The sequence below is a fragment of the Bos taurus genome, chromosome 20 (genome assembly GCF_002263795.3).
Source record: "Bos taurus isolate L1 Dominette 01449 registration number 42190680 breed Hereford chromosome 20, ARS-UCD2.0, whole genome shotgun sequence".
NCBI classification, from domain to species: Eukaryota; Metazoa; Chordata; class Mammalia; order Artiodactyla; family Bovidae; genus Bos; species Bos taurus.
Window position 1 is genome coordinate 26,896,063 of NC_037347.1, and position 72,089 is coordinate 26,968,151.

A 72,089-nucleotide genomic window follows, 5' to 3' on the forward strand; every position below is an offset into this window, starting at 1 on the left:
CTAATAAAGAAGACAAGCAAGCATTTATACTCATGAAATTTATACGCTAGTTCCATTACATTCAAAAAAAGGATTAAGCAAATATCTGAAAGCTGTGGTATGCCAGACAGGTGCTGGGCAATGTGACATCATGTCATAGCGTGACATCGAATGTGATTATGCTAATTACTTGTGGAACCAGGCTTTATACTCAAGTCTTTGATTCCAAACCTTATTTTCTATCATAGAATGTTTATTTTATCTAAAAAGAAGTGACATCACCATCTCTGGTCCATCTCTACTATAAATACAACTCATGTTAGTAGTTGTTCTTCCAGAGACCTCACTTCCCGAAGCTCATAATCCTGCCTCTCACTGGGAAGAGACTAGTTTCCCACTACATTGCTTCCATTAGTCAGAGCTGCCTGAGATGCTAGTTACAATATAAAACAACTAATTGCCCAGAGGAAAGAAGATAAAGTGAAGGGAGAAGTAGTTTAGGGCATGAAATTGTGGTTCAGTATCTCTGAGAAAAAAATGTGTGTTCTTTAGCTGTGCAAACTAGAAAAATAATTTCTCAATTTCCTTTATCTATAAAATGGCAGTAATCAATATTGTTTATTATAGTGCCTGGAATATCATGAGCATTGCATAGTATTTGCTGTTTTTTTGTTTGTTTCTTTATTTTTGTTACCATTATCCTTCCCTTAGACTTATGATATTGATGAACAAGGAGCAGAGTGTATATTTAGAAGGAAATTCTTGATCTGCATTTTCCTTAGGAAAAAAATTACAAAGAAATACCAAGTCACTTCAGTTGTGTCTGGCTCTTCGCGATGTTATGGACTATGGACTATGGCCTCCCAGGCTTCTCTGTCCATGGGATTTTCCAGGCAAGAATCCTGGAGTAGGTTGTCATGCTCTCACCCAGGGGATGTTCCTGACCCAGGGAATGAACACGCATCTCCTGTGGTTCATGCATTATATGTGGATTCTTTATCACTGAACCACCAGGAAAACCCATACAAGAATCCTTAAAAATATTAAACAAGTTTTAAAAAGTCAGCAAAATATTTACATGTCAAAGTTTGAGTAACAAAGAAAGCAGCAAATACGGATGAGTTGGAGAGGACCTAGAGTACCTGAGTGACTCAGTCATTCAGTCAGTTCAGTCACTCAGTCATGTCCCACTCTTTGTGACCCCATGGACTGCAGCATGCCAGGCTTCCCTGCCCATCACCAACTCCTAGAGCTTCCTCAAACTCATGTCCATTAAGTCCGTGATGCCATCCCACAATCTCATCCTTTGTCCTCACCTTCTCCTCCCACCCTCAATCTTTCCCAGCATCAGGGTCTTTACCAGTGAGTCAGTTCTTTGCATCAGGTGGCCAAAGTATTGGAGTTTCAGCTTCAACATTAGTCCTTCCAATGAACACCCAGGACTGATCTCCTTTAGGATGGACTGGTTGGATCTGCTTGCATTCCAAGGGACTCTCGCGAGTCTTCTCCAACACCACAGTTCAAAAGCATCAATTCTTCAGCTCTCAGCTTTCTTTATAGACCAACTCTCACATCCATACACGGCTACTGGAAAAACCATCGCTTTGACTAGACAGACCTTTGTTGGCAAAGTAATGTCTCTGCTTTTTAATTTGCTATCTAGGTTGGTCATAGTTTTTCTTCCAAAGGAGCAAGCGTCTTTTAATTTCATGGCTACAGTCTCCATCTTCAGTGATTTTGGAGGCCAAAAATATAGTCTTTCACTATTTCCATTATTTCCCCATCTATTTGCTGTGAAGTGATGGGACTGGATGCCATAATCTTAGTTTTCTGAATGCTGAGTTTTAAGCCAGTTTTTTTCACTCTCTTCTTTCACTTTCATCAAGAGGCTCTTTATTTCTCCTTCACTTTCTGCCATAAGGGTGGTATCATTTTCATATCTGAAGTTACTGGTATTTCTCCCAGCAATCTTCCCTTGAGTGACTCAAGGGAAGCTCAAAAGTGACTGTAGTAATTAACTTTCTTTTTCTGAATCTTGAATCTGGCAAGTGGAGTGAAATAATCTGTTATCAACTGAGGAGATAACAGGAGAAAATGTAAAATATTTTATAGTAGTCACAGGATCTATTTTAATAGTGGACCGTCTTACATGAAGTTATCATTGAGGAGGTACAGGAGGGAAATGCCTCAGTAATAATTTTAGAATACCATGTAGATAATGTTCTAAACAATCTTCTACCAACCACAAACCATGTCCAAAGTGTTGTAAGTTTCACCCCTCCAATATCTGGTGTTTGTGTGTAATTATTCACAAAATTAAAATACAAAAAGTATAGTTACTTCCCTATATCAGGTTCTTACTGTCAATATTCTGGTCTATGGAAATTGATTCTTTCTTGAAAGTTCTGACTCTAGTTTATGTCCATTTCAGTTCATTCTGCAGAGATTTCAAAATTCTGTTTCTTTTTAGAAATTGTGATTCAGGAAAATTCTACATTTCACTAAAGTTCAATCCAATTACCAAGAGAATTTTTTTTTTCCAAAATGAATTTTGTTTTCTAAATTTGAAAGTAATGCACATTCAAATTTGGAAGGTGTAAAGAATCAAAAACATAAGAATCATATCTAATTTTATCATCCAGACATGTATAATTAATAAACTTAAATATATTTTTCAGGCTAGGATATGCTGCTCTACATCTTGAACACAATTATATGTTCAATATGATTATTGAAAACATGATACAAATGCATGATGTTTTACAATCTCTTTTTTCTCTTAACTATACATCAGAGACAGATTTGCATGTCAATAAATATACATCTTTATTTAATAGTTGCATACTTATTCAATAGATATTCAATGATTATGACCTCTGTGATATGCTCCAGTGAACAAATAGTGAAAAAATTAAACAGCGTTCCTGTCCTTGGTAAATTTGTCATGCATATAAATTGGTATTCTTATTTTCTAGAAGAAGCATACTATTGGATTTGTTCAAATTACTTCAATTTCTGATATTTATAGAGTCTGGGGGAGGCATAGATAATTACAAAAACATTAATTACAGTTCTCTTAGATTCTATAGAGGAAAAATATAGGGCAGTCTACGGATATGCAACTAAGGGGTTTGAGCTCCTGTGGTGCAGGGGTTTGCTCTGAAAGCTGAAGGATGAATGGCAGTTGGTACAGGGTTAAAGAGACTGGTCTGCAGGTGGAGGACAGAGAGAACGTGAAAGAACAGCAAAAGCACAGTCATCTCATGATTTTTCTGGATTTTACTTAAGATTTGTGAAATTATAGAGAGGAGAAGCACCACCACAGAACTCAATACATTTAGTCACAGACTCATTGGCATTTAATTTGCTTTCTAACTCTTCTTTCCTCCAGATCCATTCTGCTCCAACTTTGCTTTTCTTCCAAAACTTCTTATTTTTATCATATAATTCTCTCAGGAAAATGTTCATCATCCTGGAACTTTAGAATAGTCTCTAACTCTAACTGATTTTCTTATAGGGAAAATGGAAAACTCAATTCATTGAAGAGACTATATTTTGACCTTGGTAATTAGATTGATGCTATTAAAGCATTATTTTTGCAACTTTAAAGATTATTACTCATTTAAAGCTATTTTTCAAAATACTGGAGAAAATAAAAATCAATAAAGAAGAGACAAAAAGCAAATTGGAAAAAAAAAACATGCTAAACAAACAAAAGAATATAAAAAAACCTTTCTGTAAAAGTGAAAAAGTGAGTTAAGTTTTCCTTGTAAGAGACAATGAATCTTAGATTAGCGCAAAATATGTCCAAGTTTATGATATTTACAAACAAAATTGGTGCAAGATAACTGAAAACATTTTTAAAAGGAATGATATGTGCAAAAAAGGAGGAATTGCAAACTTTGAATCAAAGTGAATGGAAACAAGATATGCTAAAAAAGATATGTGAAAAATCGCATATACTAAATAACATTATATTGCAATATATAAATGAAAATTATTAGAAAAATAAAGTTGATCAAATCACAGTAGTTTCAGCAGAGTTAACAATTCCTCTGAGTTTGATATATGAAGAATATAAAGATGGTTTTGAACATTACAAATATTGCCCCTAATGGTAAAGTTTCCTACCCACCCACATGTTATGCTCTACCATTTATATAAATACACAATTGCACATATACATATATAGATCTTCATAACACATGATACATATTACATACCATACAAGTTACATAATAATATATAAAAATTTATGGTTTAATTTTCTAGTATATATATTTTCTTATATTATTATATGTTATATACTACTACATTTTATATTTCTCATTTGGAGTCATGAATTAAAAAGTGTCCTTTCTTAGTAAATAGTATATTTATAATTATACACATGATTAACAGAAAACATTATATTGATGCATTTATGAATATGTGCTTATAATTATATGCATGTACATATGAAAGAGAAAGAGGTAGTCTTACAAATAATTATTTAGAAAGAGAAAACTGTAATAGAATAATACAAAATATAATTACATTATATGATCTCATGTATATAAAAATGAAACAAAATTTTCCTTGGTAGTAAATTTTGCTATATATTATTATCTTATGCTTTTTATATAATTATATAGTATTATAAATTATAAATAGCCTAAGTAATATAATTAAACAGTATATGTTGAATATATATAAATATTTAGTAGATATATACATATATAAATGTATTATATTGCATGTCTATTACTAAAGAATAATTGCTACTATGAATGAATTGTATATTTATTCATTTATTTGCTTATTCATTTTTCAAGGGAAATAGTTTCTTAATCATGACTTTAAAAAGTGAGGAAAAACCATAACCATAAACACTAAATTGAAAATTACATGTCACAAAAAACATTAAAATTTGAAAACTTAGATAAAAATAAAAATGTTATATATATAATGGCACATATGTGAGGATTTGACATTAAATCCTTAATATAAAGTGTTATCTTTAAAATCAACATTTAAAAAACAGTAGTCCAGTTGAAAATTGGGTAATATTTACATATATGCTCCTAATTGAAGCAGTTAATTTGAACACACTTGTTTAATTTCTAGCCTTACTGAATACTTCTACATGCTCATGTAGGTATCCTGCACTTTTACACTTCATAGTGTTTCTGATATTGAATTGAAATTTGTTTTTCTTCCTTCTCCATTAAACTATTGACTTCCCTAATGTGTGGTCTGTATTTGAATGATCATTTTATCTGAATGGCCTTGCCTGGTATCTGATCTACTAATGTAAGAAAGAGAGATGAAAAAGACGTGAGGAAAAGAGATTGTGATGAGAAGTTATTGATCATTGTACTTTTTTTTTATTTTTAATGGCTTTTTGAGTAAAATAAATGTGAGCTAAAAATTAAAACTATGTGAAAGTAATATTTCAGATATGTTCTTTGTTTTCTATTTTCTTCATATATTATATATATATATATATAAACATATGTGTTTATCGGTGTATATATTCAGGTCCAATGCCTAGTTTACTATGCATATAAATTAGCTTTAGTCACTGGTAGATACATACTATTGGTTTCAGTCAAATTACTTCAATTTCTGGAAATAAATGTATTTTTACATTTAAATTCAAATTGTTATTGACATAGTTATGCTGCATTCAAAAAGAAATTGAAATGTGCTTTTTAAATGTCTGTCTTTCAATCTGTCCCTAATAGAACAATCTTTATTCCTGGAGTTGAATCATCTAACTACTCACGACTCCCAGATATTTTCCTACCACATTTCTAAAAACTATTTTTGCAGCTTCCTTATTCTAAAAAAATATTCTTTAGATATGGTTCAGCATAATTGACAGTGAAAGTGTATTAAAAAATGAAAGAAATGTGTAGCATAATTCAACCTGCTTGGATATTTAAAAGCTTTTCAAAAAATATGTTTTAAAAAAGTGTTTTAGATAATTATTAGAGCTTCACATAGTTACAGACTGTCTACCATTTCAGTATTTTTCTTTTCTTTTATCAAAGTGTTATTTCAAAACATTCTTTACAATATTCTTTAAAAATTTGATTAGTTCCCCTGGACTTGGAACATGAATTATGGTATAGCATAATTCCACTTCAAATTACTAAAACTAAACATATGTCTAATTATAGGTATTAATTATATATTATTATTTATCTAAATAAAGTATAGTAATTATTTCCTTTGCAAAAAAAAAGATTAATCATTTATTTATTTGGCTTCACTGGGTCTTAGTTGCAACATGCAGGTTCTAGTGCCCTGACCAGGAATCAAACCCCCGCACTGACAGCATGGAGTCTTAGCCATTGGACTACTTAAGAAGTCCTTTTCCTTTAATTTTTAATTTAAAAGAACATCTTTTATATTACTTAGGATGTCAATATATTCATATAAATGTCTATTTCCTCTTCCAGCACAATAAATCATATTCCCTTTGCATCCTTAAAAATTTATTGTTTGTAATGAATATTTATTTGCTTGATTTATTGCAATATCATTCACAGCACATACAAGAAGAGTTCAAGTAGTTTAATTTTAAATGATGCTTTTTTTTTTTTTACATTTAAAAAGTGAAATTCCTGTATTATAAGGAAAAACAAAAGGCTATTTGGTATAAGTAATCTTATTTAAATAAGCTGTTGCAAACTTTTTTATAACATCTGATATTTCTACTACTTTATGTTTGATGACCTCACTATTCAGAGATGACCAGGTAAAAACTCAAGTTCTTAAGCAATTATTTAATATAATCTAACATTTCCTTATTGAAAAATTAATAACAGTGGGAAAGAGTACAACCAAAACACAAATCTCCTTTTCTCTGTGCCCCTCAATCCCATTCTTCCATTATAACCACTGTAAATAGATAATTCTGTATGTTTTTAAATCATAGCTAGTTGAAAAGTGACGCCTTTTGTTTTCCTTAAACCACAGATGAGGGTTCTTGGAATTCTTAATTTTATAGCCTGGTTAAAAACAGACATGGACAGAGGAGCCTGGCAGGCTAAGTCCATGGGGCTGCAAAGAGTCGGACATAACTGAGAGACTGAGCCAGCGCCCGCGCGCGCACACACACACACACACACAGACACAATACCTGGTTAATGGAAATTGACAGAATTTATAATTGCATGGTGTCCTCTTTCTCTGGGTTCCTGTGCCTCTACCTATCTGTGCCTGCTTTTTCACATCATACTTTTTATTATTAACTCCATAGATACTATCAGAAGGTCTGAGCTTCCCTGGTGGCTCAGACGGTAAAGTGTCTGCCTGCAATGAGGGAGACCCGGGTTCCATTCCTGGGTCGGGAAGATCCCCTGGAGAAGGAAATGGCAATCCACTCCAGCAGTCTTGCCTGGAAAATCCCATGGATGGAGGAAATCCCGTGGATGGAGGAACCTGACAGGCTACAGTCCATGGGGTCGTAAAGAGTCGGACACGACTGAGTAACTTCACTTTCACTTCATTTTATAAGAATTACAGACTGAGAGACTGACAAGAAGTTAACAGGACAAAGGCAGAAATGGAATTGTTCTTGTTCAGTCATTCAGTCATGTCTGACTCTTTGCGATCCCATGGACTGCAGCACGCCATGCTTCCCTGTCCTTCACCATCTCTCAGTTTGCTCAAACTCATGTTCATTGAGTCAGTAATGCCATCCAACCATCTAATCCTCTGTGGTCCCCTTCTCTTCCTGCTTTCAATGGTTCACAGCATCAGGGTATTTTCCAGAGTCAACTCTTCACATCAAGTGGCCTGGAGGAGGGGATGGTAACCCACTCCAGTATTCTTTCCTGGAGAGTCCCATGGACAGAGGAGCCTGACAGGCTACGGGTCCATAGGGTCTCAAAGTTATGGACGCAACTGAAGCGACTTAACATGCACGCATGCACTTCATCAGAACCATGATTTTTCTTTCTCACACTCGAAATCTCTCAGACTTCTTTTTCTGCTATATATCTCTGTGCTCAAACAGAAAAAATGATCTCTGCTTTTAAGGGCTCAAGGGATTATATTGAGGCCACCAGGGTAATCGAGGACCTATTTTGCAATGTCATCTTAATTACATCTTTAGAATCCCTTTTGCCATCTAATGCAACATATTCACAGATTTGAAAGGAAGAAGTTGACATGAGGGGAAGAGGTCATTCTGCCCACCACACCATCCAAATGGATATTTTTTATAAGCAATCAGACCTATCATAAATAGTATTTATGGGAAAAGTCCATAAAAAGTGGAGAGGAGAATCATCAGCCTGTACATGATATATCAAGCCACAACACTGCGGGTTATTGTGGTTTAGTTGCTAAGTCATGTCTTTTGTGACCCCATGAACTGTAGCCCTCCAGGCTCCTCGGTCCATGGACTTTCCCAGGCAAGAATACTGGCATGGGTTGCCATTTCTTTCTCTAGGGGATCTTCCTGACCCAGGGATCAAACCTGCATCTCCTGCATTGGCAGGCAGATTCTTAACCACTGAACCACCTAGGAAGCTAACAATACTGGAAAAGCTCAGCACCCCCAACTCCCCCACCCCCCAAAAAAATACAGGTAGATAGAAAAGAAAATATATCTAAGGATTGAACACCATATTATTTCACTGTTGAGAAATGTGGGAACCAGGAAGAAACTGCAAATGAGGAAAGGAAGTACATGTGGGCAGAGGCAGGTTAAAAAAAGAGTAGATGAGAAATGTCTGTCTTCTGATTATTTCTATATTCTCAGTGAATTAGCAAAGTCATGGGCTAACCTGGAGGGTAGAAAAGGAAATGTTACAGATTAGAAAAAAGAGAAAAAGAAATAAAATAACCAACTTACGTAGAGTGGAAGAATAACTGGATTAAGAATATATAGTTTGTTTAAAATTATTAAATCAGCTGATCAAATTTTACCAGTGTTAGTGTTTATATTGCTTACAATTTCTTTACATTGCAACAGGGATTTTCCATAAATACCTTTCCTTTCTCCCTATTTTAGCTTACTTATATTTGCATTGTTCTTCAAGGATGCCTCTTAACTCTGATACAAAATTTGCCCTTTCCAACTTCTTCTGTCCTTCGAATTTGCCTAAATGTCAACTTCTCAAGGAGACCAATCACAAATTTCCATTTATCTCTCCTGATTTTTATTACCTGGCTCTAGAGTTCCTTGTTTTCATAGCACTTTATTCCCTACATACTAATTTTACTATTTTTGTTCTTACTATTCATCACTTGCCCACACAGCTCTACAGTATAAACCCTACAAGGGTAGAGATCTTTGGTCACTGAAATATTTAAAATCCTTGAATAAAGCTTAACACTCAACATGCCAGCAAAATTTGGAAAACTTCCCAGAGGCCAGAGGACTGGAAAAGGTAGGTTTTCATTCCAAGCCCAAAGATAAGCAATGCCAAAGAGTGTTCAAGCTACTGCACAATTGCACTCATTTCACATGCTAGCAAAGTAATGCTAAAATTTCTCCAAACTAGGCTTCAACAGTACATGAACTGGAAATTCCAAATGTTCAAGCTGGATTTAGAAAAGGCAGAGGAATCAGAGATCAAATTGCCAACATCTGTTGGATCATAGAAAAAGCAAGAAAATTCCAGGAAAAATATCTACTTCTGCTTCATTGAGTACAGTAAAGCCTTTGACTGTGTGGATCACAACAAACTGTGGAAAATTCTTAAAGAGATGGGGATATCATACCACCTTACTTGCCTCCTGAGAAATCTGTATGCAAGCCAAGAAGCAACAGTTAGAAACAGACATTGAACCAGACATGGAACAATGTATTGGTTACAAATTGAGAAAAGAGTATGTCAAGGCTGTATATTGTCACCTGCTTATTAATTTATATGGAGAGTACCTCATGCAAAGTGCTGGGCTGGATGAAGCACAAACTGGAATCAAGATTGCCAAGAGAAATATCAATAACTTCACATATGTAGATGACACCACTCTTATGGCAGAAAGGGAAGAGGAATTAAAGAGCCTCTAGATGAAGGTGAAAGAGGAGAATGAAAAAGCTGGCTTAAAACTCAACATTCAAAAAATTAAGATAGTGTCATCTGGTCCGATTGTTTCATTTGAATGCAGAGTTCCAAAAATAGCAAGGAGAGATAAGGAACCTTCCTCAGTGATCAATGCAAAGAAATAGAGGAAAACAATAGAATGGAAAATACTAGAGATCTCTTCAAGAAAATTAGAGATACCAAGGGAACATTTCATGCAAAGGTGGGCACAATAAAGGACAGAAATGGTATGGACCTAACAGAGGCAGAAGATGTTAAGAAGAGGTGGCAAGAATACACAGAAGAACTATACAAAAAAGATCCTCATGACCCAGATAACCACAATAGCGTGATCTTACCTAGAGCCAGACATCCTGGAATGTGAAGTCAGTGGGCCTTAGGAAGCCAAACTATGAACAAAGCTAGTGGAGGTGATGGAATTCCAGTTAGGCTATTTCAGATCCTCAAAGATGATGCTGTGAAAGTGCTGCACTCTATATGCCAGCAAATTTGGAAAACTCAGCAATGGCCACAGGACTGGAAAAGGTCAGTTTTCATTCCAATCCCAAAGAAAGGCAATGCCAAAGAATGCTCAAACTACTGCACAATTGAACCCATCTCACTTGCTAGCAAAGTAATGCTCAAAATTCTCCAAGCCAGGCTTCAACAACATGAACAATGAACTTCAAGATGCTCAAATTAGTTTTAGAAAAGGCACAGGAACCAGAGATCAAATTGCCAACACCCATTGGATCATCAAAAAGGCAAGAGAGTTCCAGAAAAACATCTACCTCTGCTTTATTGACTATATCAAACCCTTTGACTGTGTGGATCACAACAAGCTGTGGAAAATTCTTAAAGAGATGGGAATATCAGACCACCTGACCTGCCTCCTGAGAAACCCATATGCAGGTCAGAAAGCAACAGGTAGAACTGGACATGGAACAACAGATTGGTTCCAAATCGGGAAAGGAGTACATCAAGGCTGTATATTGTCACCTTGCTTATTTAACTTATATGCAGAGTACATCATGCGAAATGCCAGGCTAGATGAAGCACAAGCTGGAATCAAGACTGCAGGGAGAAATATCAATAACCTCAGATACAAAGATGACAGCATCCATCCTTATGGCAGAAAGTGAAGAAGAACTAAAGAGCCTCTTGATGAAAGTGAAAGAGGAGAGTGAAAAAGCAGGCTTAAAAGTCAACATTCAGGAAACTAAAATCATGGCATCCAGTTCCATCACTCCATGGCAAATAGTTGGGGAAATAATGGAAATAGTGAGAGATTTTATTTGGGGGGGCTTCAAAATCATTGCAGATAATGACTCCAGCCATAAAATTAAAAGATGCTTGCTCCTTGGAAGAAAAGCTATGACTAACCTAGACAGCATATTAAAAAGCAGAGACATTACTTTGTTAGCAAATGTCCATCTAGTCAAAGCTATGGTTTTTCCAGTAGTCATGTATGGATGTGAGAGTTGGACTATAAAGAAGGTTGAGTGCCAAAGAATTGATGTGCCATAGAATTCAAAAGTGTGGTGTTGGAGAAGACTCTTGAAAGTCTCTTGGAATGCAAGCAGATCTTACCAGTCTATCCTAAAGTAAATCAGTCCTGCATATTCATTGGAAGGACTGATGCTGAAGCTGAAGCTCCAATACTTAGGCCACCTGATGTGAAGAACTGACTCATTGGAAAAGACCCTCATGCTGAGAAGGATTGAAGGTGGGAGGAGAAGGTGAGGACAGAGGATGAGATGATTGGATGGCATCACAGACCTAATGGATATGAGTTTGAGCAATCTCTGGGTGTTGGTGATGGACAGAGAAGCCAGGCATGCTGCAGTCCATGGGGTCACAAAGAGTTGGACATGACTGAGTGACTGAATTGAACTGAATGAGATATGGAAACAATGGAAACAGTGAGAAATTTTATTTCTTGGGCTCCAAAATCACTGCAGGTGGTGACTGCAGACATGAAATTAAAAGATGCTTGCCCCTTGGAAGAAAAGCTATGAGAAACCTAGACAGCATATTAAAAAGAGGAACCGTTACTTTGCCAACAAGTTCCATATAGTCAATGCTATGGTTTATCCAGTAGTCACGTGTGGATGTATTGGACCATAAAGTTGGACCATAGAGTTGGACCATAAAGAAGGCTGAGGGTTGAAGAATTGATGTTTTTGAATTGTGGTGTTGGAGAAGACTCTTGAGAGTCCCTTCGACTGTAAAGAAATCAAACTAGACAATCCTAAAGGAAATTGGTCCTGAATATTCATTGGAAGGGCTGATGATGAAGATGAAGCTCCAACACTTTGGCTACCTGATGCAAAGAACTGACTCATTGAAAAAGATCCTGATTCTGGGAAGGACTGAAAGTAATAGGAGAAGGGGACAACAGAGGATGAGAGTTCGATGGCATCACCGACTCAATTGACATGAGTTTGCGCAAGGTCTGGGTGTTGGTGATGGACAGGGAAGTCTGGCATTCTTCCGTCCATGGGGTAGCAAAGAGTTGGACACAACTGAGCGATTGAACTGAACTGAATGCTTAACATATGAAAGAAAATTGACATATATATTTTGAAAGAAGAAAAATTTTGAGATGCCCATGAAGTCTAAAATGAGCTTGGATTACAGAACTTAAGTACATATTTAGATATGCACCTCTAGGCTGCATAAGACTAGTTGACCTTTTCTGTACTTTTACAAGTCATCAATGTAAGCCATTTATATTGATACAAAACTATTAAATGTGGAAAATAAAATGAAATCTAAGCATAAATATGTGCATGCTTGCTAGTCTTCAGTTGTGTCCAACTCTTTGTGACTTTATGGATTTTATCCCACCAGGCTCCTACATCCATGGGGATTCTCCAGGCAAGAATACTGGAGAAGGTTGCCATGCCCTTCCCCAGGGCGTCTTCCTGACCCAATTATCGAATTCATGTCTCTTATGCATTGGCAGGTGGGTTCTTAACCACTAGCACCACCTGGGAAGCTCCTAAACATAAATATAGAAAGCGAAATAAAATCTAGTATGCAATTTTAGAATTCTGGATAGTACTATCATTGATAGATGGGAAGTGGAATAAGATCCCAGTGACATGAGAGTTATTGTACCTCACCCTGCAGGTTATATTTCCAGAGGATGCTCTTGATTGGCAGACAAGTTCCATCAGAGGATAAGCAAGGCAATGAAAAGTCTAGAAACAAGTTCAACAAAGTGTGGAAATTAAACTTGAATGAAATAAAATTCCCCAAGAAGATAACAAAGTGGTTTAAAATTTTAGATAAAAGAAGGACTCTCATTAGGACTAATTGGTGATGATTCATGGGATTCAGATATGCAGTTAATAAAAGGAAGATTTTGATAGCAATTGGAGATGCCCCACTATAGAAGAAGAGATTCCCAAACACGCTGTGACTATCATTAGCTGTTTGAGTTAGTGACAACTTATCGGCTAGATCAGAGGTATTGTTTGATAGGTTGAGGATTTGCACTAAATAACAGCTAAGATCTTTTGTACATTATAGTTTGACAATTATGTAACACAAAAGTTAGCTTTATGTAATGACTCAACCTATTCTAATTTTTATTTTCTTTTGTATGCTTCTTTAAGCATTTGCTTTTTTATATTTTAAAATACTTTTCATTGAGAGATTTTCATCATAATATAAAAACTGCATAATTTTACATTTACTAGAATTAAATAATTATAAAATGTGTTTTTCTTTCCCTGCATGAATTCTTAAAATTTGAAATATCAATTAAATTTTACTTTGGAAAATTTATTGAAGTGGGCAAATATTTCACTCTTCTGTTATGCTTGTACTTTTCATAGAAATCCACCTCTTTAAAATAGCACCTATATGACACTGTTATTAACCATGTAGACTATGATGTTTACCCATCACTTGTATATTTCTCTGACAGTCTTGCAGTAGGACATATGTGATTCAAATTCTGAATTTTGAACTTCTATTTTGGTAAGAATTTCTTGTGAAATCACTAACAACTCCTAAAATCACATCAAAATGAAACGCTACAAAACTCCTGCACTTTGACTGTGGTAATTGTGTTTTGCTCTGCATTCCTATATCCATTAGCCATGAAGTTAAACTAGATTTTAAACCTTCCTTTGAAATTAAGGTAGAATCTAGAATCAATAGAATCCTGCTCCTGGAAAAAAAAGAATCAAATGTGAGCATTGATTCTAATTATTTTAAGATCTCATCTTTGCCCATAGTTAACTTCATTATTATTTAAAGTGATAAGTTCTCCTAAGTACTACAGGAGGAAAAACATTTTTAAAAGTTTTAAAAATTGGGGGTGACTTTTTCTTGAATAAAATACATGTTTCTATCTCTTACAAATACTATCAGCCACAGAAAACTGAGTGATGAGGAATTTTGGCATTTATTTTTTTAATTCGTAATTCATTAATGAAAAGCTTTTGAATACTCATGTGTCAGACATTGTGGGGAATACTGGGGAATCAAACATGACTGCATGAGGAGTTAAACATGGGCAATGAACCCAGTTACTAAGAGCCACATCCTCATTCCACCTCATCTCATCTGCCTTTACCAATTGACAAGCAGAAGAAAATAAATCTATCTACTTTGCCAACTTTATGTTCCAAATATATTAATTAAAATGCAAATTTTTATGAAAAGACATTTTAAAAAAGAATAAAGTAATACAGAAATTTACGAAGCCTCAATCCTTCGGCAGTAAGGGCAGAGTAAAAACCCTACCCTACCCTGCTTTCTCCTTAAGCTTCAAGCTTAAGATTGTTGGCACCTTTATCTTTCTATTGCAAGTTACCTTAAACCATTTTAGAAACAGGTCAGACAAAAGTAGTGGCATTTTAATGTTGGTATTCTATGTATCTAGTTCTAAGTAGTAATGTCTCTTCTTGAGTATTTCATTCAAAACATCAAATACTACCTGTTGCTCAATCAAGAAATATTGTTTTTATGTGGTTCCAACTATCTGTGTCTACTGAGTTCACCTGAGCATTCCATTTTGCTTATTAAATTAATCCACCTTACTTCATTTGGGCTTTCTTGGTGGCACTAATGGTAAAGAAGTCGCCTGCCAGTGCAGGAGACGTAAGAGACAAGGATTCAACCCCTGGGTCAGGAAGATCTCCTGGATGAAGGCAACTTACTCCAGTATCTTAAAGGAGAATCCCCATGGACAAAGGAGCTTGGAGGGCTATAGTCCATGGGGTTGCAAAGAGTCGGATGTGACTGAGCAATTAACACTTACTTACTTCATCTGGAATAATTTTGTATTGATTTTTTTAAAGCATGTGGTTCAATAACAAGAATTGAAGTCAAAAAATGTTCTTTCTATTGTCACATGAGATCTGTTTAGAATTATTAGGCATTTAGGTTATTATAAATTCTGTTATGCTGAAGGAGTATATTATAGTAGAATCATCAACTGTAACCTTGCTTTTTTCAATTAACTAAGGGAATATTGTGTAAAGTACAGAATAAGTTACATTAAACAGTGTCATTCCATTCATTATAGTTGGGTATAAATTGGGCATCAGTCATTTGAAATACTGCTGGTGATATATCTTTAACTCCTTTCTTTTTTTCCCTTTTGATATTGTGCACGTCTGGAAAGCTGGCAGAAGCCAATTGTGTAGCCTGAGCGAGACTAATGATGCCCTAGTACTCTGTCTCAGCTTTTGCATAGTCTCAGCCCCCTTAGAGGAACAATTCAATAAGCACTGTTGTTCTGAAACATTTCCACTTAATGAACTACTTAGAAACCTTTTTCTATTGCTTGTTTTTATCTCTGTTCCTTTCTTAGCCATCACACTTCCATTGTGAGATAAGAGTGAAATATGTTCAATAGCTATAGCTGAAAGAAAGGCTCTGCCAAATGCATGTGTCCGCTGGTACTTTCAGAAGGTTTAGAGGGAGAGGTGGTAACCTGATTAGCAGTAAACGCCATCTAGGTCACAACTTTGCCACTGCTGCTGGCACAAAGATATTGATTCTGTACTTCCATGGCTCTTTGATGTTGCCTAAGAGCACTGATGTAGAAAAAAATATATCGACCCATTTTGCCAGACATGCAGTGCAAGGTATTTCTCTTGGTGGGAAGCATACGAATGGAATTTTCTTTTTATCTGAGTATTGGAAAATAGGGATGCCCTGGGGGTTCAGAAATAACCTCTCCTATGATGCTATATGGTTGCTTTAGATTAATTCTGTTCAAATTTTGTGGATGGATATAGATTCTGTAACTCATATAGTATTAACCTTTTCATAGTAAGAACTTTAATTCCTTAAAAACCCCAGAACTCAAAGACTGGATTTTTTCAGTCTTTATTTAAAAATCTAGAAGAAATTTTACTGCCATGAATGTTTCCATGTCTTTTAAAAGAAATCATAGTACATTGTGCAGAAGCTCCTAAAAAGTTTGAATTCTACATGAGCTTTCATTCCAAACTTTAGCTTACATGAGAGTCCATTTCTTTTGAAATGCATTAAGATTTGGGGGGCTTGTTTATATTAATGAAATTCTTTTTACTGTTTCTCCTCTGCATTTCATGGCCAAGCATATATCTACAGATTTATAAGTCTCTGAAAATACTCTGTCAGAAGAGCCTGAAAATTTATTTATGAACTACTTTCCACAAATGGGTTAAATGTTACTGATGTGCTCTACTTTCAGTATGCAATAATTCTTTGACGTGTCAGTTTTGTTAATCAAAATTGCTTTAGCCCTCTTTTTGGAAAACAGAAGCAAATGTCATTCTTTTACTAGAAGAAGCTACTTATGAGATTTACATTTTCTCTAGTCAACACTTAAAATCAGCTTGAAGACTGAGAAACCTATCTAGAAGAACATACAATAAAATCAGACTCAGATCTTTTTATAAAACCAGTTGGCACCCTTTTCGTTCTGACTGGAGCTGCTAATCTACTAAACAGATGCTTAAACAGATCCCTCAGAAGCAGCATGGCTTTTCACTTCCTGCTTGTTATTATGACAAGTTAAACTCAGTTGAAACATAGTTGAAAGAGATCGTGTGACTTTGGGCTTTCTATCACAACTGTCCACCATTATTTAATCATAGGCAAGTTTTCTAAATTACTATTTGACTATGTATTTCACATTTGTGGCATTTTGACACTAAAGTATTTTACTATTTGCCAATGTCTTCCTCTTTAAATTGATATACAAAGCTTGAATCACCTGAATTCTATTTGAATTGCTTCAATGAAGGAAAAAATGAAATTATCTAGCAGAAAACAACTTGTGACCCAGAACTCTGATAGCATCTCTATGACGTGAGTTGTAAACACTGGAAAGAAACTAAAATCTCAAGAGTGGGCTATACCCCTGGGTTCCCTAACATGTGATCATATGCATGCTTAGCTGCTAAGTCCTGTTGACTCTTTTCAACCCATGAACTGTAGTTCCTCTGTCTATGGGATTCTCCAGGCAAGAATACTGGAGTTGGATTTCCATTTCCTCCTCTAGGAGATCCTCCCAACCCAGGGACTGAACCTGAGTCTCCTGCATTGGCAGGCGGATTCTTTATTACTGAGCCACCTGGGAAGCCCAACATGTGATTATATCATAATAATTTATGCTTAAAGTTTCATCTAAGGGCTCATATTTATGGTAAGATTTCCTGGAGAGTAAAATTTTAGAGACCTATACCAGGGCCTTATGGACCTAGAGACTATTTGGTAAAGTGCTAAGATACTGTTTCTAAACTGTTCTTAATTTATTTTTAATTAAGATTATACTATCATTTGATTAGATTTTAAAAACTAATGAACTGAGAGAATTTTATGACTTTGCAAACTTTTCACTTTTCTAGTCAAAGAAGGAAAACATGCTTATGAGCAATTTAACTAAAATTTATAATTCATAATTGGGAACTCCTTGAAAACAGTCATTTTGAGATTTTCAGCAACAGCATAAATAATGCACAGTAATTTTCCAAATGCAGAATGAACTACCGTATTTTTTGGTCAAAATTAGCTGTGATTTCCTAGAGGCAACTTTGTTTTATTTGAAAAAAACAAACAAACAATGTTTTATATTCTTTATTGAAATGAAACATATATGTATATAGATATATGACGGTATAGTAAAACAAGACCTGGAGCTGACTGTGGCTCAGATCATAAGCTCCTTATTGCAAAGTTCAGGCTTAAATTGAAGAGAGTAGGGAAAACCACTAGGCCACTCAAGCATGACCTAAATAAAATCCTTTGTGAATACACAGTGGAGGTGACAATAGATTCAAGGTATTAGATCTGGTAGACAGAATGCCTGAAAAACTATGGACAGAGGTTTGTAAGATTGTACAGGAGACAGTGACCAAATAAAAAGAAATGCAAGCGAGTAAAATGGTTGTCTGGGGAGGCTTCATACATAGCTGAGAAAAGAGGAGAAATGAAAGGAAAGGGAGAAAAGGAAAGATATACCCAATTGAACGCAGAGTTCCGGAGAATAGTAAGGAGAAATAAGAAAGCCTTCTTAAGTGAACAATGAAAAGAAATAGAGGAAAACAACAGAATAGGAAAGACTAAAGATCTCTTCAAGAAAATTAGAGATATCAAGGGAAGATTTCCTGTAAGGATGGGCACCATAAAAACAGAAAGGGTAAAGACAAACAGAAGATTAAGATAAGGTGGCAAGAATATGCAGAAGAACTATACAAAAAAGGTCTTAATGACCCAGATAACCACAATGATGTGGTCACTGACCTAGAGCCAGACATCCTAGAGGATGAAGGATGGGACTTAGGAAGCACAATTATGAACAAAGCTATGGCTTTTATACTATGTGAGAGGTGGACCATAAAGGAGCCTGAGCTTGAGGCTGAGGCTGAGCCTCAGAATTGATGATTTCAATTTGTGGTGCTGGAGAATACTCTTGAAAGTCCCTTGGTCTATAAGGATATCAACCCAGTCCATCCTAAAGGAAATCAACTGTGAATATTAATTGGAAGGACTGATGCTGAAGCTAAAGCTCCAATACTTTGGGCACCTGATGTGAATAGTTGACTTATTGGAAAAGACCCTGATGCTGGGAAAGATTGAAGGCAGGAAGAAAAAGGGGCTACAAGGGATGAGATGGTTGGATGGCATCACCGACTCAATGGACATGAGTATGAGCAAATTCCGGGAGACAGTGAAGGACAGGGAAGCCTGGTGTGCTGCGGTCCATGGGGTCACAGAGTCAGACGTGACTTAGCGACTAAACCACAACAACTATATGATGGTGTAAGGATGTGGTTCATTTGGTTTTAAAAAACATAATTGTGTAATCATGAATAGAAAACATTTTGAAATCATGAAAAACATAAACTCTGATTCATCCTTGGACAAAATAATTCTCCTCCAACATTTTTATTTTCAATAATATGAAGATTGCCCTGGTGTGAACCTTATAAAACTGTCTAAGAAATGTGTCAATAGATGTTTTGTTTCATTTGTTCTCCTTCAAGAGGCTATTATTATATATGTGACCACTGTGAATTATTTTCATTTGTCAATATTCCCAGCACAAAGCAGGGATCTATTTACAATCATTTGGGTGACATCTTGATCCCTAGCTTGTACAGTGACTGGACACTTGACACATCACAGAATTAAATTAGGGTATTTTTAATTCTTTATGTTATTTTCTTATAAGTAAAAATAAAAACAAAGAATACCTCATGTTTAGACTTTATAAATAAAGTTTAAATTTAATAGAAAAGTTTCATTTTGATCTGGATGAAAAAATGTATCAGAAAATTACATTTTAAAAAACTCAAAACACTGCTTAGACAGTAAGCCGATGATGGAAGGGTGACTTTTCCCCTGATCTTTTAAACGAAATAGCCAGTACCCAAATGTGTAATCAAAAAAAGTGGCTGATATTATATTAATCATGTTTTATTGATTCAAAACAACCTAATAGAGGATTTTTGGAGTCTCAAGGGTGACTACTTTTTAATGCTAATTCTCATTTAAACATTTTAAAAAATATTTATTTATTTATTGGCTGTAGTAGGTCTTTGCTTCTGAGTGAGGGCTTTCTCTAGCTGTAGTGAGCGGGCCTAGTCTTGGATGTAGAGCGTGAGTTTCTCACTGCAGTGGCTTCTCTAGCGGAGCACAGGTTCTAGGCTCCTGGGCTTCAGTAGTCGTGGTGCACAGGCTTAGTTGCTCTGTGGTGTGTGATTCTGAGGCCAGGGATTGAACCAGCGTCCCTTGCATGCAAAGCAGATTCTAAACCACCAGACCACCTGGGAAGCCCTCATTTAAACATTTTACATCTTTAATCTGTTAACATTTTTTTTTTTTTTGGTTTGTGCTTGCTCAGTCATCTCCTATTCTTTGCGACTCCATGGACTGTAGCCCGCCCGGCTCCTCTGTCCTTGCTATTTTCCTGGTAAGAATCCCTAATTTGGAATTCAAAGCTTTAAACCTCCCATCTTTGGTCTCTTTTATGATCTCCTTGTATTAAACAAAAGCATGTTTCATACGTGCAATATTAAACATATATTGTGAATTTTTTATAACTCTTTAACTGACTGTAATGAAGAGTACTTGATATAATCTATTAAAGTATAGTTTTTAGGTAATATAATTTACCCGGTTCAGATGCATAGTTCTATGAGTTTTTGCACATACATTTCTATCACCACTAATAGCTCATGCTCCTATCCTTAGACTCTGGGTACAATTCATCTATTTTCTGTCCTTTATAAGTTTGTGTTTTCAAAAATGTAAAAGGAAATAACATATACAACCATTTGGGTATAAATTCTTTCATTTAGCTCAATATATTTGAGATGCATCCATCTCGCTACACTTCAGTAGGTTGTGTTAAGATTTATTTCTTAATGGTATTGTATCACATAGATGTGCAACATATGTGTTTTTAGATCAATACTTGTGTTCTATGTTTCAAATAGACTCTAAATGTAAAATAGTGTTTTAAGTAAACAGAAGGATACAGGAAGTTTATTTTTCTTTTCGTGTTGTATATTTTAAGAAGGCCTTCAGAATAGAAAACTGCATATGTTAACCCTCTAAAAACATGATCAGTTCTTTTGTGGAAAAGCCCTACAATAAATAGAAAGTGCATAGACTTTCTAATCAACATCAGAATTTGCTTTGAGTATGCTTAACTTTGAGTCCATCAGAACTGACTTTGACTTGGCCACTGCCAGTGAAATATACAATCTAATTAGGAAAAAGCTGATTCAGCATAGATAACTCCAGAAAAGGCTGTCCAAGACCTTTCTGTACCCTTGCAGGCATCATAAGCAAGATTTCTTGGCTCCGGACTCCGTTTTTTCCTCCAGGGCCAGCCAGTGCTCTTGATTCTTCCCTTTGGCATTGTTCCTTTTTGTAGACTTGTTAAAATGTCTGACTCAAAAATATATATTTTTTTTACAACTTGTTACTGTGTTTACACCTGAACTGCTAAACACACCTACCCCTTAAATACTGTTAAAGAAACAGTGATCTATAATGACCATCTTATACCATGAAAGCCCTGAAAAACACTAGTGATCACTGCCAAGTTTGACTCTCCTTGTAGAGCCTGTCATGTGAATTACCATGCTGAAGACTGCAGACTCCAAATTAAATTCTCCAGCTACATTATCCAAAGCTAAAGGGACTCCATTTACCTAGTTCAACTCTATGCCAATGTCCCTTATGCTTAAAAGCACAGCATAGGTGTAAGTCCTCCTGCCCAAACCAATTTTACAATTTCAAAGAAGGATTTTCCTGCCTGCTTACAATGTTATTATTACTACTTATTAGAACTGTGTAAAGCATTGACCTTGATATGCTTAGAGTGCTTTTTTTTGCACTGTATTGATTATTATAAATGCTTATTTATGTCATGTATGGTAGAGGTTATCTATCACATAACTTGTATGCCATACCACCAACGATATGACAGCATACAGTTTCAGATTAATTTTGCAAGGCAAGCTACCTTTAGACAGTTATTTAAATTTTGGAATTAAAGACAAAATAGTTTTGGAATGAGAGAAAAATAAAACAAAGGAATTTCAGAATTTCTCAGTGCGTTGCAGCCTATTAACAATTAATAAATCCTTTTAAATATGAGATGTATACCATTAGGTGCTTCACAATTTTGATAGACTCTTCCATGCCCTACTTAAAAAAAAATATATATATATATATATATAAAACACTAAATCTTATTACCTATAGGGAGATTGATCAATTACATATCACTGTTATCAATTACCAGCTTGATAAATTTACATTTTAATAAAATTACTGCTTGTTATTTCCCCAAAACCTCAGGAGATTTTCTTGATATTTTTGCAAAATTTGCAAAGTTTCCTGAGTCAACCAATATTCTTTCTTGGAACTTCTTTTCCACGAATAACTCTGATTAAGTCACATTTATCATAGTTAAATCAGTATTAACTTCTTAAGTTAACTCATTATTGCAAGATTGGTGGGCATAATGAATGATAAGAGTGACTCCAGAAGAGAACAGTTAGAAGACAGTTGATTGCATTCATGGCAATCTACTCAGTGTTCCAAAGCTCCCTGTAAAAATGGACAATGGAAATATTAAATCTGGTTTTTGTTCCTAGGTTAACTTTGGCTCACGCTTCCCTTGTGGCTCAGCTGGTAAAGAATCCGCCGGCAATATGGGAGACCTGAGTTCAATCCCTGGGTTGGGACGATCCCCTGGAGAAGGGAAAGGCTACCCACTCCAGTATTCTGGCCTGGAGAGTTCCGTGGACTGTATAGTCCATGGGGCCGCAAAGAGTCGGCACGACTGAGCGACTTTCACTTACCTTTGGCTCAGTAATGTTCCAGAGCATTTCTGGGCATTAATTTAAATCTAGCAAAATACACAGTATACGTGTTATATTAAATAATTGAATAGTTGAACGTAGGGAATTAAAATAATACTACATTTTTAAAAAGTTCCTTTAAGGGAGAAGAGATACAGAGGGAGAAGTAATTTCAGGTGGGTGAGTGCTAGGTCGCCTCAGTCATATCCAACTCTTTGCGACCCTAAGGACTGCAGCCTGCCAGGCTCCTCTGATCATAGGATTCTCCAGTCAAGAATACTGGACTGAGTTGCCATGCCCTCCTCCAGGGAATCTTCCCAACCCAGGAATTGAATCTGTCTCCTGTGTCTCCTGCATTGGCAGGTGGGTTCTTTACCACTAGTGCCACCTGGGAAGCCCGTAGTAATTTCAGGGAAGTATTTAATTTTGATTTTTTTCATAAATAAAAAAAAATAAGACCTCAGTGAAATAACTCTATATTTACATATGCCACAGCACCTTTTTCCATAACTATAAAATTAAGTACAGTGTAAAGCTTAGAAAATATTTTGCAAACTTAAAGGGAAACTCAAAGGTGAAGGAAAAATGACACATGAATATTTTTCTCTAAAATATTCAAATTGATAATTGATTTTGGTTGAGTTTCATTATGAAATTGCTCAGTCTTCATACTATCAAGAAGATTATATATTTTATTTATACCCTTACTATAAGGTTGCTTGTATGTGCATACATAAATAGAGAAATTTTCTAAGAGGAGATGAAGAAAGTCTTCTTGTAAATAAGCTGATTCAGCATATTTGTATCAAATGTTTGACAAATTACCAGTAGAATAAAGAGCTGAGGAATGTAAATTTAAATCTAAGGCTTCCATAAATATAGCGAGAGAGAAATCAAATGAGAAAACATAGTCAATATGCATATGGATACTCTAACATTAATAAAATTTCAGGGACTACTTGGGTAATATATATAGTACATCAGCAATAGCAGTATGTCATGCAGGATGCTTTAAATATAATAATAATACTTTATTTTTATGTGTAAAAAATTGTACATGGGTATTTTGTCCATAGTGGCTTATTAATTATTTGTGTAAACATTCATTTTACTATTGTATAGAGTAAAGCAAGGTTATTGCATTGTTTATTTTTTCTTGATCATGTTTATTAATTTAAATTTTATAATTATTTTTAATAAGAAAACTGCTTTAACAGTAGCTATTTTGCTCATTTTATATGTTTAAAAATGCAATAATAAATGACAATTATTAGGTCAAATATCACTCTTCATTAGTAAAGTATCAACATTATTATTTTTGTACTTAAAATTAAGTATGTTAACTCAGAGTAAGGCAATAACATGATCTAGTTGTCAGCTAAGCTGTGTCCTATAAAATAATCCTCAATATTCATTGGAAGGACTGATGCATGGTGAAGCTGAAGCTTTGGCAATCTGATGGTGACTCATTAGAAAAGACCCTGATGCTGGGAAAGATTGAATGTAGGAGGAGAAGGGGACAGCAGAGGATGAGATGGTTGGATGGCATCATCGACTCGATGGACATGAGTTTCAGCCAGCTCCGGGAGTTGGTAATGAACTGGGAAGCCTGGCATGCTGCTGTCCATGAGGTCACAAAGAGTTGAACACAACTGAGTGACTGAACTGAACTGAACTGATTTCTTTAAGATAATTATATTTTAGCATTTTTCTTCTAAAATTTGTTTTAAATCCATTTTTAATATTATGTTGCCCCCAGATCTTAGTTTCTGATAGTATTCTCCAAATAAAGGAAGCCAGAGTTCCTTGGAGGAATGGCTGATCCTGGGACTAAGATAATTTCAAAGATGAGTCTGGAACATCTTGTAGTGAAAAAAAAATGCAGAAAACTGCTATAAACACACGCGCACACACACACAAATAATATCAAAAGAGGAAGAAATACAAGACCGAACTTAAAGAGCTCCCAAGAGCCAAAGCTAGAAAAATTTGAGCAACAAATTAAATAATATTGATTACAACCCAAATTATAATACTAATGTAAATAAATGATGTTATTTAGTGATATAAATAAATTATTGAATAAATAGACTAAAACATTCCAATCCCTTCACATGGGTAAAAATGATTCTAACAAAAAATGTTAAAAGCAAAAATGATAAAAGTCTTAGAAATAAATATAATCATTTAAAAAATACTTAAGTGGGAAATAGCCTCCAAAACACAAACATGTTTCAGAAATGATAAAGAAAAAATATTGATTTCTTATATAAAGATGAAAAATAACCACAGACAGAGCTTCAAATATAAAAATAACAACCAAATATAGAAGTAAGAGTATATGTCAAGTCAATGTTCGACTTCACTATAATTTAAACAAATGAATTTTAAAAGACAATACAAAATCATTATGTCCCATTAGATAAACACACATACACACGTGAACACACAAAATATTAGAATAGTGTGTAGAGCAACAATCACTTATATACAATATCTCAACAATTGTAACCTAATTCAGTCTTTTGAAAGTATAATTTGATATTGCTTATAATTTTAAATGAACACATCTCTGAACCAAATAAACCTTTTCTAGTAATTTACCTAATGAAATACTGCATTTGAACTCAATGATAAATCTCAAGAAGAGTCATACAGCATTTTTACAACCAAAAAATTAATAAATAAATGAAATACTACTTATGTATTCTTCAATGGAAATAAAATAGAAAAAATAATGAAAGACCACTCAGAGATATTTTGTAGCTCTTAAAATATTAGATTTATAACACATACCAAGAATTCTCATTGTAATTGAAAAAATGTTTTAAAAAACCACTTCAAGTGTAAGAAACTAATTGTTAGGAATGGTGACCTTTGTAGAGACATGTGGAAATGTGCGTGTGAACAGTTTAAACAATTCACTTTTGATTCTTCTGTATCTTCAGATGTGAAATTTGTTTTGTATTGCATATGTAATATAAAAGGAAATGACCTAAATGTAAATTATTTTATACTTCTTTTGTGGTTTTGTGGTAAAAGTGGTTCTTTTACTCTTATTTTGTTTCCATGGTAGCTCAGATGGTAAAGGATCTGTCTGAAATTCAGGATACCAGGGTTCGATTCCTGGGTTGGGAAGATCCCCTGGAGAAGAGAATGGCAACCCACTCCAATATTCTCGCCTGGAGAATTCCAAGGACAGAGGAACCTGGTGGGCTAAGTCTATGGGGTCACAAAGAATCAGACACGACTTAGTTATATAATAATATAAGGATGAGTAGCTAAATATTAGATATTCAATTATTGTTTTTAATAATCCAATTTAGATGATCATAAGAAAGATATCAGCTTATGACATATTTCTCTTTCTGCTAAAGAAAAGTATATACTGTTTTTGTTGATTAAATTCAGAAGCCAAAAAAGTGTTGCTTTAAAATAAATAATGGTATGTGCTAATTTCATTTAATCACTATTTATTCAAAAATTTTTTATTTTTATTGATACACTAGTTTCTAAAAGTTTACTCAAAACCCTTTGAAAACATTTGTGCATTTTAATTAAAACAGCTCATACCAATAGCACAATTCTGTATCAATCTATATTAATCTTTATAAGAATCACACATCCAAACAAACAAAATTTGCCTGCATATTAAAGTAATTTTGCCATTCTAGGCCTAGAAATTTGCTTGTCTTTCCTATCCTAAAAATACCTTGAAAAGTATGAGTTTTTGATACTAATGATCCTGCTTTATTCTAGTGTACAAGCTTAAGTAAAGAGAGTTGAAATGAGTAGACTATCAAGTTCCCAGATACTCCCTTACTTCTCTGCATAGCTCACTGTTTATTTTGTCTTTAAGCATTATAAAGATCCAGAGAAATGGCCTTACATTAAAGATTAAATATTAATGAATCAGAAGTAATTATATCTACCAAAATAGTGAACATCATTATAACACTGGTATAGAACGCTTCCAAATAGACTCTGGGGAAGAATAGAAGCATCTATCAGTTACTCATCTGCCATTAAATTCTGTGCCTTTCTGTATTCAAGAGTCTTGCTAATGATTTTACATAAAATATAAATGTACACGTGTAATATGGATTATCCATTATTACTGGAGTCTTGTCAATGTATTGCAATGAAGAAAGAAAACAATAAATATACATAGACTAAAAAGAGACATAAGTTACACCTTTCATGCTTTATATTTTGATTTACTGACACCTCTGAAGTATTGGCAGTGAACAAGAAAGAAAATACACACTAAATTAAAAGTATCTGTTCAAATTAAAAGCATAGTGACAAAGAATAATAGTATTCATTCCTGTTAGGTCTCAGTGCTGACATCATATTTAGCTTGGTAATTTTAGCAAGGGACATTGAATCAATAAGTCAATGATCTCAGCTTTGTTGATGTACAATTTTATCTTACATCATCTATAAAGCATTTATCAACAGCAATTCATAATATGAATGCTTGATTATGAAGCATTTGGGTACAATATCTATTGAAATGATAAACAGCTCTTAGTTCATACATATCTGTTTAAGTAATGGTAAAAGTAAACTCCTAAATGAATACTGCAGAATCATTCAACACCATATGCAGAGTACATCACTTCAGTATATTTTTGGCAGTCACAACACCAGACTAATTCAAATTCCTGAGAATTCAACCACACATCTATCGAAACCTGGATTTTTATTAAAATTAAGTGTTAAGTTATTCTAAAAAAAAAAAAGAAAACAAAGAAGGAAAACAATAACCAGAAGCACTATATTCTTATAAAACTCAAACATATTATATTCTGATCCTAATTTGGACATAACTTATATTAAAGGTATATACATGCATATGCATGCATGCTCAATCACTAAGTTTTGTCCAACTCTTTGAGACCCCATGGACTGTAGCTCACCAGGCTCTTTTTTCCATGGGATTTCCCAGGCAAGAATACTGGAGTGAGTTGCTATTTTCTTCTCCAGGGCATCTTGACTCCCCACTTCCAAATACTATACCATTTTTCCACTGATTCGTATCATCCTTCCAAAGATATATGTTTTGACTATCTTCTATTAACAGTGCTTTTAAATGCTTTTTCTATAAGACCTGTTTTCCCTAAAACCAGTAATAAATGTTACAAATTTTATAAATTTTCCTAAATGTTTATTTTTTACTTATTTTCCTTTCCAATATAGCATACCAATATTCATTTCTGTTTAATAGTAAAAGAACAGAATCAAACATTTAAAAATATAAATATAAATTATAAATGTATTTATATTGTGAATTTACTTTAAATGTAAGTATGTTGTATAATTTGCTGATTGAAATTAATATTTGTACTCTATTAAAAATCAGGGCAAAATAGGTAAGACTTTATTTGGTATTGCGCTGCTGCTGCTAAGTCTCTTCAGTCGTGTCCGACTCTGTGCGACCCCATAGACGGCAGCCCACCAGGCTTCCCCGTTCCTGGGATTCTCCAGGCAAAACACTGGAGTTGGTATCTCTAGAAAAATATAAATTGTGTGCCAGTTTTTTAAAAAATTATAATAACAAGATGATTAAAAAATAGATTTCTAAGAGAACCAGAGGAAGCAAGGTAATAGAGGGCCGGGTCTGCTATGTAAGTAAAGGCTCTTATATTTCATGATAAATTAGAGAACTGATCTAAAACCTTATAAGAATGGGACACATTTCAAAGAGGTGGAATGAACTTGGGTATTGGATATTTGATATTTTCCAATCGTCTCTGTTCTGCCACGTTGGACAAATACAGCATGTAAAATGAACAATCAGAGGTATAGGATTCCAAGGTTTATGATTAGAAAACAGATTAAGAAAAATTAAAATAAAAATCATAATCCATATTACTCATGAAAATAGATATAAACAATTTCAACAATATGGTAGCAAAGTCATTCCAGCAATTTGCATGATGTAATTATTATATGATTGAACATTTTAGGGTATCAATCAGTATAATTAAAAATGTAAGTTATTGAAGGGTAAAATAATATAAATATTTGATATTTGTAGAAAGAAACATTGGAGAAGGCAATGGCACCCCACTCCAGTACTCTTGCCTGGAAAATCCCATGGACGGAGGAGCCTGGTAGGCTGCAGTCCATGGGGTCGCTAAGAGTCGGACACGACTGAGCGACTTCACTTTCACTTTTCACTTTCATGCATTGGAGAAAGAAATGGCAACCCACTCCAGTGTTCTTGCCTGGAGAATCCCAGGGATGGGGGAGCCTGGTGGGCTGTAATCTCTGGGGTCACACAGAGTCGGACATGACTGAAGCAACTTAGCAGCAGAAAGAAGCATATGATGAAATTCAACATTTGTTTATATTAAAAAAACTTTTGATAAACTAGAAAGAGAATGTCACAAATAGATAAAGCATTCTATTTGAGTTTCTGATCAAGACAATGAAACAAATAGCTGCAGTATATTGTCAATAATTTCTTATTTTGTATATTCAGAAATTATAGAGCTTATTCCAAGAAAATATCATTCACCAAAGAGAAACTCATAATGCAAATGTGAATAAATATTTGTATATACAATAATGAATAAACCACATGGTTCTTGATGTCCTAATAAGTACAAGAAGACAAGAAAAAATAAGATATGATTGTCAAAGAGTATTTGAAACTAATCATGGATATGATACAGTTGACTGCATCAGTTCAACCGCTGTCATGTCCAACTCTTTGCGACCCCAGGACTCCCCGTCCAATACCAACTCCTGGAGACTACCCAAACCCATGTCCATTGAGTCAGTGATGCCATCCAACCACCTCATTCTCTGTTGTCCCCTTCTCTTCCTGCCTTCAATCTTTCCCAGCATCAGGGTCTTTTCAAATGAGTCAGCTCTTCGCATCAGGTGGCCAAAGTATTGGAGTTTTAGCTTCAACATCAGTCCTTCCAATGAACACCCAGGACTGATCTGCTTTAGATTGGACTGGTTGGATCTCCTTGCAGTCCAAGGAACTCTCAAGAGTCTTGTCCAACACCACAGTTCATAGAGAATAATAAAACTTTATGGAGATCTCTTTATACATATTAAGAAAATTTAGCAGAATGACTAGATTTAAGAAAGCTGATAAAAATCAATTATTCTTTTGTATATTAAGAAAAATTAAGGGCAACAAAAACTAAAATATCAATTGTTTAGACATAGAATTTATAAACATGAAGAGAACTTTGTGTAAAAAATTAAGAAACTTTTTTAATAGACACCAAAGGAAATGCACACAAATAGGAAAACTTACCATAAACATAAAGAGGAAGACTAGGTCATAATTACATTAAATTCTGTAAAAATGGATCAAAAACTCAGAGTAGTTGCAATGAGAATCTCAACAGGGATTTAGGTGAAAGTCAGCAAACTGATTCAAAAACCTGCATGGAAATTCAAAGATCCAAGAACAGTCAAGACTTCCCAAAAGTAGAAATGGATAAGGTGAGGGAAATGCCATAAGAGGCAGCAACTTCTTATAAATTGATAGCTATCAAAGTAGAGATATAAATACCAGCATAAGAAGAAACAAATTCACAAGTAGACACTAACAAAAATCACAAAAACAAGGATAGAGGAAGCAGAAAATAATTTTCAGTAAGTTGACAACTAGTTATCTATTTGGAGAAGAAAAATAAGTGTCTTATTCATACCCCAGAACAATAAATTAATTTCAAATATATTATTTAAATGCAGAATTAAAAAGTTAAAAAAAAGGATTAGCAGAAATTGGAAAAAAATATCTAAAGAACTTCTTAAGACACAAAATGTGTAACCTTTGGATAGAAAGTACAGTTTTACAATAATAATGTTTTTTTATCTTAAAGGCAGCATAAAAATTTTAAGTCTGCATATTATAAATACTTCCTTCACTCTCTGAATAACTTCTTTGTTTTGTATTTCTTCATAACAATTATCATCTTCTAATTACTACTGGTTCACACATTTGTGTATTGTCTATAATCCTTCACTAAATGTACCATCTATGAAGGAGGCATTTTTGCATATTTTCTTTCATATTGTGTTCCAGTAATGAGAAGAGTGTCTGGCAAGTAGTATAGGATCAATAAATATCTGTTGACTGATTACATTAACAAATCAATGCAAAAAATATAAAGCCAAACATCTCAACAGAAAAATGACTGAAAGTAATGTGTAGCATTTTATAGAAGATGAAAGGTATACAAGGCATATAAATCAACAATGGAAATATGTTCAAATCTACTAATAATCAGAGAAATGCGAGTTGGAATTACAATGAAAACATTTTATACTCACTATATTTGGTCCCATCACTTCATGGGAAATAGATGGGAAACAGTGGAAACAGTGTCAGACTTTATTTTGGGGGGCTCCAAAATCACTGCAGATGGTGACTGCAGCAATGAAATAAAAACACGCTTGCTCCTTGGAAGAAAAGTTATTACCAACATAGATAACATGTTAAAAAGCAGACATTTCTTTGCCAACAAAGGTTCATCTAGTCAAAGCTATGGTTTTTCCAGTAGTCATGTATGGATGTGAGAGTTGGACTTTGAAGAAAGCTGAGTGCCGAAGAACTGATGCTTTTGAACTGTGGTGTTGGAGAAGACTCTTGAGAGTCCCTTGGACTGCAAGGAGATCCAACCAGTCCATCCTAAAGGAGATCAGTCCTGGGTGTTCATTGGACGGACTGATGCTGAAGCTGAAACTCCAATATTAGGCCACCTCATGTGAAGAGTTGACTCATTGGAAAAGACCCTGATACTGGGAGGGATTTGGGGCAGGAGGAGAAGGGGATGACAGAGGATGAGATGGCTGGATGGCATCACTGACTCAATGGACATGAGTTTGGGTAAACTCTGGGAGTTGGTGATGGACAGGGAGGCCTTGCACACTGCAATTCATGGGGTCGCAAAGAGTTGGACACGACTGAGCGACTGAACTGAACTGATATTTGTTAAATACAAATAGTATATTTTTTCAAACATGGATGAAAAGGTGTGCCAATGGGAATCCTATATACTGTTTATTGCCATATAAATAAGAGTTACCCTTGGAATTAATTAGGCACTTTTCTGAAAAGCCAAACATGCATAAACTTTACAAATGAGGAATTCAATTTCAAGGTGTATACCATAGACAGTGTCCTGCATAAGTATGATACACAAAGTACTAAAACTATTATAACAGCAAAACAATAAAGGGAGAAATTCAAATGTTCTGATATAAGAATATGCATTTTAATTTAGTTATATTGACAGAATGAAATAGTAGACAACTATTACAATAATTATTGAGTTGCAATCATATACAACAATAATCATAACATAGACAAAATATTGAGAGAAAAAAACAAATTGGCAGAAACTTGCTGCTTTAGGGCTGCTGCTGCTGCTGCTAAGTCACTTTAGTTGTTTTCAACTCTGTGTGATCCCGTAGACGGCAGCCCACCAGGCTCCCCTGTCCCTGGGATTATCCAGAAAAAAAAAAAAAAAAAAAACCACCAATAGGATGGATTTTTTCAATGCTTTTTGAAGAGAAATATCAATTTATAGATATATACACATAATTTAGTATATTTATTATTTATTGTAAGGATTGGCTTATGCAACTATGGAAACCAGCAAGTCCAAGACTTGAAGTCAATGTCTCTTTTTGAGTCTGGAGACCTGAAGCTGCTGAAACACAGAAAAAGTGGCTCAGTGGTGAAGAATCCATCTGTCAATGCAAGAGACACAGAAGTGGGTTGGATCTCTGGGACAGGAAGATACCCTGGAGGAGGAAATGGAAACCTCGTTCAGTATTCTTGCCTAGAGAATTCCATGGACTGAGGAGCCTGGCAGGCTGCAGTCTATGGGGTACCAAAGAGTTGGACACAACTGAGCACACACACACATACACACACAATCTGGTTTACTCTGTTAACCCAATTTAACTGTTACTCTCATCCAAAAACACTCTCAGAGAGTCATCCAGAATAATGTTTGATCAAATATCTGGATACCTTATGCCCTAGTCACGTTGACACAAAAAATTAAACATCATACCTGTGTATAATAAAACTCCTTTTTATGAAACTTAAAGCAAAATAATATTAACCATTCAGTCCAATTCAGTTCAGTTGCTCAGTCATGTCTGAACTTTTGTGACCCCACGGACTGCAGAAGGCCAGTCCTCCCTGTCCATCACCAACTCCCAGAGCTTAATCAAACTCATGTCTACTGAGTCAGTGATGTCATCCAACCATCTGATCCTCTGTTGTCCCCTTCTCCTCTTGCCTTTAATCTTTCCCAGCATCAGTAAAAGAGGAGAGTGAAAAGTTGGCTTAAAAGTCAACATTCAGAAAATGAAGATCATGGCATCTGGTCCCATCACTTCATGGCAAATAGATGGGGAAGCAATGAAAACAGTGGCAGACTTTATTTTGGAGGGCTCCAAAATCGCTGCAGATGGTGACTGTAGCCATGAAATTAAAAGATGCTTTCTCCTTGGAAGAAAAGCTATGACCAACCTAGACAGCATATTAAAAAGTAGAGACAATACTTAGCCAACAAAGGTCTGTCTAGTCAAAGCTATGGTTTTTCAAGTAGCCACATATGGATTAAACATTAAACTCTTTAGAAAATAAAAATTGCATGTCATAAAGCTATAACTGAAAAATCTCTATAGCAGTCAACACGAACAGGCAATGGAGCACAGTACACAAATCTGAAGGGAAGCATTATGAACCAGATTTGGGAAGCAGGGAATAGGGAATCCACAATCTGGGGAAATTGTACTGTGTAAAATAAACACACATTATATTAATTTTTAAAGGACGATATTGATAGAGAGATAGATAAAGAGACTAATAGGATGAAATAGAGAAATCACAAAGAATTTGGTAAGCCCCAAGTTAAACATATTACATATACACAGATATATACATTCATACATAAACATGTAGATACAATACTGGACCACCTGATCTGCCTCTTGAGAAATTTGTATGCAGGTCAGGAAGCAACAGTTAGAACTGGACATGGAACAGACTAGTTCCAAATAGGAAAAGAACCGCATCAAGGCTGTATATTGTCACCCTGCTTATTTAACTTATATGCAGAGTTCATCATGAGAATCACTGGGCTGGATGAAGCACAAGCTGGAGTCAAGATTGCTGGGGGAAATATCAATAACCTCAGATATGCAGATGATACCACCCTTATGGCAGAAAGTGAAGAGGAACTAAAGAGCCTCTTGATGAAAGTGAAAGTGGAGAGTGAAAAAGTTGGCTTAAAGCTCAACATTCAGAAAACGAAGATCATGGCATCTGGTCCCATCACTTCATGGGAAATAGATGGGGAAACAGTGTCAGACTTTATTTTCTTGGGCTCCAAAATCACTGCAGATGGTGATTGCAGCCATGAAATTAAAAGATACTTACTCCTTGGAAGGAAAGTTGTGACCAACCTAGATAGCATATTCAAAAGCAGAGACATTACTTTGCCAACAAAGGGCCGTCTAGTCAAGGCTATGGTTTTTTCCAGTAGTCATGTACAGATATGAGAGTTTTACTGTAAAGAAAGGTGAGCGCTGAAAAATTTATGCTTTTGAACTGTGGTGTTGGAGAAGACTCTTGAGAGTCCCTTGGACAAGCAAGGAGATCCAACCAGTCCATCCTAAAGGAAATCAGTCCTGAATATTCTTTAGAAGGACTGATGTTGAAGCTGAAACTCCAATAATTTGACTACCTGATATGAAGACCTGACTCATTGGAAAAGACCCTGATGCTGGGAAAGATAGAAGGCGAGAAGAGAAGGGGACAACAGAGGATGGATAGTTGGATGGCTCACTCAATGGATTCACCGACTCAATGGCTCACTGACTCAATGGACATGAGTTTGAGTAAACTTCAGGAGTTGGTGATGGACACGGAGGCCTGGCGTGCTGCAGTCCATGGAGTCACAAAGAGTTGGACATGACTGAGCAACTGAAATGAACTGAACTGAACATATATATGAACATATATACATATAATTTTGCATATTTTATAGTTATTAAATATTCCTGGGGGAAAAGGAAATTAGGTCACATCTATTCTTTCTACGAGGTTTATAATCTGTCAGAGCTATTAACAAATAAACATTGTTTAATAGATATCTTGAGGGAAATAAACTGTTGCATATACTCATATTCCAGAGTAATTAAGTAACAGCATCATACAGTTTGCTAGTGAAAATTGCTCAGTTGTGTCTGACTCTTTGTGACCCCATGGACTATACAGTCCCAGGAATTCTCCAGGCCAGAATACTGGAGTGGAAAGTCTTTCCCTTCTCAGGGGATCTTCCCAACCCAGGGATAGAACCCATGGCAGGCAATTCTTTACCACCTGAGCCACCACGGAAGCCCAGGAATACTGGAGTCAGTTGCCTATCCCTTTTCCAGTGGATCTTGTCGACCCAGGAATGAAACTGTGGTCTGCTGCATTGCAGGTGGATTCTTTATCAACTAAACTACCAGGGAATTTATACAGCCTGGGAGACGTTTATCAATAATGCTGAAAATTAAGAAAAAAAGGCTAGCTGTAGTCACTTAAGTAATTGAATAAAAGGAGCATTACATGTCTAGAAAAGAATTTTTTTTTGGAAAAAAATGTTTCACTCTTTTTTCCCCCCTTCAAGATCAACATCTTTGTCCATGGAATTCTCCAGTTAAGAATACTAGAGTGGATAGTCATTTGCTTCTCCAGGAGATCTTCCAGACCCAGGGATCAAATCCAGCTCTCCTACATTGCATATGGACTCTTTACCATCTGAGCCATTAGGGAAGTCCAAGATATATATCAGATATATATTTTTCATAATGAAGTCTCAAGTCCAGTATTAATACTGGATTATACAGTTTTGGTTCCCAGGAATCACAATTATAACAACCATGTGAAAGCAAATATGTTTTATCATTAATTATCGCTTTGATGCCAGATTATATTATGTACAAAACAACTATAATCTCTATCAATTTGGTAACTGCAATTAAACTATGGCTCATGTAAAACATGAGTTTAATATTTAAATTAAGAAAATATATTCCAGAAAATAATGAAACAGACAATTATAGAAATAGCAAAAATATGTAAGGGAAAATGAAAAAAGCTTATAGACAAAAAAGATATTTCCTTATTTATAAACCATTTGTTTTTACTAATACATGTATCTACAGACGCTTTACCATCTGAGCCACCAGGGAAGTCCAGAGAGAGACTCTAGGCCTTACTAACTTTAAGTATTGGAGTCATTCAGTGATTAATCAGCATTTTAAAGAGTCTTAGTGGAATAGTTTTTGATCAGTTCATTCCTTATTTTCACTCAAAATGCTTATTATTAATAAAGATGTTCCATGATTTGTTTACCATTTGGAATATATAAGAATGGACTTAGCCTCAGAGTACCTCATGTAAAAATCATCTACATTCTTATGTAGAATAAAATGACAAGAACACATCAAAGGATATGCTTAAGTCAATGAGCACATGTATGTAAGGATGCAGTATGGGCTTCCTTGGTGGCTCAAACGGTAAAGAATCTGCCTGCAATGCGGGAGACCTGGGTTTGATCCCTGGGGTGGGAAGACCCCTTGGAGGAGGGCATGGCAACCCACTCTAGTATTCTTGCCTGGAGAATCCCTATGGACAAAGGAGCTCAGCAGGCTAAGTCCATGGTGTCACAAAGAGTCGGATATGACTGAGCAACTAAGCACAGCACAGCACAGGCAGTGATACAAACACAAACATATATCTTCAGGTTTCAGTCAGAAAGCATTTGTTTAATGCTTATAGGCAGAGGAACCAGAGATCAAATTGCCAACATCCGCTGGATCATGGAAAAAGCAAGAGAGTTCCAGAAAAACATCTATTTCTGCTTTATTGACTATGCCAAAGCCTTTGACTGTGTGGATCACAATAAACTGTGGAAAATTCTTCAAAAGATGGGAATACCAGACCACCTGACCTGCCTCTTGAGAAATCTGTATGCAGGTCAGGAAGCAACAGTTAGAACTGGACATGGAACAACAGACTGGTTCCAAATAGGAAAAGGAGTACGTCAAGGCTGTATATTGTCACCCTGCTTATTTAACTTCTATGCAGAGTACATCATGAGAAATGCTGGGCTGGAAGAAACACAAGCTGGAATCAAGATTGCCGGGAGAAATATCAATAACCTCAGATATGCAGATGACACCACCCTTAGGGCAGAAAGTGAAGAGGAACTCAAAAGACTCTTGATGAGAGTGAAAGAGAGTGAAAAAGTTGGCTTAAAGCTCAAAATTCAGAAAACTAAGATCATGGCATCCGGTCCCAACAGTTCATGGGAAATAGATGGGGAAACAGTGGAAACAGTGTCAGACTTTATTTTCTTGGGCTCCAAAATCACTGCAGATGGTGACTGCAGCCATGAAATTAAAAGATGCTTACTCCTTGGAAGGAAAGTTATGATCAGCCCAGATAGCATATTCAAAAGCAGAGACATTACTTTGCCAACAAAGGTCCGTCTAGTCAAGGCTATGGTTTTTCCAGTGGTCATGTATGGATGTGAGAGTTGGACTGTGAAGAGAGCTGAGCACTGAAGAATTGATGCTTTTGAACTGTGGTGTTGGAGAAGACTCTTGAGAGTCCCTTGGACTGCAAGGAGATCCAACCAGTCCATTCTGAAGGAGATCAGCCCTGGGATTTCTTTGGAAGGAATGATGCTGAAGCTGAAAGTCCAGTACTCTGGCCACCTAATGCGAAGAGTTGACTTATTGGAAAAGACTCTGATGCTGGGAGGTATTGGGGGCAGGAGGAGAAGGGGACAACAGAGGATGAGATGGCTGGATGGCATCACTGATTCGATGGACGTGAGTTTGAGTGAACTCCGGGAGTTGTTGATGGACAGGGAGGCCTGGCGTGCTGTGATTCATGGTGTAGCAAAGAGTCAGACATGACTGAGCGACTCAACTGAACTGAACTATGTATGACAAAGTGTGTTGTGGAGAGTTATTAGAGATTACAGTTATGAATAAAATGCAATGGACGTTTATGTGTCTGTTTACTTTTAATTATTTCTAACACTTGTGTAGTGATTCACATATTCCAGGTGCTGTTACCTCATATCACCTTGAAATTGGTCTTATCATTATCCTCAATAGAAAGAGAAGAGGGTTTCCCAGATAGTTCAGTGGTTAGATATATCTGCCTGCCAACACAGGGGACATGAGATAGAGCCTTGGTTCAGAAAAATCCCACACATCACGGCATCACTCAGTATGAGCACCTAGGACCTATGCTCCACTACAAGAGAAGTTGCCACAACGAGAAGCTTGAGCACCGCAACTGGAGAGAAGCCCCCACTTGCAACTAGAAACAGCCTGTGCAAAGCAACAAAGACCCGGCATAGTAAAAAATAAGTAAAATTTAAAAGAAAGGAAAACAGGAAACTGAGGCACAGAGTGATCAAGAAATTTCCCAGTGTTGGGCAGTGTCAGTGGTAAAATCTGCATTGTCTCACTTAGAACTTTCACTATGAGCAATGGTATGCATTGTTTCTGGTATCATAGTTATAATAATGGCTATTGGGACTTACAATAATGCATATTATTCCCCTTTATTAAGACAATATTTGAAAAACACAAAAACAAGAAAAATGCTTGCACAAGTCTAGACTGCAGAATTAGAATATTGCTTTGTGACTTCAAAATTTTATATTAATAAAATCAAAGTTATAGTATTAACTTTAAAATTTGCATTATAATCTATCTAGATTTTGTTACTATCTTTCTCTGTAAATATTAATCATTACATTAAAACCAGACCCATATCATTCTTTTACTAACAGTCAAGTATTTAATTCAATAGATATATACTATATTTCCTAACCCACATTGTTAGACATTAGGTTGATTAATATTTTTTTTACTATGATAAACAATGTTTTCAAAGCTTCAGCATGAAAAGCATAGTTTGAAAAATCTATTTGTGCTTTTTTTTTTTCATAGTGCCCAAATGACTAACCTTGCAAATGACCAGGCACAAAGAATGGATGTACTTCCTCTAATAGCTAATACCTAGACTGGAAAAGCATCTCCAGACTTCTTTACTTAGTTATTTTCACATTCTTCTCATATCTAAACTGCAGTGATCAACATCTACTAAAAAAAAAAGTTTCATTTTGGTGCTAAAGGCTTTAGGCAATGCTAACAAGAGTTAGATAAGTCCTTACACCAAGAGATTAAAAAAATATATCTACACAGAAACAGGAGATCAGCCCTGGGTGTTCTTTGGAAGGAATGATGCTAAAGCTGAAACTCCAGCACTTTGACCACCTCATGCAAAGAGCTGACTCATTGGAAAAGACTTTGATGCTGGGAGGGATTGGGGCCAGGAGGAGAAGGGGACGACAGAGGATGAGATGGCTGGATGGCATCACAGACTCGATGAATGTGAGTTTGAGTGAACTCTGGGAGTTGGTGATGGACAGGGAGGCCTGGCGTGCTGGGATTCATGGGGTCATGAAGAGTCAGACACCACTGAGCGACTGAACTGAACTGAACTGACACAGAAACATAAAGATACAATGTGCTTAATTATAAGTCATAATTGGTAAAGACTATGTGTTTGTTAGTTGTTCAGTCATGTCTCTTTGTGACTCCATGAACTGTAGCCTGTCAGGCTCCTCTGTCCATGGGATTCTTCAGGCAAGAATACTGGAGTGGGTTGCCATTCCCTTCTCCAGGGGATCTGCCTTACCCAGGAAGTGAAACCCCTGCATTGCAGGGGGGTGCTTTACTGTCTGAACTACCAGGGAAGTCCAAAGACTACATACCTTTCAGGAAAACATGGTGTAGTTCTTTGCATGTAGCAGTTATCCATTAAATACTGTTGAACTAGATCATAAAAGAAATATAAATTGCATACATAAAATAAGCAAGATTAAGCATGACTGGTGCTTACACAAAAAGAAAAATTATAATTTTTGCTAAATGTCTCAAGTGTTAAACCAAGAAACTCAGCCATCATGCTGCAGAAATGGAGAGACACCAGTTGTAATATTCAGGTTAAATCCAGAGAATGATCGCCTAGATGCAGGGTTTACTATAACTGTGGAGTGTTTGATCATGCTGGATTCATTCAAATTTTAAAAATCAAGCAGGGAAAAAAAACAAATGGAAAAGCATTAAGTGGGAATAATCAAGAAGAAAGATATATGGAAGATGGCAGACTCAAGATGGTTGTCAAGAAGAGTGGTAGTCCTTGTGGGTGATTAAGAAGGAAATAGTGAAAGTGAAAGTGAAGTCGCTCAGTTGTGTCCGACTCTGCAACCCCATGGACTGTAGCTTACCAGGCTCCTCTGTCCATGGAAATTTCCAGGCAAGAGTCCTGGAGTGGGTTGCCATTTCCTTGTCCAAGATAACCCCAAAGAGTAAGTTAAGGTTCTTCCTCTCTCTGAATCCCAGGGTATTTATCAGAATGTATACTAGTTGAATAGGTCATCCCAGTGGCTTCAAATAAAGAGGTTCTTCAATGCTCTAACATTCATTATATCTTGGTAAACAGAAGCAAACTATCTATTAATGAACTAATTCCTTTAGAAAATTAATCCCCATGCAAATGTCTCCTGGTTAAGAACTGAATTTATACATGCACATTATGTTAACTTTTGTTCATTCTTTTGATGATTATTAATATTATAAACACCAAATAATAAAATATGCAAAGCTGTGCCTTGTGTATGCTGCTGCTGCTGCTGCTGCTAAGTCGCTTCAGTCATGTCTGACTCTGCGACTCCATAGACGGCAGCCCACCAGGCTCCCCCATCCCTGGGATTCTCCAGGCAAGAACACTGGAGTGGGTTGCCATTTCCTCCTCCAATGCATGGAAGTGAAAAGTGAAAGTGAAGTCGCTCAGTCGTGTCCGACTCTTCTCGACCCATGGACTGCAGCCCACCAGGCTCCTCCATCCATGGGATTTTCCAGGCAAGAGTACTGGAGTGGGGTGCCATTGTCTTCTCCACTTGTGTATGCTAACCATTCATAAATGTTTTTCATAATCCTGTATCAGTCTTTTGAATCCCAGGATCTGGTATCCAATGCATGTTTTGTATCTTTGTTTAGATTTTGTCATAAAATTTTGAAACTCATAATACTTTTCCTTCCAAGTCAATGTCACTTATCAACTCTGGCTCATGTTGGAAATCTAAGACTTTTACTTGACACTCTCCTCTTTCTTTCAGGCCCCACATCCTGCCCATCATAAAGATTTGCTCTTGCTAAAATATCTCAAATTTATATACATATTTCCATTACCACTACTATGCTACTCTCTTCCCTGAACATATGCAGTTGGCTTAAATCAAACATCCCCAGAGCCACTTTAAATCCTTCTCCAGAAACTTTCTCATCACAGATGACACATTAAAAACACAAATCTGACTGTATAAATCTCAGCCTCTTACTACCAGACTTTCCAGAGTCATATTTGCACTAGGATGAATACATTCATTATGAATAGCAAAACTCTTAATCTTACCTTTTCCTAATCTTACCTTTTCCTAATCTTACCTTTAAACTTTTTTTCCTCCCTCTTCCTATTCTTTTTTATGCTCCAAGGGCACAGGTCTTATACTTGCTACTAATAACCAATCTCTATACTGCTTCAGAGCATTCTCATATGAAATCTTTTACTCTTTCCTCACAAAATGTCCACATGATATACTCAACATATGGACAGTTTTTGTTCTGCCCTAACATTTAGTGTACCTTTTTTAAAGAAGGATTTTCTGATTATTTAGTGTATGTATGTCTCTCCTATTATGAGTAACCTCTTATCTTCCTATTCATACTTTTATTGATGATACTTACCACATCTTATAGTCATATAATATTTGTATAATGTATTAGTTTAAAATATTTTATCTGCTTAAAGTAGAATACCTTCTAAAAGTGAATTAAAATATGAGGACACTTAGAATTTGGTTAATAAGAGTCTAGAAGTGGTTGATCCTAAGTTTAATTAGGTAACTTAGTGATATCAAGGCTCTGGAGCAGCATTTCTGCAATTCCATTGACCATTCCTTCAATTTCCTGGAAATTTTCTATTTCCAGGAAGAATTGTAGCCAATTACAGTTACAAACATTATGGCCACACATCAGCTATCCATATGCTAAGAAAGAAAATTATATTCTTCTGACAAAACTTTTCTCCTTACCAGGAAAGAAATAACTCTTACCTTTTATATAAGAATCCTTTATATCTTCATAGTAGAAACTGATAACATAACCATCTCAGGAGTAATCAATGGCAAAAAGGAATGAGAACACCTTGATTGGCCTAGTTCCAAACATGAGAGCATTCTACATAGGGACTTGTAAAAATGTCTACCTCGCCTTAGATAAAGGACAATAAAGAACATAAATCGTATGGACCTAATAGAAGCAGAAGATATTAAGAAGAGTTGGCAAGAATACACAGAAGAAATATACAGAAAAGATCTTCATGACCTAGATAACCACGATGGTGTGATCACTCACCTGGAGTGCTGCAATGAACACTGCGGTACATGTGTCTCTTTCAAATCTGGTTTCTTCTGTGCGTATGCCCAGCAGTGAGATTGCTGGGTCATATGGCAGTTCTTTTTACAGTTTTTATAAGGAATCTCCATACTGTTCCCCACAGTGGCTGTACCAGTTTTCATTCCCACCAACAGTGTAAGAGGGTTCCCTTTTCTCCGTACTCTCCAGCATTTATTGTTTGTAGACTTTTTGATGGTGGCCATGAGATGATACCTCATTGTGGTTTTGATTTGCATTTCTTTAATAATAAGTGATGTTGAGCATCTTTTCATGTGTTTATTTGCCATCTGCATGTCTTCTTTGGAGAAATGTCTGCTTAGGTCTTTGGCCCACATTTTGATTGGGTTGTTCATTTTTCTGGTATTGAGCTGAATGAGCTACTTGTATATTTTGGAGATCAATTCTTTGTCAGTTGTTTCATTTGCTATTATCTTATCCCATTCTGAAGGCTACCTTTTCACCTTGCTTACAATTTCCTTTGTTGTGCAAAAGCTTTTAACTTTAATTAGGTCTCATTTGTTTATTTTTGTTTTTATTTCCATTACTCTGGGAGGAGGGTCATAGAGGATCTTGCTGCGAATTATGTCAGAGAGTGTTCTGCCTATGTTTTTCTCTAAGAGTTTTATAATTTCTGGTCTTACATTTAGATCTTTAATCCATTTTGAGTTTATTTTTGTGTATGGTGTTAGACAGTGTTCTAGTTTCATTCTTTTACATGTGATTGACCAGTTTTCCCAGCACCACTTATTAAAGAGATTGTCTTTTCTCCATTGTATATTCTTGCCTCCTTTGTCGAAGATAAGGTGTCCATAGGTGCGTGGGTTTATCTCTGGGCTTTCTATTTTGTTCAATTGATCTATATTTCTGTCTTTGTGTCTGCATCATACTGTCTTGATGACTGCAGATTTGCAGTATAGTCTGAAGTCAGGAAGGTTGACTCTTCCAATTCCAATCCTCTTTCTCAAGATTGCTTTGGCTATTCAAGATTTTTTGTGTGTTTCCATGCAAATTGTAAAATTATTTGTTCTAGTTCTGTGAAAAATACTGATGGTAGCTTGATAGGGATTGCGTTGACTCTATAGATTGCTTTGGGTAGTATACCCATTTTCACTATATTGATTCTTTTAATCCACAAACATGGTATATTTCTCCATCTATTTGTGTCGTCTTTGATTTCTTTCATCAGTGTTTTATGGTTTTGTATATATAGATCTTTTGTTTGTTTTTCTTTGTTTCTTTAGGTAAATTTCTTCCTAAGTATTCTATCCTTTTCATTGCAATGGTGAATGCAGTTGTCTTCTTAATTTTTCTCTCTGTTTTTTCATTGCTAGTGTATAGGAATGCAAGGGATTTCTGTGTATTAATTTTATATCCTGCAACTTTACTATATTCATTGATTAGCTCTAGTAATTTTCTTGTGGTATCTTTAGGGTTTTCTATGTAGAGGAACCTGTCATCTGCAAACAGTGAGAGTTTTACTTCTTTTCCAATCTGGATTCCTTTTATTTCTTTTTCTAGGAGCACCCTGATACCTAAGGCAAATGTTAACAAGTATGAAAGGGGAAATTAACAGTAACACAATAATAGTGGGTTACTTTAATACCCACTCACACCTATGGATAGATCAACCAAACAGAAAATTAGTGAGGAAACACAAGCCTTGAATGATACAAAGGACCAGTTAGACCTAATTGATATCTACAGGGCATTTCACCCCAAAATAATGGATTTCACCTTTTTCTCAAGTGTACATGGAACATTCTGCAGGATAGATCACATCTTGGGCCACAAATCTAACCTTGGTAAATTTTTAAAAACTGAAATCATTTCAAGCATCTTTTCTGATCACACTGTGGTAAGATTTGATATCAAGCACAGGGAAAAAAACTATAAAAAATACAAACACATGGGGGCTAAACAACACGCTTCTGAATATGGATTTTTAGATATAAAATCTGTCATCAAATATGTTTATAACCTAGTTTTGAATGCAATCTGATAAGCGGTACCTTTTTAAACTCTGTGGAAATTGTTGATTAGATGTTGACAAGATAGGGCCAGTGTCTGTGGTAAGTCACTTGAGACTACTCTCCCAAGTAAGAGTGATCCATTAATCAATACCAAATGGGCATTGCTTTTCAATAAGCTTCGTATTCACAATCTATATTATTAATCATTTACATTTTCCCATTTTTCTATAATTAAAAGTAATACATGTGATCATTTGACTTGCTGAAATGAAAATACATGCATTTTAGACCATTCCTTAGATATGCAAGTTTAGTAAAGTGACTGTAAATAAAAAGAGAAGGAGATTTGGTAGGACCTGGTGTTAGTGAATTTCTCTGTTAGAGTTATACTTTACTAATTCTTCCAGAGATTAGTGTTAGATAACCTTAGCAATATACAGAATTCACCTCTTTAATATTAAGAGAGAGACAGAAAGAGGATTGCCTTCCCTCATGACTCTAATGGTAGAGAATCTGTCTGCAGTGCAAGAGGCCTGGGTTTGATCCTTGGGTCAGGAAGACCCCTTGGAGAAGGGAATGGCAACTCACTCCAGTATTCGTGCCTGGAGAATTCCATGAACAACTGAGCAACTAACACTCACTTTCACTTTTCTTTCTTCTGCTATAATTCCAAAACATTATCATTCTTAAAAATTATCAATAATGGCTTCACTGTAACATCTGTAAATTCTTTCAGAGTTCTAGAGTTTGAAAGCCTAGGTCTGGCAGTTCTATCCCATCATGAATTTATTAAAAACATTTGCTTCACTCCCTTGTAAAAGAAGCCAAAACATGTTTTTTTTTATTTTTAAAAATTTATTTATTTTTTAATTGAAGGATAATTGGTTTACAGAATTGTGTTGGCTTCTGCCAAACCTCAACATGAATCAGCCATAGGTATGCATATGTCCCCCACCTCTCTACCCATCCCATCCCTCTAGGTTGTTACAGAGTCTTGGTTCGAGTTCCCTGAGTGACAGAGCAAATTCCAATTGGCTATCTATTTTACATATGGTAATGTGGACTAATTTTGACTAAAAGTGCGAAAGTAAAAGTGTTAGTCACTCAGGCATGTCTGACTCTTGGCAACACCATGGACTGTAGCCCACCAGGCTTTTCAGTCCATGGAATGTTCTAGGCAAGAATACTGAAGTGGGTTGTGATGTCCTTCTCCAGGAGATCTGCCCAATCCAGGGATCAAATGCAGGTCTCCCACATTGCAGGTGATTCTTTACCATTTGAGCCACAAGAGAAGCCCCAGTGTTGATAAAATCTCCCCCTTTTAAAGAGTGGGAGTGTTTCTCTGCAAAAAAAAAAAAATCAATTGTATCTAAAAATCATGTGTCCTATTCTTTCTCACTTCACACACCGTGCTGCTGCTGCTGCTGCTAAGTCGAGTCAGTCGTGTCCCACTCTGTGCGACCCCATAGATGGCAGCCTACCAGGCTCCTCCGTCCCTGGGATTTTCCAGGCAAGAGTACTGGAGTGGGGTGCCATTGCCTTTACTGTCAGACTTCCCTTAATAAATGACATTATAACAACATTGCCCATCACGATAAAGTGCAAAGGCATTGTTTGTCTATGAACCTATTAATATTTTCCTTTTTCCTGATTTAGGAAAATATACAAAAAAAAAAATCTGAAGAGGTAGAAACATAACAACACATTTAAAAAAGAAACAGATAATAAGAAATGCAGCTTACCTATGCTTTACCTGACTGTGACCAAATTCAACCACTGCCAAAACAGGTTATATGATTGAAAGTATACCATGCTATTCTATGGGTTACAAGTATTTCTAAGATATTAGTAGAATATAAAAATGAACTGCAGTGAGTTAGATGGAAGGGATATGAGAGTTCTTCACAATCTATTGCTCTGTTCATAATTAGCAATAATGGAGTTTGGGATGATAATTAAGCTCTAAACAGATTGGGGAGATGGAAAAAATTGGAATCAAAAGATACATTCCTAGCTCTACCTTTACCACCAAGTGAAGTGAGTGAAAGTCGCTCAGTCGTGTCCAACTCTTTGAGACCCCATGGACTGTCCATGGAATTCTCTAGGCCAGAACGCTGGAGTGGGTTGCCTTTCCCTTCTTCAGAGGATCTTCCCAACCCAGGGACAGAACCCAGATCTCCCACATTGCGGGCAGATTCTTTACTAGATGAGCCACAAGGAAAGCCCAAGAACACTGGAGTGGGTAGCATATCCCTTCTCCAGAGGATCTTCCCGACACAGGAATCAAACCAGGTTCTCCCACATTGCAGCAGATTCCACTCAAACTTAAAACCAAATGTAGCACTTTAAAGACCTTAGTTACTTTGTTTTCAAAATGTGAGGTCTTTAAAAATAATTCTGTTTCCTCCTGTCTCTAAAATCTGATAATTCTAAATTCTCAGCTCCTTTCACTTTTAGTTTTCTGGTCTATTTGTTGGATTATATTGACTTTCTGAATAATAAAAAATGTAACAGGTTAAATATCATGTATAAAAACAAAAATACATCCTGTTCCTGATTTCTTTTTTTTCCCCATATTTGACCACTACATATCTGAACTGATGAACTGAATTAATCTATGGTACCTAACACATTCTTGCCATCTTTATCAATCACCAAAGTTTGTTGTGCTAACTTTGAAATAGCTGTTGATAGTGTAGTTATTTCATCCAATTCTAACAAAAAGAATTTAATGAGTGTTTAAAGTATGTGTGATTATGCTATTTGAAAATTATACATTTTCCAAGATAAGGATTAAATACAAATCAAAGGAAGTCGATATTTCATTATGAATGGAAGTGATTATATGTAGTCGGCAAACTTTGAAGCCTTCTGCACTAGCATACTGGATAATCAGCACTGTTGTTTTGTCATTATCAGTAGGGTTGCACTTTCGTAGCTTTTGAAATGCTTGCTGTTTGCATAGTTGAAGGTAAAGAGGAAAGTTTGTTTTCCCACTAACACTTCATTGATTGTTTGCTCTTCATTGATAGTTTGTGACACTTTATCTCCCTGGCAGCTGGACTTTTTACCTGGCTTATATGGAGTGTTTTCATTAGAACCTAATTGATTTTGAAATTGATGAACGCGGTGCTAGTATGGCTCTTATAAACTATTTCCTACACGGACTTTCTTTCTCCTGGAGTTATCAGAATAATTGCTTGGTATTTAAATGACAACATACTGAGAAACTGAAAAGTTACTTTGAACCAGTTCCGATGTGGTATTTATTCCTTATCTAAAGCAAAGATTTCCTACATCACTCCTTGCCAAGTTTTACCTCACAAGAGTTGATTATTAAAAGAAGTGATGAATGTTTATGTAATTCACTTTAGATATCAATGTCTTTACAAAATGGGAGACAATTTTAAAGCATGCAATCTAAAAACAGTGTCATGAAACTTTGATGAGTTTCAGTTCACTGTTTTTTGTTAAGTAAGCTATAACGTTTCTATGTCTCTAACTCTATTCTAAATATTTTGTGTGTGTGTGCGTATTTTTTAAGACTGAACTGTTCCTCAGTGACTTTTCAACATTTAGACAATATTTTTGGTTCTTTTCTTTATTAAAATGGTTTTTAAATAAAATTACAGCTTGATATTAGGTGGTCAAACTCAGTATACTTACTGCCCTATTGTAAGAAAAATACAGCATGTTTGCCTTTCTATAAGAAAGCCCCAAGACTTAATGAGCTAAAGAAAGTCCTAAGTGAAATCCACTGGCCTATTGTTTTGTTGTCCATAGGATTTAATAACCATGTGGAAAGCATTGTTCAGTGTACTAGAGGGTGGCCCCTTCAGGTGAAATCTTAAATGTACTAGGAAACACAATGGGGACCTCCTCTCTCCATTCAATCTTAATCTCTTTCTTTCTGGGGCACTAAATTCATAGCTTCAAGTTGATTAAATTAAAAATTCAATTAAATACATATTTTTAAGTGGACACACTAGCTTTGGATGGAGCAACATCGTTGAATTATAATCAGTTTTCAGAAGTAATATTCATCTGATATAGCCTTTGCTATTTTCTATAAGAAGCTATTTAGCATGTTTTGAATTAGAAAATTTAATACACACTCCAGAGATCAAAGGACCAGTAGTTAAAAGCTAAATATGAATATCTTAGTGTAATTTTCATTTTTCTGTTATATCGAGGATAAAAGACTATACAGAGTGTTATGTCCAAAGAAGAATCCTTTTATCATTTCTATATTTTTAAACTTTTCCCCAAACCAATTATTCTGTAATGCTTTGCCCTTATTATTCATTTTAAATCACAGTCCACAATATGTAATTATTTCACAAAATTCTTCATTATAGGAAAACATCCTACACTTCTAACATCAAGAATTACATTAAAAATAGATGAACATTATTTCTATCTTGACATCTGAAGTAATATATCAATACATCCAAGAGGAAAAAATACTCAGAAAAACCTACTTGTCTGAGGTTGATGTTCCCAGAACTGATAACATAAATTAAGCTAAGGTTTTCAGATACTTGGATGAACAAACAACATTCTGAAATATATCCCCTATCAATCACTTCCATCTGGGAGATGGAAAGTTTCAGCTTTCATCACATCCTGTCAAGTGGCCTGGTTTATTGAAAAGTCTAAAGTAGATGTACTACAAAGCTAACACCCTGAAATACACAGAATTTAGTCACTAGATGATCAAAAACTACACCTGGACTTTGCAATTTTAAGGACAAGAATTATGTCCTCTATTTGAATTCCTAGCACTTAGTATATTACTTGGGATTTTCTATGTGATCAATGATCAGTATACATTTATTATGTATGTTTTTGTTGAACTAGTAGCTTATTCCCATAAAGCTATAATACTAAAGCAGAATTTAAAAAAAAAAAGAGCTGGAGTACATGGAATTTCTCTGTGCTTGTGGGTGATTTAATCAGGTACAATATGCTATACTTTAAGACTTGGTTAAGTGATCAGTCCATATTTCTGTATTTATTCTATATCCTGAGAATCACAATATTTATTATCTTTCTGAACAATAATGAGGGGTACATCTGCTAACTTTGAGTTACTGAGAGATCTATACCATCTTGTGGACTAGTTTTCAATGACATCAAATACTGTCATTGGTTGGTTTTATAAAAATGAACTGAAAGTCAGAGAGTGATATTCACTTATAAATTAGTTTTTTGGTTCTGAGTATTCAGTTCAGTTCAGTCGTTCAGTTATGTCCGACTCTTTGCGACCTCATGAACTGCAGCATGCCAGGCCTCCCTGTCCATCACCAACTCCTGGAGTCTACTTAAACCCCTGTCCATTGAGTCAGTGATGCCATCCAACCATCTCATCCTCTGTCGTCCCCTTCTCCTCCTGCCCTCAATTTCCCCATCATCAGGGTCTTTTCAAATGAGTCAGCTCTTCGCATCAGGTGGCCAAAGTATTGGAGTTTCAGCTTCAACATCAGTCCTTCCAATGAATACCCAGGACTGATCCGCTTTAGGATGGACTCTTTGGATCTCCTTGCAGTCCAAGGGACTCTCAAGAGTCTTCTCCAATACCACAGTTCAAAAGCATCAATTCTTCAGCGCTCAGCTTTCCTTATAGTCCAACTCTCACATCCATAGATGACTACTGGAAAAACCATAGCCTTGATTGGACGGACCTTTGCTGGAAAAGTAATGTCTCTGTTTTTTAATATGCTATCTAGGTTGGTCATAACTTTCCTTCCAAGGAGTAAGTGTCTTTTAATTTCATGGCTGCAGTCACCATCTGCAGTGATCTTGGAGCCCAAAAGAATAAAGTCAGCAACTGTTTCCACTGTTTCCCCATTTATTTCACATGAAGTAATGGGACCGGATGCCATGATCTTAATTTTCTGAATGTTGAGCTTTAAGCCAACTTTTTCACTCTCCTTTTTCACTTTCATCACGAGGCTCTTTAGTTCTTCCTCACTTTCTGCCATAAGGGTGGTGTCATCTGCATATCTGAGTATTCAGGCATCCTAAAAAGATATGATTTATGACATTTTACTTCATGTACAGGCAATAAAGATATCCTTTTAGCTAGGAAGAATGGAGTAATATAAAAGTTATTCAGGCAAGATTATTTGAAGGAGATTTAATTGAAATTTTGGAGAAGGCAATGGCACCCATTCCAGTACTCTTGCCTGGAAAATCTCATGGGCGGAGGAGCCTGGTAGGCTGCAGTCCATGGGGTCACCAAGAGTCAGATACGATTGAGCAACTTCATTTTCACTTTTCACTTTCATGCATTGGAGAAGGAAATGGCAACCCACTACAGTGTTCTTGCCTGGAGAATCCCAGAGACAGGGGAGCCTGGTGGGCTGCGGTCTATGGGGTCGCACAGAGTCAGACACGACTGATGTGACTTAGCAGTAATTGAAATTTATAATTAGTATTTATAGTTTAAAATTCCTATGTTCATAATACATAGAATAAATGATTATTAACAACAAGCCCACTCAAAAATAATTGAAAATTCTATTACAATAATTTTTAAACATCCTCTTTTATTGTTATTGCTACCAAAAAACCCTGCTCATAAAAATACAACCAAGCATTTATTTTCTATTCTCTTCTTATTTTTTCTCACATATTCTCTGAGCAGGTGAAATATTGTTATTCCTTCAAAAGAAACATTGATAGAATCTTCTTTGTCTTAATTTTAAAAGAAGTTTTTACAGAAATTTCTTGATTATAAAGAAAACATGCACGATGTATTATTTTTAGCTTTCTTAAACATTGCTGGTATTTAAGAATTTTGGTTGTTAACTTACACATCTTCAAAATATGATTTAGTTTAAAAATTACCTAAACTTTTATTTTCTAAGTAAATGCATTGTATCCTAAAATGAGTATATATGTCCTACGCCTCTTGTTGTTGTTCAGTCTGTCTGTTACGTCCGAAACTGCGGATCCATGGACCATAACACGCCATGGTCCTTCACCATCTATAAGTGTTTGCTCAAACTCACATCCACTGAGTTGGTGATGCCATCCAACCATCTCATCATTTGTTGTCCCCTCCTCCTCCTGCCTTCAATCTTTCCCAGCATCAGGGTCTTTTCTAATGAGTTGGCTCTTCACATCAGGTAGCCAAAGTATTGGAGCTTCAGCTTCAGCATCAATCTTTCCATTGAATATTCAGGACTGATTTTCTTTAGGTTTGACTGGTTTAATCTCCTTGCAGTCTAAGGGATGCTCAAGAGTCTTCTCCAACACCACAGTTCAAAAGCATTTCTTCAGCACTCAGCCTTCTTTATGGTCGAACTCTCACATCCATACATGACTACTGAAAAAAAACATAGCTTTGACTATATGGACCTTTGTCAGCAAAGTAATGTCTCTGCTTTTTGTTATGTAAAGTTTGTCATAGCTTTTCTTCCAAAGAGCAAGCATCTTTTAATTTCATGGCTGTTGTCAGCATCTGCAGTGATTTTGGAGCTCAAGAAAATAAAGTCTGTTACTGTTTCCATTGTTTCTCCATCTTTTTGCCATGAAGTTATGGGACCAGATGCCATAATCTTCCTTTTTTGAATGGTTCCATGCCTGTTACAAAAGCAATTTAAAATTTTATATGTTTGCAAAAAGTATATCTGTCTCCTCTCTCTTTTTCTCCTTCTTTCTCTCCCTTAGATACACACACACACACACACACACACACACACACACCTATTAAGGTTAAGTTTCATCATGGAAAGCAAAATAAGAAATATCACACCCAGAAACACACAGGGTTTATTTCAATATCTTAGAGATAGTGAATCGTAAATCAAAATACTTGTTGATTAGAACTGTACAAAATATTTTAGCCTTTCATATATTTAAATCAATTTTAGTGAAAAATAAATTATTTACAGACTATCATAAATATATATATTTTATATACTATGTATATTGTAATACTTTGATTATACATATATAATGAAAATATACCCAAAGTATGAACTTGTGCGCATGTAAGCTAAGCTGTACATCAAAGAATAGAGACAACCAACAGATTTCATGTACAGAGAATATTTTTAATGAACGTTGCTGGAATGCTTCCCATTCTCACTTCCTGTTAATCAGAGTTGAATGAGGATAAAATTTGAGTAGTGCTAGATAATATTTTGAAACTTCACAAGCGCCGCACCACTAAAATTCCACCTTTGACCTTTGTTATATTGTATGAGAAATACCTAGAAAAGGAAATCTCTTTTTTCCCACTGTTTCATAATGTTTTTATTTTTGTAAACTTTTACTTTCTATTAGAATGTAGCCAATTAACAATGCTGTGATAGTTTCAGGCGCACAGCAAAGCCACCCGACCTTATATATACATGTTTCCATTCATCCCCAAACTCCTCTCTCATCCAGGCTGCCGCATGACATTGAGCAGAGTTCCTTTGCTGTACAGTAGGTCCTTGTTGATTATCGATTTTAAATGTAGCAATGTGTACATGTTGATCCCAAACTCTGTAGCTATGTTTTCCCCCACCCTTTCCCTGTGATAACCATAAGTTTGTTCTCCAAATCTGTGTTTTATAAGTAAGTTCATTTGTAAAGAAATCTATTTTTAATGAGAAATTTATTTTATGAATCTGCTCTCCAGTATATAAATAAGATGTGGCTACTGTTACAGTATGCATATTATGTCTCATCATAATATGCGGTAGGACAGTACAGGGTCAAGAAGAGAAAATTCTTCAGTAAGACATGTGCATGTGTGCTAAGTAACTCCAGTTGTGTCCAACTTTTTGAGGTCCTACTGACTGAGTCTGCTAGTCTCCTCTGTCCATGGGTTTCTCCAGGCAAGGATACTGGAGTGGATTGCCACGCCCTCTTCCAGGGGATCGTCCCCACCCAGGGATTGAAGCATAGTCTCCTGCATCTACCTGCATTGGCAGGAGGGTTCTTTACAGTTAGTGACATTAAGACATATGTAAGTTCATTAAGCCCTCATTAAGACATGCTGCTGCTGCTGCTAAGTCACTTCAGTCGTGTCCGGCTCTGTGCGACCCCATAGACGGTAGCCCACCAGGCTTCCCCGTCCCTGGGATTCTCCAGGTAAGAACACTGGAGTGGGTTGCCATTTCCTTCTCCAATGCATGAAAGTGAAAAGGGAAAGTGAAGTCTCTCAGTCGTGTCCAACTCTAGCGACCCCATGGACTGCAGCCTACCAAGCTCCTCCGTTCATGGGATTTTCCAGGAAAGAGTACTGGAGTGGGGTGCCATTGCCTTATGTAAATTCAAATGTAGCTTATTTTAAATATTAATATTTCTGATACTTGAGCTCCATTTCTTTTATTATTGTTGCTCCAGAGCTGTGTGGTTTATTAAAGAGGGTGAGTCGGTATTAGATTCTCAATTCCCAACTTTTTTTTTTTTTTAAACTTTACAATATTGTATTAGTTTTGCCAAATATCGAAATGAATCCGCCACAGGTATACCCACGTTCCCCATCCTGAACCCTCCACCCTCCTCCCTCCCCTCCCCTCCCTCTGGGTCGTCCCAGTGCACCAGCCCCAAGCCTCCAGTACCGTGCATCGAACCTGGACTGTCCCAACTTTTATTGTTCAAAATTTTTTTGTATTCTCTTGGAAATTTGCTCACAAGAGATACTTTGCTTTTCTAATTGGATACATTCTCAGATCTGGGAAAGATCTTAGTGAACCCACTGACTCACTCCTTCAGGAAAAGAAAAAGAAAAATGAGTCCAGGAAGGTTGGCAAATATAAAGGATGATAGAAGGAGGTAGTCAAATACCTTGAAACAGAGTAATTGTAATACTTCATCTTACTTTTAGATATTTTTCCCCACAATACCAAACATGTACTAAGCCTTATTAAATGCTCAAATGATTTCTTTTGTGAAACGTTAAATACTTAATTTAAATTAATAACCTTTTCTTTTCCTTCTTGCCTTTTCCATCCCTGGGTTGTGAAGATTCCTCTGGAGAAGGAAATGGGAACCCACTCCAGTATTCTTGCCTGGAGAATCCCATGGACAGAGGAGCCTGGCAGGCTACAGTCTATGGGGTCACAAAGAGTTGGACACGACTGAGCGACTTCACTTTCTTGTTTCCCTGCCTATTAGACTTTGTCACTGAGGACTCAATGTTTAGGGTCTTTTTCCTACAATTAAGGCATTCTGACATCAGAATTTATATAAACTTCTACTGAACATTTCTTAAATGTATTTACTTTCGTTCAAATTTAGGTGATATTTTAAGTACTATTTAAATTTTGAAAATTAAAATAACTTTTAATATTAGGATTGAAAAATTTTTTTTAATTAATGGACTTTATTTTATAGAGCAGTTTGAACCTTACAGAAAAAATGAGTAGGAAATACAAAAACTATAAACTCACTCTCCATTCCCCTCACCACAGTTTCCTCTATTATGAACCTCTTGAATCCGTGTCAGTCACTCAGTCATGTCCAACTCTTTGTGATCCCATGAACTGTAGGCAACCAGGCTCCTTTGTCCATGGGATTCTCCAGGCAAGAATACTGGTTGCCATGCTCTCTTCCAGGGAATCTTCCTGACGGAGGGATCGACCCCAAGAATTCCTACATCTTGTCTCCTGCACTGTCAGGCAGTTTCTTTACTGCTAGCGCTACCTGGGAAGCCCTTGAATTGGTACATTTGTTATAACTGATCAACTGATATTGATGCATTATTATTAAAGTCTGATGTTTACATTAGAGCTCATTATTCATACTTCTAGTTTTATGGATTCCTCCAAATGCATGATATCACGTACCCACCATTATCATACTATAGTCTCAACAAAATATTTTTGTGTCACTAAGACTTCCCTGAATTCCACAGCCTTCTCCACATCTTCTGTCAATCACTGATTTTTTTTTTCTTACCGTCTCTACAGCTTGCCTTTTCCAAAACATTATGTAGTTGAAACCATTATGTCTACTCTCTTGAGGTTAGGTTATTTCGATTAGCAATAAGAATAACTTAAGGTTCTTCTATGTCTTCTTGTGGTTTGATAGTTTGTTTACTTCAGTTGCCCAGTACTTGCCATTTTATGGATGCACCACAGTATTTTGTCCATTGGCCCACTGAGGACTATTCTGCTTACTTCTGATTTTGTTGTGAATAAGGCTATTATAAACAGTTGTGTGCAAGTTTTGGTGTGGACATAAGTTTTCAACTCCTTTGGGCAAATACTTATGAAGGCAATTGCAAGATGGTGTGGTAGACTGTTTAGCTTTGTTAAGAAACTGACAGTATTCTTGTCAGAGTCTGTACCATTTTTCATTCTCACCAGCAGTGAATGAGGCTCCTCCACATCTTCATCAGCATTTGGTGTTGTCAGTGTTTGGGATTTTCAGTTCAGTTCAGTTCAGTTCACTCGCTTAGTCATGTCCGACTCTTTGCGACCCCATGAAGCACAGCATGCCAGGCCTCCCTGTCCATCACCAACTCCCGGAGTTCACCCAAACTCACATCCATCGAGTCGGTGATGCCATCCAGCCATCTCATCCTCTGTCGTCCCCTTCTCCTCCTGCCCCCAATCCCTGCCAGAATCAGGGTCTTTTCCAATGAGTCAACGCTTCGCATGAGGTGGCCAAAGTACTGGAGTTTCAGCTTTAGCATCATTCCTTCCAAAGAACACCCAGGACTGATCTCCTTTAGAATGGACTGGTTGGATCTCCTTGCAGTCCAAGGGATTCTCAAGAGTCTTCTCCAACACCACAGTTCAAAAGCATCAATTCTTCAGCGCTCAACTTTCTTCACAGTCCGACTCTCACATCCATACATGACTACTGGAAAAACCATAGCCTTGAGAGTCCCTTGGACTGCAAGGAGATCCAACCAGTCCATTCTGAAGGAGATCAGCCCTGAGATTTCTTTGGAAGGAATGATGCTGAAGCTGAAACTCCAGTACTTTGGCAACCTCATGCGAAGAGCTGACTCATTGGAAAAGACTCTGATGCTGGGAGGGATTGGGGGCAGGAGGAGAAGGGGACGACCGAAGATGAGATGGCTGGATGGCATTCACTGACTCGATGGACATGAGTCTCAGTGAACTCTGGGAGTTGGTGATGGACAGGGAGGCCTGGCGTGCTGCGATTCATGGGGTCGCAAAGAGTCGGACATGACTGAGTGACTGAAATGAACTTAACTGAACTGACTAGACAGACCTTTGTTAGCAAACTAATGTCTCTGCTTTTGAATATGCTATCTAGGTTGGTCATAACTTTCCTTCCAAGGAGTAAGCGTCTTTTAATTTCATGGCTGCAATCATCATCTGTAGTGATTTTGGAGCCCCCCAAAAATAATGTTTGGTATTTTAGTCATTCTCAAAGGTATGTAGTGGTGCAGTGGTAAAGAATCTGCCTGCCAATACAAGAGATGTAAAATCCACGGATTCTATCCCTCAATTGGGAAGACCCCCTGGAGTAGGAAATGGCTCCAGTATCCTTACCTGGAAAATTCCATGGACAGAGGAGCCTGGCAGGCTACAGTCTATGGGGTCACAAAGACTGTGCTCACATGACTTAGAACCGCAAACACATAGATATGCAGTGGTATCTCTTACTGTTTTGTTTTGAAAATCCCTAATCACATATGATGTTAACCCTCTTTTTATATGTTTGTTGTCAGTTGTATATCTTCTTATTGAGATGTTTGTTCAGACACCAAAATAGTATGCTTCATGAAAAAAATTGTTAATTCAAACTTTATTAAAATTAAATACTTCTGCTTTGTGAAAGGCACTTTTAAATGAATGCAAATACAAGCTCCAGATTTGGAGAAAATTTGACAAAACACAAATCTAATAAAGGAATTTTATTCAAAATATACAATGGACTCTTTAAAACTCACAATAGGGAAACAACCTAATTAAAAGGTGGATAAAACATCTGAACAAACAATTTTTGAATAAAAGTAGCCATTCTATACTTGTAAATATAAAATTGATTATATAATTTCACACAAGTACAAATTTACTTAGTTTGACACATTTATCAGTCCTTAATTTTAAAAAGATTGTTTTCAAGCTAATAGCAAATGAAATGAACCTCTCAAAGTTATTTAACTAAAAAAAGTAACTCTAACACAGCATTAATAAAAGCTAGAAAAAACTGTCTTAGTATATATTATTATTAACATAGATTAAAAGCAAAAGAATATTGGTAATTTTAAAATTATTTTTAAATTGCAGCTTTATTGAGATATTCACCTATCATAAAATCCATTCTTTTAAAGTGTGTGATTCAGTGACTTTCAACATACTTACAGAATTATGCAACATCACCATTTAATTTTAGGACATTTAATTACCTCCAACTTGCCCCCCACCCCCACCCCACCACACACACACAAAACATATCCATTAGAAGACACTCCCTGCTTACTTTCTCCTAGTCTCTATGGACCTAACAGAAACAGAAGATATTAAGAAAAGGTGGCAAGAATACACAGAAGAATTATACACAAAAGATCTTCAAGAACCAGATAACCAAGAAGGTGTGATTACTCACCTGGAGCCAGACATCCTGGAATGTGAAAACAAGTGGGCACCACTATCAACAAAGCTAGTGGAGGTGAAGGAATTCCAGATGAGCTATTTCAAATCCTAAAAGATGATGCTGTGAAAGTGCTGCACTCAATGTGCCAGCAAATTTGGAAAACTCAGTGGTGGCCACAGGACTGAAAAGGTCAGTTTTCATTCCAATCCTAAAGAAAGGCGATGTCAACAAATGTTCAAACTACCACACAATTGCACTCATCTCACACACTAGCAAAGTAATACTCAAAATTTTCCAAGTGAGGTTCAACAGTACATGAACTGAGAACTACCAGATATTCAAGCTGGATTTAGGAAATGCAGAGGAACCAAAGATCAAATTGTCAACATCTGTTGGATCATAGAAAAAGTAAGAGTTCCAGGAAAACATCTACTGCTTTATTGACTACGCCAAAGCCTTTGACTGTATGGATCACAACAAACCATGGAAAATTCTTAGAGATGGGAATACCAGGCTACCTGACCTCCCTCCTGAGAAACCTGTATGCAGGTCAAGAAGCAACAGTTAGAACTGGACATGGAACAACTTGTCTGGGTAATTTGAGTGCTATTCTGAAATACAAATGTAATTTTAAATGCTATACATGTAATCATTTTAGTAGATTAGAAACATTTATTTGACCAATCTAATTAAAATAATTTTAATGCATTTAATATACTGAAACTGAATATTTTCCCTCAGTCTCTATCCATTAATGAAAAATATAAAGTCCAAAGAGAATAAAGTTGATATGAGATTTATACTAAAGCTGATTTTGGCATTTATAAGAAAAGTTACAAAGTTATACAGAAATGGGCTTTGTTGAGAACACACTAGAAACTGTATTAATTCTTCCCCAGTGGACTTCTGTCTTCGATCCTGTTGCCATTATGTTGATTTGACACATTTACCTGTTTTTATAGGTTTTTATTGGGTTGATATTGGCTGATGATTCTAGATTATTTTAGGGAATTTAACATTGAGAAATCTTATTGCTGCTGTGTTATGTAGCTCCCTTGATGTGACCATAACTCACCTACATTATGAAATATGTTATCCTAAATTAATAGATAGCAGATTAACTTTTAGCATTTACATTAGTAATTATAACTAGTTAGCCACCATTTCCAACCATCGACTTCTAGCGATCAGTGTTCAACAAGGTTGAACATTCACCTTGTTTTATCTTTGTCTGCAATTTTAGCACTAGAAAAAAACAAACCACAGTATGATTTGGACATAGTACAACAAACTAAGAGTGCTTTGCAGATAAAGTGAAGAATGCTGATTATCAGTACTTTGAAATCTAAAATCTGAAAATCATGTGTTTTATATGCTCCTTATAATACAGACTTGCTCCTCTCAGAGAAAAGTAATTTAATTTTGCTGTTTGTTGTTGGTTAGCCCCTAAGTCATGTCTGACTCTTTGCAACCACATGAACTGTAGCCCATCAGATTCCTCTTTCCATGGCATTTTCCAGGCAACAATAATGGAGTGGGTTGTCATTTTCTTCTCTAGGAGATTTTCTCCACCCAGGGATTGAACCCTGGTTGACAGCTGGATTCTTTACTGCTCAACCACATATAGATCCTTTATTGTTTTATTAAGAAAGTAATTTTATTGCAATAATTTAAATAGGAAAAATTTTCTGACATAGAAGACTAAATTCCTTATTAATTCAATTCAGTTCAGTTGTAGAGTCGTGTCCGACTCTTTGCGACCCCAAGAACTGCAGCACTCCAGGCCTCCCTGCCAATCACCAATTCCTGGAGTCCATCCAAACCCATATCCATTGAGCTGGTGATGCCATCCAGCCATCTCATCCTCTGTCATCCCCTTCTCCTTCTGCCCTCAATCTTTCCCGGCATCAGGATCTTTTCAAATGAGTCAGCTCTTCACATCAGGTGGCTAAAGTATTGGAGTTTCAGCTTCAACATCAGTCCTACCAATGAACACCCAGGAATGATCTTTAGGATGGACTGGTTGGATCTCCTTGAAGTCCAAGGGACTCTCAAGGGTCTTCTCCAACACCACAGTTCAAAAGCATCAATTCTTTGGCACTCAGCCTTCTTCACAGTCCAACTCTCACATCCATACATGACCACTGGAAAAACCATAGCCTTGACTAGAGGACCTTTGTTGGCAAAGTAATGTCTCTGCTCTTCAATATGCTGTCCAGGCTGGCCATAACTTTCCTTTCAAGGAGTAAGCATCTTTTATTCCTTATGAAATTCCTTATGAAATTCCTTATGAAAAAACTGTAAATAACTTATTGAAGATCAGTTATTATTATAATAGTCTACATAAATCAAGATACTTCCAAAAACAATTGCAGAAAATAATCATTGATATTGAAGTCAAAAAGACATTTGCCAGGAGTGGGAAGAGATCTACCTAATACTTTATATCAGAACAATCCTTGATAAATCTATGGACCTTCAGAAAAAGTTACCTCAGTCAGTAATGACTCTTAGACAATGTATTGATGATGGATGTATTTAGTAGTTGCTTTGGGGGAGCTTCCCCTTTGGCTCAACTGGTAAATAATCCACCTGCAATGCAGGAGATCTGGGTTTGATCCCTGGGTTGGGAAGATCCCCTCGAGAAGGGAAAGGCTACCCACTCCAGTATTCTGGCCTGGAGAATTCCATGGACTTTATAGTCAGTAATGACTCCTAGACAATGTACTGCTGTAAAACAAACATCTAAAAATATATTGAATATCAAAAGTCTACAATAGATTCTAAATTCTGTGTCCCAACATTCCTTTATATGTCTATAGATTTTTGAATTACATTCATATTCTCCTAGTATCAAGTGTTAATTTGAAATCATTTTAGGCATGCATATTTTCATTATAATTACATGAGTGATATTTAATTGAATGTATATACAGGTTCAATTAGTCAATTAAATTTTGGTTATGATTGACTTCTGCAATCAAGATATGTGGGAAATCCCAACAGTGGTAAGCATAAAAACTAAAATTATTGACAAAAGATCAAGCATATGACTCAGTGGGTGAATGGAGAGTCATTCACAATAGAAGAGAACAATAACATTCATATGAAGAAATAGCTCATTTTAGCACAATCAAGAGTCAAAGGGAAAATCATCAGCTTCCAATTAGAAAAGAGAATAGGAAACTCTGACAGAAAGGGCAGAATACATCAATGTATTACATGTTTCAGTCTCTTTTGGTAATAATGTTACCTAAGCTTGCTGAAACAGGGTAGAGAAAGAAGCTGGGTAATGGGTTTTTATTCAGCAAATCAATCAAGCATGTGTCAATAATTTTAGTTTCTGTGCTTACCACTGTTGGGATTTCCCACATATCTTCCACTTTTGTGAAGATCATTTTTATCATATAGCAAAAAGTCAATGATTATATTTTTTAGCTATTAGATTTAGTTTGATTTTAGATTTTTGTACTCATTTAAAATTTATATTCAAATAATATTTTAAATTAAAAAACCAGTTAAGTTACTATCCCAATAGAGATGAAAAAATACAACTATTTTAAAATGAAAATATGCATGTTTCATTTGTTAAGGTAATTAAAATATATGAAAAATTTATACAAATGTGAATAGAGCATAACAACAAATTAAGAGATTGTCTAAAATTTATTCTATATGATTAATTTCCCATTTACCTAAATTATGTTTTTTTTGTGTAATGTTCTATAAAGTTATACAAATGGACTGATGTACATTTCTTGATTTTGTTAAGACATCATTTACAAATTAAAATTTTATTCCAAAGACTTGAGTTCCAATACATAGATATTTTTCTGACAACAAATAATAAAATAAGTTAATTACAGATCAAAATTAAACTATATTCGTTCCATTCAAGTCCACTATAACTTTATCAAAAGAGTTATCAAATGTGAAACTGTTTTACTTATGAGAGATAACCCAGTAAAAATGCATTGATATATTTATAGGTAACTTTTTAAATAAAGAACTCTCAGATTCCTAAATCTCTAACTTAGTTTTCCTTTTTTTAATTTGCCCTTTCAGAATTCCTAACAGTTTGTTATCTTTTGATTTTACATTAACATGGAAATTGAATCAAGAGGAATAATTTAAAGTAGAAATTATGTAACCAAAATGACAAGTAGCTTTTCTTTTCTACAATTAAAAAAAGGTTATACGCATGACCTACCACATAATATTTGTCCTGATTAAATGTATCATTTCAGTTTATTCAACTTTTGCAAAATCAATTATGAGCATTTTCTATCAGCTGTTTTCCACCCTATTTTTATTTATAGTTTAAATATTTTATAGAATTTTGTTACCACACAAACATGAGTGTAATTAATTAAGTAAAGTTCTTTGAAAATAGATTTTTGGCAGGTACAAGCAGACCTTCAATTTGAAAAGCATACTTGAACAATAATTATAAATAATAGTTTAGTGTCCCAGAGGGTCTTGTCAGGGCAATCATTTATCTGTGTAAGAGTCTGTCGTAAATTTTGAATGAAAACCAAGGCACCAAATGTCTGGCTTAAATACTGACTTCTCTGAAGCTAAAAAGAGATGGCTCCTGAATTCAGTTGCCTTCCTTTTGTTTGGCTTTCATACACTGTTTCCCCTTCGTGTGACCGTCTCAAGCAGACAAAGGAAAGTAGGTGCTACACTTCGAGAGCACAAGCGACAGACGTTAGGACCTCTCCACCGTGTGTCTTGTGGTCTGGGGCATCCAGTGTACTGCAGGTGGGGATTACACAGGGCTGAGGAACATCTGCTTTGCCCTGATGAGAGCTGATGATAGCACTCTGTGTTATCCTGTAACAAGCCTACCATTTTTTTTAAAAAGGTTGGAGACATTTCTATCACAAACAGAGCTAATATGCCAGCAGAAGAGAGCATAGCCCATCTGTGCATGAAGAGCTACCCAGTCAAATAAAATCTTATTTTCCTTTCATGTAATCCACAAAGATGAAGGGCAAAAAAGTGTCATCTTGGATAACACAAAAAAGATAGAAATAATACAAAACTGATATATGCTCGATAGCACTACACTGTCACTTCTCAGAATATGTATTAAACACCTCATTTCAGCTAGGCATGGACTGAGCTATCACTAAGAGCCACTGTGACCAGGTCTGTTGTAAATATTATGCTTTATGAATTGATTAGCAGGAGAGATTTATCTCGGGAATTTAAATTAATATGTTGGCTTTCTGAATGTTGTCACCTTTTGGCATATTAATCTTATAACTGCTAGGGTTTATTATTCGTAACACATGCAAATTTCCCTTTCTCAATAGACTACAGCATTTTTGAGGCTGGAAAGGTGTTTTAGAAATCTCTAGTGACTATCATTTATGCCTGACAATAAGTGTTTCCTAAATTAATCTAACAATCATAGAAGAAACTGCTCATATTTCTCGGTGACTATTTTGTTCATCGGAAAGTCAATGCAAATAACCTTGAATGTGAACCTGAAAAGATTTTATTTTACTGAAAAACTGAAGGCAAAATTTATTAAAGATTTAATTTTATTGAAATATGACACTTCTTTAGTGTTCTTGTTACAGCTAACTTGGGTTTCTGTGAGAGGCTTGATGTTTTGAGTCAGAATGTCCTGATCATCTACGAGCAGCTTCCAAAAATATGAGAACTGCTCTTGTCAAAACTGACATTGTAAAGAATTCTGTGAGTTCTTTGATATTCCAGTGACCATTGGCAAGTCCTATTTTAGCTGTCTTGCACATTGATAAAGAACTGAAAATGAGGACTAAAGAATTTTTCTAAATTGATGAAAACAGGTAGAAACTCGTTATAGATTTTCAAACTATATTAATATTTTAACACTCAGAAGAGGATATTTATAAATTTTAAGTTAAGGTAGCATAGCAGTATCTTTTTTTTTTTCATTGTCCAACATATTTTTTCTCACACTAAAACTTCAAAGACATTGTATTCTTTTAATACTAACATTGAGTAATTAGGTTCAGCTGATATTTTTATACAGGATAGATTTTTAAAATTGTTTCAACTTACAAATATCTTTTTGTTTTATTTTTAATCACTTTTTTAATATTTTAGATCAAATTTCCAAAAAGCAGATCTTAATTTTTGCAGGGGGTTGCAAGGGAGGTGCCGATTCTGAATATTTCTATGTCTTTGAACATATTAAAATGACACAATCTGAAATGTATTCTCTGAGCCTTTAAAGCCAATTATGAATTAAGGAAGCCTGTCTCTTCTTCCTGACCAAGAGGAAGTCACCCAAGCGCAATATTCTATCTCCTTAGAGAGTAATTTTTCCTTAATGGGTTTTACTTCAGTGACTCATACTGATTATGTAAGATGCAACACAATAAAATAGGCTTTGCACGCATGTACATGTGTATCTGGAACAATGCAATGACATTTGCAGTTGCTTCTTTAAATAGCTTTAAATAAAGGAACAAGCAACAGCATAGGGATTACAGAGAGCCACTTGAGTGGAGAAGAGCTGGAAAGGACAAGAACTTCAGCAGAGGGAAACCGCCAGGCTCCCGAGAAGAGGCTGATTGTTTCTGTGAGGTTAGGAGTCAGAAGGCAGACAGGAGAGATGGGGGCTAGAGATGCGATTTGAAAAGAGTCAATTAAGTCCAGAGAGGCGGGGAAGTGGTTCCAGATGGCAGGTAAAACACAGGAGAAAGAGAAAGTGGTGGAGTGGATAGAGGTGAAGAAGGCGAGGGGTGCCTGGAGAAAGAGCCTAGGGAGGCTTTTAAATCTGAATTTAATGATAGAAGAAAATAAGTACAAAGAAGTGAATGTTCTGAAACAACTTTCAATCACAGTCTAATGTAATTGAAGATCAGAGATTTAAGTATATTTGCAGCTATTGATGGAGTCCAATAGCATTAGTCTTTATAGGAACCTTCTCCTTTATGCCCTGGCATCACCTGTCACCACCGAAGTCTATGATCTCCTTACCAAGAAACTTACATCTTAAAGGCTTATAGTCCACATTTTAAAATGTCCCGGTATACTTTTCAAAATTATTTAACTCTATAATCATGAGTTTACATGTATTAACAAGAAACAGAAAAGTAAGATATAAATTTGCATTTTCCAGAAATTCCCTTGCCAACCTAACAATTTTCTTTTGGGGGGTTAAGATGTAAGAGAGTAAGAAACCTCTTATAAGAGGGCCCTTGATCTCTGTCTTCTGTTCAGAAAATGGTGATGGCAACTCTTAGAATGGCAGAGCTTTCCCAGGATAACACAGGATCTGTTACTTCAAATAGCAAATTAGAAGCAATGGGAATCAAATATCTTTTTATTCCTGTTCTCGTGTGAGGAGCTCTTTCAGCAGCAGTGAAGAAAGTTGGTAAATGTTGAAGCTTATTTATTTATTAAATACTTACTTGGTTGCAATTTTTATTGAGCATGTATTATGGATTAGAAACAGTGCTGTGTACTAAGAATATAATGATTAATCAGGCAAAGTCGCTACTCTTCAGAAGTATTTACAAAAGTGAAGGCATTGAATTCAAAAGAACTACAAAACCAAATTGAAAAAAAAAATAAAACAAAAAACAGAGAAATTCAGGGAAACATATAAAATCATGCCTCATTAGTTGCTGAGACATCAAAGATGGCTCCCATGGCAGGTGGATCCCAGAGCTGTAAGTAGCCATGTCATGCCCAAAGCATTGTCATAGTGTTTCCTCTAAGGGGAGAAACAAGAGTTCCAACGAGCTCCCTGTAGCTATTCAAGTTTTCTAATCTCACAGCAGTGTAATTTAGTTCCTTAACAAAAATAAATTAAGCCCCTGGAGGTGTTACTGAAAGTTGGGTCTGGCTGCTCACTGCTCAAAAGCCAATATTTGAGAGGCAAGGTTGGTAGAAGGGAAAGTTCGCTTTATTTTGGATGCTAGCAAATGGGAAGAGGGCAAATTTGTGTCCAAAGGCCAACTACCCTACTGACAGCCAGTGGGCAAGAGCTTTTAAAGGGGAGTTTCAGGGGCATATAGATAGAGGGAGGGGTCTACATGCAGAAACAGTACAGTCAGCTCTCAGAGTCATCTTGAAATTGGTCATGCAGTAGTCTGATCAGTGTCATCTTGATTATTTTAAGTACAGTTAGTTTTCAGTTCCAGGGTTGGTTTGTTCCCATTTCTTTGAGGCAAATTCTCTGAATTGTGGCAGCTTATGTCATGGCTACAATCTGGTCATAGTCTTTTTCCACCCGGTAAGGGTCTCAGCATCTATAAGACTGCTCAGAATATTATCTGATATGGCTCAGAATATTATCTATAGCCCTTGAGGAAGAACTAAAGGACCTTTTCTTTGCTTAATGACAAAACTATTATCATGTTGTCTTGTTTAACTACTTCCCTTTGATTCTGCGTTTTCTCACTTCTGTGATTAAATGTATTCTTTAGCTAAAATTTTTCTATAGACAGAAGGCAGGCAGAGGACATGGGGGATAAGGACCATACATACAGTCTCGCTGTTTCAGTAACTGGTCCATGTATCTTATTACTTCACTCAAAATCATTCAGTACTGCTACTAGAGGGCAGGGTGCTAGAACTTGTCTGAGAAGCCCTTGAATAACAAAAATAGTACTGCAACCAAAGTAACAAAACTTTTCTTAAAGAAATAATCTTGTGTAAGGCAGGGTAACATCAATATTTTAAAAGATCTATCAGTTTCCTTTCTTGCATGGTCTAGATTGGTGGTTCCAAAACATTACTTCACCATGTAATTGTCTGGGGAGATTCCAGTAAGAAGACACACTTACACACACATCACAACCATCTCTTGGAGACCTACCAGATACCCATGGTCAGTGATGAAGCAATTTCTGTGCATATATATATATATATATATATATATATATATATTAGATTATATATACATTAAGTTCCCCAGATGGCTTTCTTGTATAAAACAATTTGAGATTTTGAAATATTAGTTTAGAAGGAAACGACTGGCATTTGGAGCCAATGATAAGTCCTCCATCCATCAGTAAATAGCTCTGTTCCCTTCTCTGTGACTCATGAGCTACCATTCAGCCCTGGCACAGAACACCTATGCCCAGAACCTTTTGCTCTCCTAACCCACATGATTCAGGCTCCAGGGCACTGCTTCTCCATATCTCTTGCCCAATACACTCAAAACAAACGGCAGTTACATCCAGTACCATCCATGAGGGTCTGTGAGTTTTGCTGCTGCCAAATTCAGAGATGGATCAGGTTTCAGAATGCGAGGAGAGCTTGAGAGGCAGAAGAGCCTGAGTAGGAGAAAATATAAGTTAATTAACCTTTCAAATCATTCCTTTTAGAGAGCATAAATTCAATAGAAACTTGCATAATGAGATACTATTTTCTTGCGTTTTTTGTGTTCTGATTTATTGTTCAAGAGATACCTACAATTTAGTATGGTTTTTGCAAAACTCACATGTCTGAGGAATTTTGCAATACAAAATAATTTATATTCTTAAATGTATATGTGCTGAGATATAGCATGAAATGTAATTCTGACCCTTTATACTCACTACTAGATTGATATTCAATGCTAGAACTCACTAGAGGACATACATGAAAAATGTACAAAAAAGTTTACATTTACTAAATTACATTCTTAATAACAACATATAAAATTTGTAAATTTTGAATGCAATTACATTTTCATTATTTCATCTGTTAGGTTATAGATTGGCAAACTATAGCCCACTGATTTTTTTTGTAAATAAAGTTTTATTAAAACACAACTTCCCCTTTTGGTTTACTTTTTGTTGATGCTGCTTTAGTGTTAAGGCAAAATTGAGTCACTATGAAAGACTAAATGCCTTTCAAAGATAAAATATATACTATCTGGCTCTTTATGGAAAAGTGTGTTGACTCTGTTTATGGAATGCAAAATATGTGAAGATTTTAATAAAAGAATATAATATTTGCACTGGAATTGAGTAAATATAAGAAATTTATGGAAAATGCAATCATTGATGAATTATCTGTGTTTTTTTTTTTCCTTGGGTCATGTCTGGGTAGACTTTTGATTGGCAAAAGCCTACCTTTTAGGAGTATCTTTAATGTTTTGGTAGTATATTAGCAATATGTAATAATTACATCCTAATTTCTCAAGCAGAGGGAGTCTATTGCAAGGAACTTCTTTTGCTGTCAGTTATCATAGGTTTTTTTTTTTTAAGTTAGAAAACTGAATAGCAATGCTAAATACTGTAGAAATGCACTTTGGTCAGCAGTACTTGAGTTGTTGCAATATTTGATTATCCATTTGGTTGTTAAAGAAAAGTCCTTAACCGCAATTGATGGTTGTTGTTATAATAGTATATTGCCTATATTTCTACCTCTAGTAATGGGCTTTATGTGCTAGATTTTAATATCCTTGAGCCTGGGAAAGTGTGCAAGTCTTTTTAAAGGAAACATGATTTACTTGCACAAAACTGATCAGTTTTGAGAGATCATAAATGCTTTTGAAATAGTCTTCATGGGTATGAAGCAGATAATGAGAATTTGAATTGGTCCCTCTTATTATAGTTTTGAAATTAAGTCTACCTAGTTTATCAAGTTAAGTTCATGCCCTGATTTTATATACATGTATCTATCAATAAATATTGTGATACTTGATAAAAGACGTCTACCCAGACATGAAAAAGAATAATTAAATCAGAAACTCTTTAAAAATTTTATGAATTATACAAAAATATTGACACTTTTGGTTGCTTGTTATAAACTTAATTATTTAGAAATATGCTATAGGACCCCATTTGCATTCCATCATGAGCTCCTCAAAGTTACCACCAGGGCCTCTGGGCCGTACTTCACCCCTCACTCATACAGAGAAGAGTGCCATTGTGTAGAATGAACCAGTTGTCAACATCTGTCAAGTCCAGAGTGCAAGGTTTCCAGATTTCCAGAGCATCATCAACCAAGAAGGATATGTCTTTTCCTTTTTGCTCCAATTCTATATGGAACTTGAATTCAGTTTCACTGACCAGAGTCACAGGTAGGGAGAGAAGACAGTGGTTGGCCATGCCCTCCTCCCAGCCCACTCACACACACAGCAGACAGCTAGTGGGCTGTAGGTCTGATGACATTGAAGGGAGGAATCCTCCACTTCAATCAAATTTTGAGTTTTTGAGTTCTGATTTTTGCCTGAGATTTGACATTTTAGTAACTGAATTGAGACTCTATTATGAAACTTAAAACAAATGAACACATTTTTTGTTACTTAAGAATGACGAGAGTGTTCTGCCTATGATTATTTCTAAGAGTTTTATAGGTTTTGGTCTTACATTTAGGTGTTTAATCTGTAGTCTTTTATACAGAGTCAAGTAAGTCAGAAAGAGAAAAACAATATCATATATTAATGCATATATATGGAACCTGGAAAGATAGTACGGACGATCCTACTTGCAGGGCAGAAGAGGCCATACAGATATTTAGGACACAGTGGGGTAAGGAGAGGGTGGGATGATATGAGGGAATAGCATTGAGTATACATTACCATATGTAAAACAGATAGCCAGTGGGAGTTTGGTGTGTGAGGCAGTGCTCTGTGACAACCTAGAGGGGTGGGATGGGGAAGGAGGGAGGTTGGGAGTTCAAGAGGGAGGGGACAGATGTTTAGTCTGTCCTGCTTGGAATCTTCACAACAATTAAATCTTAAAGCATTCACTCCTTGAAGTTGGGCTACTTTTGCCCATTTTCTTTTTCTTCTGTGAGATTTATCCTTTTTGTTGCAAGGAGAGTAGTCATTTCTCTCACTGTTTCATAGCCTTTTGCTGTATAAATTACCACTTTTTACAGTAGTTATAATGTTGATGGACCTCTGGGTTGTCTCTAGTTTTCAGCTGAAAACTTGCTGAATTGTCTAATACACATGAAATGGTTTTGTCAGAAGCATTCCATTTACCTGGATGGAGACAATTTAACTCCCACAAGCCACATATGAGGGTTCCTGTGGTTCTGCTGTCTAATCAAAACTTGGTATTGATAGTCTCTTGAATGTTAGCCTTTCTGATGGAAGTGTAGAGGCATCTAAAAGGAGTTTTAATAATGAAAGTCTTCAAACTGAAAGCTTGAAGCTTAAAATCAAGCATGCTTATTTTTTACTTGGATATCCTTTTTAGGGAAGAGCCTGATCAAGTTTTTATATCTTTCATTTGGAATATTTGTTCTTTTCTTTTTAATGTGGAGAAGTGTGTATCTATTCTGGTTGTAAAGTCATTTTGAATATATCTATGTATGTATAGCACATAAATCCTCTCAGGCAATGCTTGCCTTTACAGTCTCTTAAAAAAATGATCTTTTAAAATGAAGAACATTGTCCTGAATATTAACAAAGTCAAATGTATTACTTTTTTTTATGGTTAGTTCTTTTGTCTCCTGTAAGAAATATTTTCCTACTCCAAGGTCATGGAAAGACTCTCCTTTATTTTCTTATAGACAGTTTGTTGTCTGACCTTTCATATTTAAATCTGTGATACTTCTTAAATATTACATATGGTGAGATGAGTTCAAAGTTCATTATTTCAAGGTTTGTTTTTATATCACTTTATATAATTTTTTAATCCAAATGATTCAGCACCAATTGATTAACTAGACCACTCTTGTTCAATGCACTGCACTGTTCAATGTATTCTTTGTCATCATTCAGGTGACATATATATGTGGCTCTCTTTCTGGGCTCTCTATTTTGTATCATTTATTTGCTTTCCTTTTGTTATACTAATCTCAACATATCTTAATTAGAACAGTTTTGTGGCAAACTTGATTACTGATAATTTAAGTCTTTTAGGTTTGTTCTTCTTCAAAATCGCCTTGCTTTCCATAGAGACTTTAAAAAGAACTTTTCAATGTCCATACATACACACACACACATGTGTACAACTGGATTGATATTGAATTTATTCATATATCAATTTCACTTGATATGCCAAAAATATTGATTCTTCCAACATGATATATTTCCACTAATGAGACCTTTGTTAATTACACTCATCCATATTGCTTAATCTTAAGTATAATGCATTGCAAGTATTCCCTCAGAACTAATACAAGATGGTTACATTTTTATACCTTTGTAAACCATATGGTTTTAAAATGTTTTCTGTTGACCACTAACATACACAAACATGCACAATTGCAATCCTCTCACATGCTAACAAAGTAATACTCAAAATTCTACAAGCTAGGGTTCAACAGTACAGGAACTGAGAACTTCCATGCAGTCAGGCTGGATTTAGAAAAGACAGAGGAACCAGAGATTATAATGCCAACATCCATTGGATCATAGAAAAAGCAAGAGAGTTCCAGAAAAACATCTACTTCTGCTTTATTGATTATGCCAAGGACTTTCACTGTGTGGATCACAACAAATTGTGGAAAATCTTCAAGAGATAGAAAGACCAGACCACCTTACCTGCCTCCTGAGAAATGTGTATACAGGTCAAGAAGCAGGAGTGAGAACCGGACATGGAACAATGGACTGGTTCCAAATTGGGAAAGGAGTATGTCAAAGCTGTATATTGCCACTTTGTTTATTTAACATATATGCAGAGTACATCATGTGAAATGCTGGACTGGATGAAGCACAAATTGGAATCAAGATTGCCAGGAGAAATATCACTAACCTCAGATATGCAGATGACACCAGTCATATGGCTGAAATTGGAGAAGAACTAAAGAGCCTCTTGTTGAAAGTCAAAGAGGAGAGTGAAAAAACTGGCTTAAAACTCAGTATTCAAAAAACTAATATCATGGCATCCCGCCCCATCATTTCATGGACAATAGATGGAGAAACAATGGAAACAGTGACAGACTTTATTTTCTTGGGCTCCAAAATTAATGCAGATGGTGGATGCAGCCATGAAATCAAAAGATGCTTAGGCCTTGGAAGAAAAGCTATGACAAACCTAGAGAGCATATTAAAAAGCAGAGACATCACTTTACCAACAAATGTCCCTCTAGTCAAAGCTATGGTTTTTCCAGTAGTCATGTATGGATGTGAGAGTTGGATCATAAAGAAAGCTGAGTATCAGAGAATTGATGCTTTTGAATAGTGGTGTTGGAGAAGACTCTTGAGAGTCCATTGGACTGCAAGGAGATCCAACCAGTCAGTCCTAAAGGAAATCAGTCCTGAA